Source organism: Corvus cornix, chromosome 3, assembly GCF_000738735.6.
Source record: "Corvus cornix cornix isolate S_Up_H32 chromosome 3, ASM73873v5, whole genome shotgun sequence".
NCBI classification, from domain to species: Eukaryota; Metazoa; Chordata; class Aves; order Passeriformes; family Corvidae; genus Corvus; species Corvus cornix.
This window is the reverse complement of record NC_047056.1, coordinates 66,449,744-66,521,832: the sequence shown is the minus strand read 5'-3', so window position 1 is coordinate 66,521,832 and position 72,089 is coordinate 66,449,744.

Below are 72,089 nucleotides of genomic sequence, written 5' to 3'. Positions count from 1 at the left end.
CAGTGAGATTTAGCATCTTTGGAGTAGGATAAAGGCTATTGGACTTGATAAAGTGTCATTGGTTGTGGAAAATGGTGAGTTGTGTTTTATGTGTTTTGTTTTGCTTTTCATTTTGTCTGCAACAAAAAAAAACAGAGGCAATGACTGTTTGTTAGTGAAATCTGTTCTAGTTTGCTTTAATTTCCTTTCTAAACAGTTAGGTTAATAGGAGAAATCTCCACTCCAAAGTACGCAGAGTGGAAAAATCCCAGGGGTACATTTTAGATTCTACATGGAATCCAGAAACTGTAAGGACTGTAAGCATTGCTTCTAAAGCTCTCGTGTGGAGAGAAATCATGGGGCTTGCTGAATCTCACAGCAAAACCTGCTGTCTCAGCAACAATTACTGTAGATGTGCTTACAAACTGACACCAGTGATAATGTCAGCTTGCAGCTGGGATCTTAAATGGAACCTGCTGCTCCACACCAGCTTATTCAAGCAGATTCATGGGCAGAGAAAAAGCAGGCAGAGGGGCAGAGAAGATGCCAGCGTATTTGTGTGTGCGTATTATAGATATATGAAAATGCAGTCATGCATTTAGAAATGAATTGTATAAAAAGCTGAAGACAGTGAAAGAATACCAACTGCCACTCAGCAAGGGATTCAGGGCATCAGGAAAGCAGCGAGATGCCAGCAGGTGAACAGGGCAGCAGGAGCCTGGTAACTGGCAGCCAACATGTGGCCAGGCCAGCAGGCAGCAAACACCTGGAAGCTTCTTTGTGAACCAGCCAGCAGGAGCCTGGTACAGAGCAGAGAGCAGGTGGATGGGGTGGCAGCCAGGCTGGATACCTGGCAGCTGCTCAGGGTCAGCTTGTCAGAGAGCTCGCTACACAGAGCCATAAAAAGGGCTGTTTGCTTTTTCTCTGTTGCCTTATGATTGTTCACATATTTTAATGGGAAAGATGAAACACAGCTTCTCCAAAGTGCCTTTTGTGGGGAAGGGGAAGCCTGTGTCATAGTTTAAGCATTTTTTCAGTAGTCATTTTCAAAGAGCTGTCTCAGTTTCAGCAAGTTTCTCTTGAGCAAGACTGTAATGAAATTCCTTTACATTGGTCAGTCATTTAACAGTTCTGGTTTTAAGTACCATGACCCATATTTAGAGCTCCAAAGAAAGTTTACACATTAACAGTTTAAAACTAGCCACAGCAGCAATATCATTGCAAACCTCTTCCAGTGAGCACTACAGCAATGAGATCATTTTTCTGATCTCTAGAGGAAAAAATAGAGATTATGGAAGAGCTGATAGCATTCATTACAGCTCCACATACTTTAAGGCACTACACTGACTGTCACTGCCTAGAAACTGGCTTTGTGTGTCCATCCTGTACCTGATGAGCCCAGAAGAGCATGGCAGCCAGAGAATAACAAGTGCTATTCCTGCAATGTCAACCCCCTGGTTGTGAAGGGGACTAACTGGAACCAGGGTGCAAATCAAAGAGCTTTTAAAATTTGAGGTTGCACAGCTCATTAAGGTCTTTTAATGAAAATTATATTTTTCCTATGCACTTTACAGACTTTAATCTTTCCCCAAAGAATTAACCATACAGCTGACCTATTCAATTAAAAAATCTTTCACCAATTTGAGTCATCTGGGATCAAACTTGATATACATGAAATTAAATCAGAATCCTTCCTTTGGAGAGAACAGACAAAACCGCTATACTGATCAGAATGTGGTTTTGTGGTTTTTCTCTTTCTTTCTCTTTTCTTTGCTGATACATCACTCTCTGTAGAGTGTATTTGCAGCAGGAGTGTAACCTCTTTGCTCCCTGGCAATGACATGCTGCAGGGTATAGCACGTTCCTTGAGTGTATAAGCAGATGGATATAATGTAGGAAAAAAAGAGGTGGCATTACCTCTGACCATAACATTAACAGAATCACACAGCTAAATCTGTGAATAAATAGTTAAAGAAAAAAGATTTGTGAATATAACCCAGTTCAGTGCTTTAATGGAGATATATAAAGTCCTAAGAGGAAGAAAACTCACAGAAAAGAAAAACAAATCACAGAAAAAACCAACAAAACTAGCTACATTGAAAGAAAAGTGCTAACAGTTACATTGCTAATGGTATTTGTTCCAGAAACAGCTGCTGAAATGCTAAAATAATGCATTCCTGTCAAAGTTATGTTGCCTAAATGCCTAAACAAAAATAGCTTATTCAATGGATAGCCCATTATCAGAAGACTTAAATATACAACCTGGAGGAACATGTGAAATACTCTAAGAAGCAATCTGCAGGTAAAGGGCTATAATATATATTCATAAAGGGCAAGAGTTAAAATTGTGCAAGCAAACTCGGCTGTTAATTTCTTGACTGCAGTGCTTACCTTTGCAACCTCTGCATTTTTTTCATTAAGACATCCTAAGTAATTGATCATTTTTATAGTGTTCAGAGGCTCAGATACCATGGAAACAGGTTGAAACTAGGGGAGAGGTTGTAGTATTAGAATAATTAGCAGAGAGTTGTGGAACAAAGTTGCTGATCAATGCTTATTCTTCCCAGTTCAGCCTCAGAAAGTGACTTGGCATTATTTGTGTTGTGATTTTTGTCTGTGTTCTTATGTTCTTCTGTACATGTTCACATCTGCCAGTATGCCTGTGTACTTTTTTCCCATGCAGTATAATACATACTTACTCTCAAAAAGCATGCTCTCTGATGTAAATGTACTATACTACTTACTGAAATCACATTGCCAACAAACTGTTTCTCATTAGAGTGGTTTGCTTTGTTCCAGAGGAAATCCAATAGTTACATGCACTAGTTTATCAGCACAGTTCCTCCTTTTTGATGTTATGGCTATTTTCATAACATGGTCTAATGTTCCAGATCTGCAGCTCAACATTGTGATATATTATTAAGATACCTTCCTTGCTATGAAATTCTCTGTGAAACTGAGAATCAATATTTGTTGGAACTTTTGGAAGAGGATGGAGGAAGGTTTCAGTGTTCAGGAGTTTGTTGTCCTGGAAATCCTCAGGTTTTAGTTCAAACAAGAAAATCATTTCAACCAACTATATTTGCTCCAGAACGATCTACAAATTCTGTGTGGTGCAGTTATGCTCAAGGTGCATTGGGTAAATCATAAACTTTTACAATAATTTAGGTTTGAAAAGATCTTTAATATCTTCAAGTCCAACCATGAACCCAACACTGCCAAGACCACCACAAAACCGTGTCCCCGAAGTCCCACATTTACATGTCTTTTAAATACCTCCAGGGAGGTATGAACCACTCCCTTGGGCAGCCTGTTCCAGTGCTTCTGATGCAGAAAGCACCATTTTGTTTATATTTTTGAAGTGGCAAGGGTGTTAGAATTTCTTCTTAGAACCTGGGAGATAAGAAAATAACAAAAATTATAATTTTAACATTCAAAGAATCCGTAATATTACAGATCTGAAAGCTAAATAACAATGCTACACAAGTTTGTCTGAAACTAGTTTGACAGTTCAAGTTTCTAATTGAATTTGTACTGTAACTAAGGAACAGCAGGCAGGTGTTATTTTGATTTATTCTGATTTTGCCCAGAGTGTTGTTGTCAACAGAGTCTTGTTGTCAAGTGGGTAAAGACAAATTTTTTGCAATACGATCGCCTTTAACAATAGATACTTGTTTTCCAATTAAATCTTTTACAGCACTTCATCCATCTTGCACTACAAAGTATGTTCTTACTGAGACTATTCAACAATAATTGATCTGAATAAATTTATCTAACCCTAAAACCTTCTCTTAGCTTTTCATTCAATGAAAAGAGTTAAAATTTTGGCAAACTGAAGTGACTTATGTATTATAAGAATTTGGATAAGAAACTGAGGCTTATTTTCTGTTCTTCTAACATAAGACTCAGCAGACTGCAATTCATTTAAAGAAAATGAGAAAGGGGATACCTTTTTTCTCAGACCTGTCTCATACACATGTGTATGTTACACACACCTTCCATGATAGACAGACACTCTGTTTTTATTTATGACATCCCAGTCAGTTTAGCCAAAATGAAACAAAATGAAACAAAACCCAAACAACACAAAACAGCTAAGTAATAGCCAGTCTGTGTTTATAATATGCATGCAGAATGCAACATGGCATCTCTGCTGATAGAATGATTTCCTTCTACCATGGGATATATTCCAGGAAACATGATGTAAGCCAAAGGGCAGTTGGATAACACTGATTTTAAGTGAAACTTCAAGGCAAATGCCTAGGCAGATATTTGGCTTGTGAGAGGTGTTTGAGGGTTTTTGGTAGGTTTGCTTTGTCTTGTTAAAAAAAACAAAACACTTCAGTCTCCAGAATCCTCTCTGAAATACAAACCAAAATTCCTTTATTTCTGTAAAAAATATATACCAAAGTTGGTCCCATCCATACTAAAGTATTGTGAATGCAAAACTAATCTATTTGAAAGCATCAGGAAGATATTTGATCAATCCCTATTAACATTTAAGCTCTGCTCATAGTAACAGACATTAGCAGTGTTTTCAAACAGAGCGAGACACCATTTGGAGATGAAAAACATAATTTTAAGGTATTCTAGGTATCATTATGAGAGTTTTTTCTTAACACTGAATATTCATGATGCATCATAAAACTAATGATAAACATAAAAACTGATGTGAACGTTTGACTAATCTGTTCTTATTTGTTTGGAAGAGCTGTAGTAATTGCCTGGTTTGTAAATTAAACATCTGCTATGGGAATAAACAAAAACATAACTGAGCATATTCAAATAAATTGAATTCACCTTAGTTCCATAAATTGTATTATATGGGCTCATCGGTTTTATTGTACCTGAGTGCTGCAATGCTATAGAAGTCAGTACGTAATTTTCTTTTAGCTACCCTATTTGTAACAATAAATGTTTTCTGGTTCTAATAAGCTATTGCTCTTATTAAAGGTTTTGGTTTGTCTGTTTCTTTTTTTCTTTAAAAGACGGTTGATAAAATGGATGACTTAAGTAAATTTGGCTACTGTGTTTGTTTATTGCTAAACTGTTGTCCAGGTCCAACAGAATGTCAAAAATAGTTTCTATTTACATACCAGCCCATTTCAGACATGATGCCACAATTTTTTTACATATACCTAAGAAATTAATTTTGCATTTACAGTTGCCCTGTTTTGCTACCTGCCAAGTTTCCAGTAGTGAAAGATTGGGATAAAAGCCAAACAAAAAGACATTAAAAAAAAAGACAGAGATTAAGGGTTTTTGGTTTGTTTTTTTTTGTTTTTTTGGTTTTTTTTTGTTTTTTTTGGGGTTTTTTTGTTTTTTTTGTTGGTTTGGTTTGGGTTGGGTTGGGTTTTTTTGTTTTCTTTCAAATAAAAAGAGAAGAAGCTCTTTTGGACCAATATGTTTTTCAACATTAAGCTGTTAAAAGTACTATAAAATAAGTAGTTAGTTTAGAATTGCAACTATTATTATTCAGTGCATGGGCACCAGAGGTAGAAGACCTGCTTCCTTGATTCTTAGTCTTGTTACCAATTCCAGAGTAGAAAGTCATGATGGCTTCCTCTTGCATAACTCCACTGATAAAGTATGGTATCCTGCAACTCTGACTGTTAGGATTGCAGAAAAAAAGTTCGAAGGATTCCTATGCAAACACTGAAAATGCAGTGTTTACTTCTCCCCCCAAGCCAGAACTACAACCCCATAGGAAATGTAGTATAAGAGTAAATAGCTGAAGATGTCTGGATTTTTACTCTCCATAAGGTTATGAAACTCCATAAACCTGAACTTAAATCAAGAATCTCAGAAAACCTTCTGTTCCTCTGCTTCAGAAGTGTTTTCCACCTTGTTTATGACTGTACTTGAGTGCCTTACCCCTTAGATGTGATGTAATGTAATTTTGGCACATTGCTACTTCAGCTTTTGCTTCCCGGTGAGAAAATGTTTGACCAAATTTTATTTACAACAAAGAGATGCTAAAATTCACCAAAATTACCTTCAGAAAGGAGGACTTGGAACACAGCACAGAAGTTGCTAATCACAGACTGAAATCCGAAAAGAAGTTCCACTAAAGAAATGAGCTGGAATTGTCATCATTCCAGGTGATCTCAATCAGGGGCATCATATCCTGGAGCTAAGCATATTAATTTGCAATCAAACACAGTTCAGTCTTTCCTCCTGTCAAGTCATTCAGTCTTGCAGGAACAAGTGGGCCAAACAGGTGGATTCTGCCTAATGTTCCATGCTGTGCTGTGAAACTGTGTCATGATGTTCAGGGAGGCACTCAACATTCACTAGAGTAGCAGTGAAAATTGTGATGCTTAGGAATTTATGGAAAAACTGCCATTGGTTTCAGAAACCAAACCACATATTCTGTTCCTGGTGTTTTGTTAATGAACGTTAATTGTATATCATATGAAATAAGGATCTGAGCCTACTGAGGCCAAATTAGTTGTAATCTAGGAAATAAAATGGCTGGTTTAGCTTTTCACATGAATCAGAGAGGAGCTGATTGGGGTTTTTTTGTGAAATATTAGGAAAGAAGCAAAACTCCAGCAAAAGAATCATTCCTTATGAAGCCTGACAAATTAACAAAAACACTGTTGTACATAAGAAATTTCATACAGATGCAGGTGCCTGTTAATGTTAAAATCCTCCTTGTCAAGTGTGAACCTTAAGTGTCAGCAATTCAAATAACTATGCTCCTTTTAGAGAGTGTTAATCAATACCTAGGTGATCAGTACTTCCATATATCCAACATGCCGCACTTCAGAAGCCAAGTTGTCTCCATAAGCAGTATATAAAATCTTGCATTGTGATTTTACAGATGTATTTAAACATTAAATGAGCTTTGAGAATAAAGGAAGGAGTGGAATGTCAAGATAAATCTGTGTAATTCATGAATAGACACCTGTACCTAACGTAAAGGCACTTGAATTCCACTCACAGGTAGTGAGACATAAATTACAAGTCAGAGGCTTGGACAGTAAGGTATGCAGTTTTCCAAAGCATAGTAATGTGGCAGATATTGAAAAAAAAATCAGGGTTTGTTTGAAAACATGAAAGTCAGTCCTAAGTCATTTGAAGAGACAAAGTGATCATATTACATTATCATTCTAGACCTTTACATTGCTCTGGGGTTTTATGTTTAATAGCAACCATTACCTTCAGAGAGGGAATATTTCTTGTTTTCATTCCACTATCCAGAACAGCTTTCTTAATAGTGTAGCCTGTGACAGTAGCAGAAAAAATTAGAAATAAATTATTCTCGTCACTTCTGGGGGAAGCAAAAATGCACTCTGTATCTCACAACAATTTTTAGTCTGAACACACCAAGAAAATAGAGTTGTTTATTGACTTGAAGTATAGAAATATACTATATACTTTTCTAATGAAATCTGCCACACACAAAGCAGTAAAGGAAAAAATGAAAGGCTAATTCTAACTCTGGAACAGGTTTCTAGTACTATGTATCTATCTCTGCATAGTACCTTACTGCTCACTCTCTCCTGCTTCCTAGACTTCTGGTCTTTTGCTTCATAGGAAAACACACTCTACATCAAAGTAGTAATCTTCTTCACTAGATACACTCTCAAATGACCTCTGCTGGATGAAGTAATAAATTTTGATGCATAAAGGCATTAGGAAAATAGCCCTTTTGCTCCAGCCTTCCCCAAGTTTTTTACTGGTAAGCCAAAATAGTTTTCTGTTTAATACCCAAAGCTTCTCTTCCCTTCTCTCCTACTGGGACTCATTTGTGTGTTTAGAAATTCATATGTAGGACCATGGACTTTATCTTTGACACAGATGTTGGCCTGAAGCTGCACATTTTTAGGAAGTCTTCACCCTCTTCTACAAAATTCAGTACATGCAAAGAAATGCAGAAGTATTTTCCGTAAGAACAGCACTGAAAAGCCAGTCTTACTCAGTCAGGGTCAATTACCATCCTGAGTTTCCAAGAGCCCTGAAAAGACTAAGCCCCCTGTCTCACTTCAGTCTATTATACACTCTCAAAAGCTGTTGACCACATTTCACCCACCCCAACAAAGAAATAGGGAGTGTGAATGGGTTAGTATCTGAAGCAAGGATTTCCAGCCCCAGACTGATGTCTGTCCTCCTTGGCCCTGCAGCTTTGGAACGCCAAGCGAGCGCAGGCACGCCCACCACGCGCACCTGTGCGCGCACCCTCAGGTGCGCTGCCGTGCTGCAGGCTCTGCGCTCTTAGGAGCCTGGGGCTCCACAGCATGTAAGTATAGGCTTGGCTTTTATAATAGCTTGGAAGTAGAATATTATATGCTGTAATTCTCTGCAGTTTTTCCACATTGTTGATTGCCTGCTTTGATTTCTCTTGTTATCTTCACAAAGGTAGTGTCCTGAATGCTGATGGCAGAAAACTTGGCACTCCCTGAGGCTGTAATTCTATGGTAGCAAATATTGGAGACGGTCTGTAATTTGTGATATACAATAACTGCAATAATGGTACAATGCCTGTGGGTAAAGCAGTGGAGGGAACATAATGCAGCTAATAACTATTCACTTGATGGGTTTTTAATTTGGTGGGGGTTTTTTTCTGAATGTATCTTGTGTGCGATATTTTAACCATTTCACAACATTTTTGTGAAGATAGTTGTTTATAATTATGCATTTATATCATCTGCCACACTCAGCTTCCTAAAAGGCACATATAATTTTCCAAAGTTTTTCTCAATCTTCTTTTTTTTCTCTATTGATAACATTTTCTATTTTGAGGCACTTATTCTATACTAATAAGAGATAAAGGTTATGTACATATTCTTTTGGCCAGATTAACTCTTTGATATTTTAAAACTAGTTGTTTAAGAACACTGTGGTTTATTTCTACATTTCTTTTTTATAAGTCTTTTATACTGATAGTTTATGTGAGGAATTCTGTAGCCTTTCTCTGTACAATAAAAATATCTCTTATGTTCTATTAGAGGGCAGTAGTAGCCCAGAGAATACTAACCAGAGAGGAAGAGAGAGTTTCTTAAAGTGTTTGCTGAAACTCTTATCTGCAACTAATAGTACAGGACAGCTGTAACTCCCTTAGCAGTACTGTGCTTCTGGTACTAAAACTGTTGCCTGACACAGATTGATAATTTATGCCTGTGAACAGCCACTGGGATGTTTCTAGCACATAACTGATGGACAGTAATAACTGAGGATTTGTATCTGGAGCATTACGAGATATCCATGGTTTGAAGGCTTTCAAGTGCTTTATACAGCCCATCAGGGTAAAGTGATGTAAAGTAGGTCAGGTGCTGGGAGGAGGGAAGTGAGATGGGAAATCATCAGTTGTGCAGACATTAGCACATTGTGATCTCATCTGCTGCTGTGAGGCTGTAACACAGACTTGATAAAGTCTGCCAAAAATATTTTTCTTCATGTACCTGTCAGTGACTCTGTCTCTTCCCTACAGTTGTTATGTCTGACTGCAGCATGTTCTAAATAATAATATGCCATTTGGGAAAGTGCTAAGGCAATTTGTGTATGAATACTAAGTAGCACATTTTGTAGTTTTCCACCATGCTGTGATCTCCCTGTGTTTTTTTATGATCTCTGAGCTTTGATGTTCTCTGTCCCAAGACAGGGAGCTCAAGCATGTACACGAGAGTGCCTCCAATTCTCTAAAAACACCTGCACTATCTCTACCCAGAAATTCTACTTCTCAAAACAGACAGAGAATAAACAGCAATAGGCATAATATAAGGGGTTTCCCACACTGTTATTTTCCAGGCCTTGGCATTCCCAGCTGCAAGGTCACTTGAATGAATCTACCATCCTCATCTCCATTCTTACTGTTTTAACTCTTTTCTCCAAACAGTTGATAAATTCAGCTCAACAGGGGACAGTTAGTTCCTAAATACACTTATGCATGTTGCTACTTACATTTGCCTACACATACGTATCAGACAAAACAAGAATCTTAACAGGAAAAAAGAAAATTTAAATTTACCTGACAATTTCAGGCATACAACTGACTTAAATTTAGGTAATCTTGACATTTTAAAACGTATTGCCCTTCCCACAGTGATCCTTTCAGACTGCTCCACAAGGTGTACAGAGGAAGATATAAAGTGCAACAGATAAAAACATCATTTTACACCAAGTTAGTGTTTTTACTGTTTGTTCCTGACTGAGCAGAATTTCATGTGTTTAATGTGCAGAAGTCAGCATGCTGAAGCATGAGGCATCTTGCTACCTAGGTATAGCCCTGACATGAATTCATCCAAAGCAAGAAGCTGTGGGAGATGATCAATTAAAAAAGCCAAAACAACTGTGCCAATAATTGTCTATAGCTAAAATCACCTTTAAATACCATTTATAATGGTTCCTTTAATACAGGATGTAAAATATCATTGTCTCCCCTAGTCTGAGTATTCCACTGTTCTGACAATTTCATTAAACCCTTAATAATCCTTTAAAATGAGCAGTGATTAATCTATTCATTTGTAAACCTTGTTGTGGAAAGCAGTGATAGACATCATGTTCTTTCACTGTTAACAAGTGCCAATTCTTGGGCATTGTGACAAGTTTCATTTGTCAGTGTTCCTGCAATTTTTCACAGAGTTACTACTCTTTCAGTCAGGGCATCCACATTTGGACTAAGCATTTTTGCCAAAGAAATCCCACACAGTTTTCCACAACTTCTTAATAAAAATAGCCTGTGTTAATACTTTGTGCTATCAAGGTGTGTAAAAATGACTCCACATTATGTTTGAAAGGAAAAGAGAGGTAAAAAAATTACAGATGAATTTGGACATCTACTTAACAACATATGTCTCAACTGTTCAGAAAGCCATTACAATATTCTCTGAAACAAAAATAATGGTTTGATGAAATGGGGAAGGAAACTGGTTGCTAGAGAAGCAAATAAATATTATTATTTTTGCATTAATAAATTCTGCAAAGTAGTGAAATTAGGCAAAATATTTAAAGAAAGACTAATAATTTCCTTCTCCTGGCTCCTAAAAGCTAATATTTAGAGATGCAGTCTCACCTAAAAACATCTGTACTATTGCTTGTGTCTTTTCAGATTTCATTTATACAAAAGAAAAGAAAGGAATCATAGGACAATTTTCTGGAGGAAGAACCAGGTCTCCAGCCACGTCTCCCCATACCTTGGCTTTACTTCTGGCAATGCCACTGGCTGCTTCAACTCTTGCAGATCAATTGCAGGTTGCTTCTCCTCTGAATCATCTTCTACTCTGTTAGCTTTCAGAAGTCACTTGAGCCTGGTGAAATGAAGAGGCCTGAAGAGAAAGCTTCTACAGACATACTAATATGTCTACATCAGTCACTTTCCCAGAAGTGGAGATAAGGACCCCAATGCCTCTTCTTCATCAAAAACTTCAGTGAATTTTTAAAGCAGAGCAGAAGAGTGACATACCACACATTTGTAGAGCAGAGCAGAAGAGCAATGTACTCCATGGTTGGACAATACATCAAAAATATGATATAGAAAGTCTTAAGCTGTAGTGCCACTATGAAGGCCCTTTTGGATCTCACACCCAATGTGCTTCTGGTATCAAAATGAAAAGAAGAAACAATGAAGTGGGGTAAGTGTTCTTGCATATCCTACTGAATATTTTTGTGCAGCTGAAAGATTTGCAACTCATGGCTGAAGTGTGAGATACCTGGTGCCAAATAACATGTGTACTTCTGGTTCTCATCTTGTCCTGAGTTCATCTCTTGAGAATTAGTTGTTCCTCTGATTAGTTCTGTAAGTTTAGTGGGGCTGTGATAATTTCTCAGGCTTGGTGAACTGGGAAGAGTCTTAGTCATAGAAGCATAACATTTCTTTCCTTTGCCTGGCTAGCTCTTTTCATGAAATATTTAATTTCCTCAGAGATCTCTACTCCTGACTGATATTGGCCATATCTCAAAGTTAAGGGAGGAAAGAAAGATCTATATAAGTACAGATATTGATCAGAGGTATGATTGTATGAGCCCAACTTTCCCGAGGAGTCAGGCTAAAAGTCATATAATGGCAAGGTTTCTGAGCTTATGGATTGTTTTGTAACAGTAATGATGGCTAAAATGTTTTTAATTTCAGACTTGCCATGTCCCATCAGGGCTGTGCAGTGCCCTGACACGTTGATGTTGTTCTCACAAACTATATATAAATGTCCTGAAGCCCTAAGGTTGGTTATTGTGCTTCTACATGAGCAGGCTCTTGCTGGTCAGACTCACAGACCACATATGACATGAATTTTGTTCCTGTAACTTTTTATAACTTCATTTGAAATTTTCAAATCACTTTGTTGATGCTAGTTAAACCTTAAGAGCCTTCTGAATTAAGTGCTGTATTTGCAGCTTTGAAATGTGAAATTAAAAACAAAAAGAAAAGGGAAAGTAAACCCATCATCAAAAATTCTGCTGGTTATATTTAAACTGGAGCAAACAATTGCTTGTCACATGTTCAAGATTTCTCAGGCCTCAGATATGCAAAAAAACCTGCACAAGTAGCACCTAGCCTAGTTCTGTCCAAGTAATCATAATACCTTACTTATATTAATAGGGCTTCCTAAGCTGTATTATTTTGATGGGACTGGATTTATGGCATAATTACATGGACAGTTACTCCAGAATAGCTGAGGGGAAGGTAACCTCTGAAAGGGAGTCAATGTTAAACCCTTGTAGGTGGAAATGGAATCTTAGCGTCTTAAATTGCCTGAGTTGCAATGGCACACTGTGCCTGACTACAGCCTCACTCCCTGAGAGCAGTAATCCAAAAGGCCATGATTTAGGTGCACTGATAGATTAACTGGGTATGCTGTTCATTTGATATACACAAATATAGAACAGAATCATAGAAACACAGAATAATTAAGATTGAAAAAGTCTTCCAAGATCACTGAGCCCAGCCTTTAATCAAATACCACCATGTGAACTAAACCATAGCACTAAGTATTACATCCCATCATTTCCTGAACACTTCCTGGGATGCTAACTCCACCATTTCCCTGGGCAGCCAGGTTGTTGCTTGACAACACTTTCAGTAAAGAAATTTTTCCTGATGTCCAACCCAAACCTCTCCTAGCACAGCTCAAGGTCATTCCCTCTTGTCCTGTCACTAGTTATATACAGGAGATGAGACCAATCCCCATGTCTCTACAAACTCCTTTCAGGTGGTTGTAAAGAGCAATAAGGTCACCAGCCTTCTTTTCTCCAGACTAGACAACCCCAGCTCCCTGAGACACCTCTCATAAGTGGTCCAGAATTATCACTGACTACTTCATCCTGGATGCTCCCCATCCCTGTCTACCAGCTCAGTGTCTAGTTGCCCTGAGGATAACTGGTCTTTCTGTTAAAGACTGAGGCAAAAGTGGCATTAAATACCTCAGCCTTTTCCTCACCCTTTCTCACAATGTTCCCCTTCACATCCAATAAAGGGTGAAGATTTTCTTTATTCCTTCTTTTGTTATTAATGTATTTATAAAAACAATTTCTAGTAGCATTAGCAGAGTTTGCCATATTGAGTTCTAGCTGAGCTTTCACCTTTCTAATTTGCTCTTCACATGACGTAATGACATTCTTGTACTCTTCCTGAGATGCCTCCCCCTTCTTCCAAAGGTATTTTTTCTCCCTGAGTTCCAGTGAAATCTCACCATTTATCCAGGCTTGTTTTCTTCCCCCACAGCTTACCTTTTGGCACATACCCTGCTCCTGCAGATTTCCTTTCCTTTAATACACCTTTCAAGTGTGTTTCTGCTTCTTGTGTACATACACACTTGAATGGACACACTTGAATGGACAATTCATTTTTTAATTGAAGCCATGTCTGGAAAGGAAGGAAGGATTCTGGGGGATCTAGTATAATCTCTAGCACCTCCAAAAATCCCACTCCCCTTAAGCTGAAGAATAGCATGGAATGAAAAAGGAAGCCATGCTACTAGCAGTTTTAGTTTAAATAAGTGTTTCACAAAATAGCAGTTTCAAAATCTAAGTCATCATAAGATACTCCAAAATCTTTTTGTATAACTGATAGCATAGCATACAAACACACATAGTAATTGCTACTGCTTTAAGCTGGTAACCAAAATAAATTCCCACAGTAACACAATTTGAACTTGTCATGACATAAAACTGGTAAAGACAATCAGGCATTTATAAGAAAAACTATTTAGTTATCTTTGAGTTTCACTGTAAAGACTGCGAAATTTAGGCCATGTTATGATCCAGTTAGTCATGCTGATTAATATCATTCTGTGAGCATAATTAACTAGAATGACTCACTGAATAAAGTCCTACTCAGAATAAGCAATAAAGCAGCATCTGACCCCTTTGGAAAACAGTCTTCTACTTCAAGAGCTCAAAGGGATATCCTCTTTGGGGCTGATATCACCAAGTTGCTGCTGGCCTGCCATGCATATACACTGGCTGTATAAAAGGGATATAGATTTGTTTAATTATTTTTTCAATTTAATATCTGAGCCTTGGAGAAAGAGAAACTGCAGCTAAAGCAAGGATTTTTTAATATTTCAATAAAGTAAGCATACAAGTAATACTTGGAACAGTAAGTACACAATTGAAACAAATAAACCAACCAAAACTCAGTAAAAGACAGGAAACTAAGAGTTAATATCTCATCTATGGACTTTTTAAAAGGTAATATATTCACAAAATAATTGGTTTAAAAGAAATAATTTCCTAAAGGAACATAGGGGGGAAAATCCCTATTTTAAAAAATCTGGCTTTATTTACGGATTTTGTGAAACAGTATGATTATTCACTGAGCCCTAAAATGCTACATTTCAGGAAACTGCTTATTTCTTTTCCTGTTGGTTTCCGAATGAAAATCTGACACACATAGTGAAATATTTGTTTAAAACTTCAATTTATTTGCTCCATAGGCTTCCTTGTGCTTATCTATCTCTAATTATTCTTCTGCTGAAGTTGCTGCATTATCATAATAGAAAACCCATTAGTTACTTGTGTAGTATTATCTTCCTGTAATCTGTCTCCTCCTGAGTTTCCATATACCTTGGTCTTTATTTCTCTGTGGAACTCACAATAGGATTTTCCTGCGATACTTCACAGGCTGAAGATAGAGAATATTATTATTTTGTGGACACTATCATACTTCAGCAATGAATAACAATGCTGTCTCTGGCTCTTCAGTGCATGTCAGCTTGAGACTTTTTCCATATGCTGTCCCAACATGTGTGCTGAGACTAGAGCTAACCATACAGTTGTACCCTAGATCCTTTAACAGTGATGTGCAGACTGTCAGTGCTTCCTTCAGTGGTGGGTTCTTGTGTGTGGGAATGTGCATGTCAGCATTCCCCAGACCGACGCTTCAAGCACCAGAGCTGCAGTCATTCCCTATTGTGCTCACTCACCAGAAATATTCCATTAGTAAGAAACAGGAGATATAATGCTAGTATTATTTTCTAGTACTTTTTTTCCTATCAACTTAAGCCCTGCCATGTGAGTTGTGCACTCACACCTGATTCACTGTACATGCAACCTTCCCTCATATGCATGGAACTGCAGTATTCCCACCATGATGCCAGCCCTGCAGTTTGTGAGTCATGTGCCATAAACCAGAGAACATCAAACATGTAATGGATTACTCAAAGTTTGTTTCCTGGACAGCTATGTCATCCTCGAAGCTGGCAGCAGGCTATCACTGTCATTCATAAGGGCAGGTGGTCATATGCCTTTGGCTGACCAAGTTGCAGGACTTTTCCTGGAGCAAGGTCTTGGCAGTCCCAGGGGCATGCTAAAGCAGAGCTTCACTGCTGTTGTTTCTGCTCCAGTGCAGATCTTTTTTTTTTTTTTTTGCTGTCAGATTTCTACCAGAGTCAGGAGGTTTTGGATCATGACTTTGCAAACTGTTCACCAATTCTGCCCCTCTTGTGGTATCCAGATAAAATTTGGAAACAGACAATAACAAATATTAGTGTGTTTAAACAACTGTCAAAGATTAAAAATATGCACTTCCAGTGAGCCTCACAAGACCTGCAGATTGATATTTAATAGTAGGAGTCCCATGTTGCTCATACAAGAAATGTAAGTTAAAAGGAGAGCCTTTCTATTATATTTAGATGGCAATCTCTTCCACTAAAACATGGGGACTGAAATAGGGGCTTGCCTCAGTTCCGAGTTCCATTTCACCTTGCTGCGTGTGGGCAGTGGTGCCTCTCTGTTATGTGGGAGCTGGGTGGTTGGCACACTAACTCAGGCAAATCCATCCCCACTGCTGCAGAAGAGCAGGGACATAAGCTAGCTTATTAGACTAGAGAGAAGATATCTACAGGATTTCAAAGCTGTCTTAAAGATGTCTTTTATCATAAATACACTTTTTTGGTTTTAGAAGAGAAGATTGAAAGAAAACACACATTTTGTCAGTAACTTTTCTTCTGTTGTGTTTTCCGCAGAATAGGTATATTATGTGTTTCTCCAACTTTATCAAGGTGACATAGTAAATTACTAATTGAGACAAAGCTAATTCTCCATTATTTGGCTAAGATTTCTGTCTCTTCACAGATTAATGTTAGCATACCAAATTACAATCAGAGAACACGAAAAAAAAGACTCTTTCATTCTATCTTGAATTTATTCATTATATTGTGGACATTTCTTTTAGTGATAATGATTAGCCTTCAAGGTGTAAAGCGTATGCATTTCAAAGACAATTAATTTTGATTCAGTACTGCTCAACTAGGTAAAGTGAAGGATATGTGCTGAAGAGTGGATTTTTTATGTTATGGAAAACTCTAACTCCAAAGGGTTTTATTTAGCTTCAGTAGTTTAAGTTCATCAATGTCACTTCAATGACTAAACATGCATCTGACTTAGAGACTTCCAAATAGAATTAGGAAATGTTTAGCTGCTTTGCTGGCTATTAAAGGCAGATGTCTTCTCTTCTCTTTATGTGTCCAGACTGTGAATATGAAAAAAAAAAATTAAACCATCAAAATATTGCTTAATTTTTAAAATTATATATAGGACCATTTCTGCCATCTTAAATACTAAATCTTCTTAAATATATTATATTTTGAGAGGGAAATTTATTCTGTATTCTAAATAGAGACAACATAAACCTCTAGGCAACTCCTCTAAAAGTGTGTTTCCCTCAGACTTTAGGTCTTAAAAGTGCTACTTTACTCCACACTTGAAGTCATTTTCAGAATTTTTAACTAGGCATAATTATGCCAATTTTTCTTCAAAATCTTTGAACAACATTGTTTACTGAAAAAAGTTACTGAATTTTGAGTGTATTTTGTTTGAATTAAAAATCTGTTTGAAAATCTTGATTCAGATTAATATTATTTTTATTTATGTATTCAGAGACATAAAAAATGCATTAAAATAGATCACGCTTTTGCTTCTTTACACATTTTTCTATGGCTGAAATTAATACCTCTTCTTGAAGGAGTGTTATTGTATAGACTGATGACATGAAAAAGCACATCTGGAAAGAAATTCTAATCAAAAGGGAAATCATTGCCTTTAATGTTAAGTCTGTACAGTCTCTAAATACATATTAAGGAGCTTACTTATAGGAAAAAAAATACTTTCCAAATTTGTGTAGCTTAACTTTTGAAAGGATTTATAGCTGCTTATATTTCTGAAAAAAAAAAAAAAAATCAAGACATTTCTGTGTATGTGCTTAAATACAGCTTGAGGAATTTAACTTTACTAAGTCAGATTTAAAATATTTCAATCTAATATTTCACATCTTCTCTGTGGGTTTTAATTCATATTTCAATTTTCCATCTACAATTCCATCTCCTTAGCCTTTGGAAGTGAAGTCCTACCAAAACATTCCTAAATCATGGTGGGATGTGTTGTTAGGAGGTAGTCTCAGTGATAGAAAATGAGAAGCTGGACAGCAAAGGAAAGTATAAGGATGCTCTGCAAACTGCAACATAGAAATACGTGCTCTTGTTGGACATTCCCAAAGCTGCAAAAAACCAGACTACACTGAAGTTTCAATTCAATGTCAGGACTAGGAATTTACTGTCATAAAATCAAAAAAAAACAAAAACAAAAACAAAAAACAAAACAAAACAAAACAAAAAAAAACAAAAAAAAACAAAAAAAAAACCCAAAAAAACCACAAAACCACGAACCAAGAAAACCAAGCCAAACCAACAAAACCAAAACCCAGAAAACAACAACAAAAAAATCCAAATTCAACCAAATTAAACAGGACCATTTCAAGCCTTTGCAGCACTGCATGCTGATGGTAGATCTTGAAAGGAACTAGGTGCCGAAAAATATCAAGTATTTTGAAATCTTACAGCTCTAACTGACTCTTCCCAGAACCCCTGGCAAAAGTTTGCGTTTAACCTTGACTATTACATACAGTTTGTAAATGCTTTATACTTTGCAAGTTGTGAGAAATTAATTACTTTGACTGAAAATTATTTCCCAGTTCCAGCAGAGGACTTGCAGTAGCATCACTGGATAAGATCAAATTGTTCATTGAGTAATCTAAATTCAGTAGTGCCTGAGCAGTATGATCTAGCTCGCTTTAATTAATTAACCCCTCAAAAATTGCAGCATTGAACATCCAGTTGAGAGAGCAATTAATGTCTACAACAAATTATGCCAACATTCTCTTATGTTTTATTCATATACAACTTCACCTAATGTAATTAGAGACTAAGGGCTTCTAATTCTGCCGTTATTTACACCCTGCACATTGCACACTTCATTGACTAATTTGAACCAAAAAAATGAAGATATAAGACTTTCTGATTTCAATTACCTTAAGTTGATGTTCTGCTGCCTACAGCTTATCTGTACATATGAGAAGAAGTGTCAGACACCTCGCAGCATGATGGCATGTTGAATAAAAATCAGAGAAAACACAAGAGAGGTTAACTTGCCGTGAAATAGAAACACACCAGTTTTTATAAACTGGAAACAGTCAAAGGAAAAAAACATGAGAGAAAATTAAAAGCTTCTTTTTTAAAATTGAAATTATGAGATGCAATTCAGTTTTCCAGTTTTCTTAACCTTATGGTCTTTTCCATTTGGACCCAACCAGTAAAATGACCATTTTATACACTAAACAAGGAACCAAACAGAGATTTCAAGCTGAAAGCTTGACAGGTTTTGCCATTCCTTAACTAGTGCTGACAATTCCTCATTGGTAATAATCATTATTAGTATGAATAATACAGCATTTCCTGTGAACTTCATCCAAAATTTCCATTATATGAAGAACTCTTAACAGTAGTTAAGCATCAAATCCAACTCTTTTCCCCAGGGCTTGGAGGATAACAGGTCAAGATCTTTAGAGCAAATAAATAGTACTCCTGTAATGAAGAATGCTCTTATTAAATGTACTAAATGTTTTGCCAAAGATCATACTGTGAACTCACACATTTTTCTTGATCATTCTGGTGAGAACTAGCATGTTTAACAGTGTTCTCAAGTACAAGTCACCTTTGTGAAACACTCTATCAACATGAAAAATCCTGACTTTGTTTACATTTGCATTTCTATTTTTTTTTTGCACAGTCTTTGAAGTGTGTACTTTGTTTTAAATGTGATTGATCTTAGCCAAAGGATTTATCTCTTGGATTCAGGAGATGGGTAGACAAGAAGGACAAATGTTCATAAGCACATATTCAGACTAATTACAGAAAATATGCTGTCTCAACAAACTGGAATAAACCCCAGAAAAAGTAAATGTAGTTAAATACTGCTTTTAATTCAAATTGGTGATGTAGTATCTCCCACAGACTTTGTTAAGAAGTTACAGACAGTTTACTCTATGCAGCATACTTCCACTAACCTAGTATTCACAATAGAAATAACAAATGCAGAATACCCTATTATTTTCTTTGTAGCATTCAAACACATGTAGGGTGTAGATTTCCACCCTCTCCCATTAAGATTACATGTGGTTCTATGGTGCAAAATTATTTTATGAAAAGCTGCTGTAACAGCTTTTAAATGGGTATTTGTTAAGTGGTCTTTTGAAAATTGTGCCATGCACATTTCAAATATAGAAGAATTTGAATGCAAAAAGTAAAAATCCTGATACAAATACTGAAAAAAATTATGTCCTGTAAGTAGTAACATGAAAAAAATCTTTACTGTAGACTAGCTTTACTCTGTGTTTTCTCTCCATGTGTTCAACTCTTTCATATTTTTTTCAAGATGATTAGTAATCTGATTTTTCTCCCAAATTCAAATTAAATTCCCTCCCTACCTTCTGTTTAACAGAACTTCATCTTTGTTGTGACTTTCAAAGCCACAGGATAGTTCTAAAATAATTGAAATTTTTGTTTCTGCTGTTAGAGAAGAAAAAAATCTGCTCTGCTTTGAACTCTAACTTGGACTTTATGTTCTTTATGCTCCAGAAATCAACAACCTGGACTTCTCTGATTTGAACTACATTTCCAAATGTCACTGACTATCCCACATTATGTAAATAACTTTATAAAGTACAAGGTCTACTACACAAAAAACCCCAAAATCCAGAAACCAAGTGAAAAGAAAAAAAACACAAAACCAAAAAAAACCAAGAAAAAAAACATCAACCAACCAAAAAAACCCAAAACTGATTGCATTTTCCCCAAGAGAGTTTGATAGGGGGTTCTGAGAGATTTCAAATCACAGTTAAAATCAAAGATACCCTTCTATCTACAGTGTGTATTAGCACAGAAACTCCATTTGCCTTATTTTCTCCAAAGTCATTTATTCATTCTTTCAGGATTGTCCTAGTTTCAGGGATGGAGTTAATTTTCTTCCTAGTAGCAGGTACAGTGCTGTGTTTTGGATTTAGGCTGAGAATAATGAGATAAACACTAATGCTTTAGTTGATGCTCAGTAGCGCTTACCCAAGTCAACGACTTCTCATTTTCTTTTTTCAGCTTCCTTCCTGATGCCCAAGAAGCTGAGCAGGAGCATAGCCAGGACAGGTGACCTGAACTGGCCAAAAGGATATTCCATACCAGAGGAAGTCAATCTCAGTATAAAAATTAGGGGATTTGGCCAGGAGGGGTGGGCGATGTGGTTTAGGGGTTTTGGGATTACAGTGCTGGGTTGACAGTTGGACTTGGTGATATTAAAGGTCTCTTCCAACCTTGATGGTTCTATGATTCTATGAGCCTAAGCTAAGAGTTAAGGAAATAAGAGAAATATGAGGCAAAAAATATGGGACTTTTCTTCCCATAAGTATAGTCACAACCTATCAGTTACTTACCCTATTTATAGACATTATAGGAGAGATTTTTAACTTGACATCTGAAGATGATTAATGCACTGACAGAGCAGAGTCTTAGAAGCAGTTGCTCTGGTATATCAGTTGTAGCATGGAAGAAAGCACACAGAAGGAAAATTGGCTCGATGGGTTATGCAGACTGGCATTTCCCAGCACATTCAACTTGATGACTCAGTGACAAATAAAAGATGGGAGATTGGGTGGGTTTATAATTAAGGGCTTTAAGAGAGAAGACCAGTAGTTTATAATTACATTTGACTGTACTATTTGTTTTTTCTGAATAGTAATTGAACTTTAAAATTTGCTTTCTACAAACAAGCTGGTGCAATTTCATTCCCTAAATATCTGTGTGAAGCAGGCAAATGAGCATTGCAAGTACGGCCAAAGCAAATTTGTTGAAATATGTCTTATACAGAAAATGGTTGTACTACATTTTCAGGTCTTGATTTGAAGCTGTACATTAATCTCTTGCTATTTTATAATTATTTTCTGGCTCCACAGACAGTTTTTCTCCTAAAGTGAAGTAAAAATTAGTAGATTCTGGATCATGTCATATTTTGTCACCTTCTTCCTGCAGCCCTAAAGCATCCAGAGCCTATAATCTATTCTTTTTAGGATGTTTCAGAGGAAATATCTTCTTTGTTTGTGTCATATCCACTGTAGCCCAGTCCAACACAGAGGTAATTACAATGCAGTAAGAAACCTTGATAGATACATGGATGCCTGATAAATACTTTGTGAACCCATGGAAAACAAAAGCAGCATTTTCAACTTGTTTACCATTCCTTAAGGAGATTGATAATCTGATTAAAAAAAAAAAAATCAAAATTAAATCTCCTACCTTCTGTCTAAGAGAACTTAATCTTTATAGTGACTTTCAAAGCTGTGGGATAGTCTTTGTAAATGAATTTTCTTGTTACATGATAAAAATTACACTGCAGTTCTAAAACCTAATTTAGAGTGTATGGACTTTAAGCTCCATTAATCATTGGCATGTCCTTCAGCTGAAGTGTGCTCACCACCTCTCACAGGCTGTAATATATTAGGTAACCACATAAAATATAAACTGCAGTAATAGACTCTGTTACAAAGATAAAATGCAAGACAAAGCTTATGTATAAATATTGAAATCCATTTTTTTGGGATACTACCATGGTGCAACCCTTGAAATTGAATTAAAATTGCCTATGCTTTCAGATCTTCTTCAGAGATTGAGTTCAATTAACATGAGAGGGACTTATTAACCTACATGAATGCCACAGTATATGAATGCAATCCTTGGAAAATGCTTTATTTCAACTCTTCCTGATAACACTCATTATCTCTTGTCTACATTAATATTCCATTTCAAAACTGGGGTGCAATAGAACCAAAAGTACTGATCATTTTTCATGATTTATAAATATTAACATCCTTTTACAGGATTGCCCTCACGGAGAAGAGCAAAAGGTACATTTGAAGAAGTACTTTTCCTCAGTGCCTTACCACTGAGGCATTAACACGCTGATGTCCAGTTTCAGGAAAGTGTATCTGAATAAAGAATGTACACTCTGCAGTATGCACAGTAGTGAGCTACCTGCAACTCATTATCTATCTATCAAGTAAAATGGCTCTCCTAAACGGTGTGCTTCTTTCTTAGCTTCTCATTCATTTGTGCAATGTAACTTTTAGAAAAAATGGTAAGCCCTAGGCTTGCAGTGTGAAAATCAGGTCCAATATCTGCTTTTTCAATATCTACCCCTTCCTTACAGTTTCTTTGTTCTTGTGTTTATCCTCCTGTGCTACAGAGTCAATATTTCATTGCTTCTTTTATTCTGTTATTTTCAGCTTGGGGCTTTTTCCTTTTTTCTTTTTTCCTTTTTTTTTTTTTTTCCTGTTAGACTGCTGGAATCCCTTGGATTAATTTGTAAGCTTTTTTAAAGCATTTATGACCAAAAGGTAACTAAAAGTTAATTTCTGCAGGTACACAAATTGAAGTTCTATGTTGTCAACAGAGTTCATTTGCCTGGGACCCTGCATCATCCTAGATGATCGTCTCTGCTGTTATTTGGAGAAATGCCTGAGTGCACTTGGAATATGCTCAGGATCTCAAATGAGAACATGCATCTTGAAATTGGATAAAAACTAGCCAGTAAGCTTTGAGATGCATGCCAGATGGAGGAATCACAATGGTTGGGGGGCAATATCTATTTAATGTAGCAATAAAAAGTGATAAGAAAACTTGTAGACCTGCAAAATGCAGATACCACCAAGCTAATGCCAACTGAGCCTTGGCATGCCAGGGCAAAGATCATCCTGGAGTGATAAGCCTCTTGGAGCTCAGCTTTAAATTCACCAAATGCAGTCATCTCAAATCCAGAGGCAAATTAGACTCTCTTCATGCCACTATGGTGTGTGAGAGTACCAGGATCTCTGGAGTCCAGCGTAGTATATGCATGCCCAATGCATATTTAGACTGGTTTCATTTGTAGACTTTCTCTAGCAGTATCATTTTACTTAAGTAAACACTACTACCCTTTTTGTTGTTGTTGTTGCACTTAATGACTCATCACAGTCCCAAGAATGAATTCTACTATGAATGAATTCCAAATATGAGTACACATTTTGGAAAATACAGTCCATGGAATGCATCTAAAAATGGGAGAAATTTAAAATTGTTGCACTCATAGAAGAGAAACCCTTTTATTTTATTAAGTACTTGTAGGGAAGCAAAAAGAACATTCTCTAGAGCTATGTGCTATATGATCTAACTGCATAATCATTATGCTTGGAGTAGATGCCTTGTCCCATCAATATGTTTTTATTTCCAGCAATATTGCAGACTAGTGCAATAGTCGGCAAACAAAAATTTTCCTATATACAGTGTTCTCAGTTAATCGCTCTGTGCCCATCTCTTGTTACTTCTGTGTGCTAAGATAGAAGCATAATGTAATTTAGGTATTCAAAATTCCTTTGCAGTTAATGGAGGGAGACAAGCACTTTAGAAGGACATTTCATCCCATTCCCAAAATCAGAATCCTACTCTGCAATTCAGAGAGATAGAATAGACTTTCTTTGACCAGAAGCTGGAATCTATGTTGTAGATAGAATCATAGAATCGCACAGCACATCTGAATCTAGTTGTCTGAATTCTCTGCGTTATTTGTGGTAAAAAATAGTATATTCCATTCATGCCAAAGTAGATTCCAAATAGGATAGATGAGTTCATTGTTAAAGACACCCTTCCTCTCACTTGACTGTTAAGGGAGATGCTGGACATCTGCCTGAGGTGTAGAAGTCAAAGATACCTAACAACAGTATCCTCTATCTCAATTACTAAGACTGCTTTCTTTCTTAATTGACCCTAAGCTCCTATCCTTGACATTTCAACTAAGTTAAATCCAAAATGAAGGTAAGATGAATCCTGAGTGCTTCCCCATCCATGCCCTGTATTTGCAGATGTTTATCTACTTAATTACATCCCCCTGATTCCTGTTAAGCACCTGTTTGATCCCTATGTTGAAATTTTGTGTTCATTTAAAAGTTCTGAGAAATAAAGGCCTTTACAATAATTTAGGTAACAGTCAAATTTCCAGCTATGTATGTGCATTACGAAGTACAGGGATCTCTTTTCTTTTCTTTACACCGGCGTGATTTAGCAACTGGTTGTGATTCATCCTCCCTCTGCCAGGGAGGTTTTCATAACTCTTTTCAAACCATAACAGGTTTTAACAACCTTTTCATTTCTTTCCATTAGTCAGAAAGGGTGTCTTTCATAAATACTTGTGTGGCATATGTATTCCTTCTGAACTGTATAGTACTGGAGAAAAAAATCACAGTTCTCTTTCTTCTTCCTTAGATAGTGTTAATTAATGAATCTCTCATGGCTTACATCATTACCATCTTTTTTGGTTCCCTTATAATGTTTGTAGAGTGTATAAACAATGAAATCAAATGCAGAACATCCAGTAATGGATCACCTAATGTAAGATGGGAGGGTGTTGGGGGCAGGGAGAGAAGACATGTTTTATTGCAGCAGCTCTTGTTTTATATTGCAGACCCATCTGCCTGTGCTGGACCTTTGGATGACATCCGACAGTACAAGCTAAAACAATGATCACTCGGAAAACACTTCAGCATATCAGCCAAATAATCAGACTCAAACCAGCTGGTGCTGCAAAAACAAGCATCTTTTTCTCTGGAAGTTTGCAGAGAAAACTTTAAGAATAATTACTCTTATAATGATGACAAAAAAATTCATACAAACCTTTTGTAATATTATAGGCAAACTCTCCCACTGCCAGGTGAGGGAATAGGCCATTTTACCTTTTTTTTTTTAATTAAATGTGGTTTGTTCCGACTGCCTTTGCTAAGTCACTTTTTCATGAGGTAACATTTTCAGTATAGGATAATCATGTCAATATTAGGAAAGATTTTTTTTATTTAAGATCACACACTGAAAAGCACACTCTGCACATACTCATGCATGTCCACACCTCCTATGGTGATAACTAACAAAGACCTTTTTTACTTGGTGTATATGCATACTACTACAGTGTTTATATTCTGAGATATAAGTATTTCAGATTCTTTATATAGAGAGTTTAATTTACCTTCCAGTTCAAATTAGCAAAGCCAGTGATTTTCCCCAAGTATATATCAACTACAGAACCATCTGCACTAAGTAACTGTGGGTTGATTTACTGAGCTATCATTTTCCTCTTCTATTTCTTGTACTTCATAAATTTTCTATTCTGCTATTTTCCCTACCTTTGTTGTCAATTTCTCATACGTATAGAAAGGTGGTAATTATTTAGCACCAAATATGTTTAGCCCATTTTATGTGATAATCAGACATAAAGTTAGTATATTCTCTTCAATCTAAGAACAAAGAGAGACTTTTTTTCCCCAAATTCTTCTTGATAGATCAGTCCACTAAATATACAAATAAATAGCTCTTCATGCTTACTTACTATCAAGAAACAGAAAATTTATCAAAGTTGAGTTATCAGATATGGTTTCATCATTTTGGAGTATTATTACTTTTCGACTCAGCAATTTGGCAGTGTTAAAATATGATGATCATTCCCAGCCTTCTTGCCAGGAGTTCAAGACAGGTATGAAATTTAAGGCCTAATTTTGTTCCCTCCCTATACTGGCATAAATCAGGAAAAATGGCATTTCATTCAGTTGATATACCTCAGTGTAAAATTAGATGTTGGTCCTGATGTCAACTATCACTTCAAAAACACTACCAATAATACTGCTTTATTATTATTGTTGCACTTGATATTGGTATTCTGATATTTCCCCAAAAGCAATGACAGGATTGAGGTACTGGTGCACAAACCATGTGTTGCTAGCATACCATAATCCTCACCTTTTGGAAAATGTACTGTCTCCTGTCAGTAATGCTTTGGTTATCTGTCTTGCCAGCATGCAATTCCAGTTCTGAAGGATAGTTCATAGGCAGTACATTACTTGAATAGACAACTCTCTAACAAGATCTAAATCCTTATTTATGGTCAGTTACCACACGAGAAAACAAATGGGGAGGAGGGAAAAAAATAGGCAAATATAGCAGTAATGTGATCTAGTACAGTTTAGTAGTGAGAATGACTTGATCATTCTGAATAATTGAAGCTTTCCGATGTAAATAAAACATTATCAGCAGTCTCCATCTGCCCTCTACATGCTTTACTAATTACTAGAAGGGAAATTTTGTGTGACAAGGTGGGGTTTTTTTACCAACAGAAAATAAAGTTTTTTATCTCATCTCCTTTGACCAATTGTTGAAATTTGTTAGTCCTTGCTAAAATGTGACAAGAGTAATGTCTTTTGTATTTTACTCTTTCGTTTTCTTTCCTCAATCTTCTCTCCTTCAGCAGCCTGAAAGATCTTTAATATTATTCTGTCCTTTGCATGCAATACTGTGAACAGATTGGTGTTGTCAGGGAATTACATCCAATCTGTGTTGAGCTTTGAAGAGGAATTGTTTATGATTAGGCGATTTACAGTTGAAGTGGGCAGAAGATAGCAAGGCCTATAATTAGAAGGAGGGAAATTTGTCTCCCAACAGCATGTTCCTCCCTCTGAGCAGAGCCCTAGAGTGAGAAAAGGGCAGATGTAAACACACTTCTCCTCCAAGCTGGCTGATTCTGCACCTGGGTTTGATTGAGTCTGGGTTGTTGCTGCCAGAAACAACAGTTGGACTTCATCCTGGTTAGGAAAGGCAAATTCTGTCACCACTGCCTTCTTTGCTTAGCTTATCTGTTGTGTTTTCTAAAGCGTTTTGTTGAACCACATCTGCCTCTTCTGACCCAGCTGGGCAAATGCGCATGTACAAGCTGTGGCACATTACCTGCTCTTGGGTTTGAGCAGTCACAGGTCACTTGAAGAGTTGAAAAGGAATCAAAAAGTCCCAGAGTAGCCATGCTAAGGAACATCTGTCTGAATATGAGCAAAGAGACATTTTCAATGTCCCAACTCTTTTGCTTAAATCTGTGTAGCTGTATCCTTTCTCTGTTCTCCTGCCTGTAACTGTGCTTCAGGGATGTGGCCCTGCCATTGGGGCTGTGTCAGTCCCCAGTAGGGACAGTGGCTACAAACTCCTTCACAGATATTGCACCCGTGTTTACCAGTCTAAGGAATGTGTTGGGTGGCATGGCAAAGGACTCATGATTCCCACTCCCCCCATCAGCTTGCTATCTGACTGTCTTACAGACATGTTTGGTTACCTTATGATTTTCTTTGGGTTTGTTAAGTTGGCTTCTTTTGTACACAAACATCACCCACCCAACTCCCATGGTCTACTCTGCCATTCCCAAGAGTCTCCTAGAGAGAAAACATCAAAAGAGCTTCTGATTAGGAGTATATCAAATAATCCAACTCTACGTTTCTTCTGGAGCAGTCCAACTACTCCAGAGATTATTTTTATTGTCCATTTTAAAAGCCTGTGTAGCAATTTGTAAAACGCAGAGTTTAGATTGGCTATAGTTTTGAAGTGATAAAGTTGTCTTTTGGCTGTAAAATCATGTCTATCTAAATGTATTCTTTTGTTAAACAGGATAGTAAATAATAAATCATAAAATCATAGAATATGCTGAGTTGGAAGGCATTCATCAGGATGATTGAGTGCAATTCTTGGCCCTGTGCAGGAATCCACCACGTACCTGAAAGTGTTGTCCAAACACTTCTTGAACTCAGGCAGACTTGGGTAATAGAATCACAGAATAATAATGGCAACATAGAATAATAAATGGCAACTTAGGTTTTCCAAATTTTATTTTGGCTTTCCCATTCAGGAACCTCTTTCTTCTTCAGCTTTTTTCCTTCTCCCTCACTCTAAACTTGAGAAAAATAAAAATTTTTAAATGTATTAAGAGATATTTGAAAATTAACAGATTCTGCTTCAAGACTAAAGTTCCATGTCTAAAAAAATACCACTCAATCCTGAATACTTCTCGTCTATATGAATTTCCAGCCAAGACAAGCTACAGACATTTCTACTATCCACAAAGCTGTTAAGGAAGCAGAGAGAAAAGTTACATGGTAATTTGTTTTTAACTCATCACTTTATGTACATCTGGAAAACAGGTTTTTATGCAGTAATGTTTGGTGGTTTTTTGCAGCCCCCTTTTAACCTGTTGTTTCATTGTTCTCTCTCCCCCAATTTCTCACAGAAAAGAGATATTGCAATTAGTTTCTATAGCTCATAAAGGATTTTCTGCAGGATGCATTATAGCCATAAAAGGAGATGATCATATTCCACTGTGAACTCTCAGAGAACACAGCACAATTATTTACAGAGTCTTCAATCTCCCTGTGCTCTGCAGTAGGAAAGAGGTCCCGGGAGTTAGCTGACCTCTATATGTGACCAGTAGTTCAAGTTGGGGAGTGCTGCTAGTGCTCATTGAGTCTGAAGAAACAAAAGAAATGGTTTTACAGAGGCTAACAGCTTCAATAAGCCAAGAGAAAAACAGGTTTATTAAATATGTACCTGTAGGAAAGGATGCTGTTATTCTTTCTATGTAATGGGCAGATAGAGACTGAAAAAGGAAGAAATACAGTTAATATAGTGATAAGTCAACAAGAATGGAACAAAAATAGTATATAGCTCAGGAACCCAGGTGAGGAGAAACTAGAGGGGAAGAAATATAACTGTTTTGAAAAAGATTGGACTGAGGATTTGATTGTATTCCCCAAATTCCTCCACTGATAAAAAGGCAACAAAAAAAACCCAAAAAAACACTAAGAAATGAAAAATTCAGAGATTTCTGTGTATAAGATTGTGCTGTGCAAAAGTCACGGAACAGTATATTACACCAGAAATTATTGTAACTATGAAGTAGCTAGAAGTTTGGAAAAATCAATCTTTCATAAAACCTTGCAAAAAATGTTTTTTAAAGCATCTGTGACATCTGAACTTTAAAACAGGTTTCAAATACATTTCATGTTCAATAACAAAAGTGGATTTCAGGATAAAGAACATACTAGTTCTGCTGATAGGAATTTAGGTGCCATGTTGCTTTTCATACTCAGTCAAGTTATCAAAATCTTCTAGGAAAGGCTTAGTTTCATAAGCCTTAAAATTAGACTTCTGCTAACAGCAGAATTGTTTAAGCATCCTAGCTTTCATAGCCTCCTGCTATTGGATTAAGAGACATGGCAGAGCCAGATTTTTTCAGGTATGTAAGAAAAGGGATTTCAGAAGTAGGACATGTCTAGCTTCCACTAAATCCCATCTGCCCATTTAGATCACTATATTTCTCTGAGCTCTAAGGGACCTCTTGCATGAGTGACAAACAATAGAGCTTCAGGTCAAATCTGAACTAATACAGAGTGAGAAGTCCTGGATGTTACCAGAGTATTTTAATTTTTTTTGTCGTTGCTATTTGATGCTTATGAGCAACACGGGTTCAGCTGATTTCTGCTGTGCTGCAGAAAACTGTACACAAGCTCCTAATCACTCTGTACTCTTGTGTGAAAATTAGTTCTCTGATATTAAATTCAATTATTTAGAAGAGAATTTTGTAATTTGAAGGAAGAATGCAGCCATGACATAAATGGTGACTAGAGCCCCACTGCAGGTATTGTGACCTGCTGTCTCATCCTCCCCTGGAGCCCAGGCTGTGCCCCATAGCCCCAGTTACAATGGGGTATTGCTCCAGGGGGAGTTAACCTGCAGCTGGCAGAAACACAGTACCCACAGCCCTTCCGGCTTTCAGGCTGCTCTGTCCCCCTCTTCTCTTCTGCCACAGTGTTGGCACCATTTCGACTCCCAGTACAGTACCAGAGATTCTCTGCAGAGCCAGAAAATGCAGGGATGTGCTGAGTGGATCGAGTGATGCCAGCACCACGGCAGGGGAGATGGGACTAGCATGAAAGCAGAAACCTTTATGGCTTGCCCTGCAAATCTATGCTTGGCATTACATATTCAGCATCCAAATGCCTGGTGAATCACAGGTCACATTCATTAATTTAAGCTTCACTTCAGCTAGTGATTAAATACATAAAACAAATGAATATTTCCCTTGATTTCAATTAGACCATTCAATTTAAACCTAGGCAAATGCTAATCTTTTCTGAACTAGGGCCATTGCTGTTCCATAATAAAATCTGTTACTTCTTTTGAAGGGACAAAAAAGCATAGAGAAGTCTGTCTGCTATAATGAAGGAGAAAAGACATGCTCAAACCCAGGAATGATCTCTTGTGTTTATTCTCTGTAGCATGCAAACACAACCTGAGCTGCAAAACTGACAAAATCAAAGGTAGCATTTGTGGGGTAAGACACTCGTCTGTCATCTGATTATTGTAGCTCTTCCCGTGGGAGCTGAGAAAAAATCACACTGGCCAAAATAAAAACAAATAGTCACTCTGGATGTGTCATCCACCTGTGGATGAAAGGACTTGATTTGGCATTTGCCAGCATCCTCAGCTGTGGACCACTCACAGCTGCCAAAGAGTTACAGTTGGATGCTGAATATTCTGCTATCCTGAATTTCAAACTGACCTACCAAAGCTAGGAGCCTCCTGACTTCAGTGAGTCCTTCTTGGACTCAAATGCCCATTTGTGAATTGACAGTCTAACATTTGGTTTATTTGTATGGTTGCCACGAAAATACATTAATCAGTGCTTTTGGAATGCATACTGTACTGCTGAGGACCATAGAAATGCCTGTAGAAAATTTTTTTTTAAAAACTAATTGTCATCATTCTCTTCACATATGTTCTTAGAGCTCTTAAAATCCCTTTCTGACCCCTTCATATTCAGTCATTTGTCTTGTAAAATCATCTGCAAATCCATCTTGCAAACAGGCTCCATAATAAGGTTTATTTCTCCCAAGGAAGAGTGAATTCTTGAGTACAGATGAGAAACAGAAGAGTACATTTAAACAATAATTAAATCTACTTTTTAATGGAATGCTCTTTGCAACAACAAATTAATGTGTGCATAAAGGAGAACAGGCTTCTGAGAGCCATGTCCAGTGGGGATTTGAACATCTCTAAAAATGGAAACTCCATAATTTCTCTAAGCAACTTGTTCCAGTGTTTGACTGCCCATAAAATTTAAAAAAAAAAAATTATTTAAAGGGAATTTTGTATTTCCTTTTTTGCCTATTATCTCTGTTCCTTTCACTGGTTACCACCAAGAACATCCTGGCTCAATCCTTTTTACTTTCTCCGATGTGGTATTTATAAATATCAGTCAGATGTCTGTGCGTTTCATCTCCAGGCTCAATGGTCCCAGCTCTCACAGCCTCTGCTCATACGAGATGCTTCAATGCCTTTGTCATCTCTGTGAGCCTTTCCTGGGCTCAGTCCAGTTTGTCCATGACTCTTGCACTGGAAGTCCAGGACTTGGCACAGCAGTCAGGGTGCGTCTCATCAGTGCTGTGTAGAGAGGACCACCACCCCTGACCTTCTAAAAACGCTCTTCCTAATGCAGCCCAGGATGGTGATGACCTTCCAAATATGTTTTAAAACAAGGAGTATATGCCATGGGGAAGAAGGAGGCCAGATTAAAACAGATGTTCATTTGCCATGCTTGTACAAGGGAAACATCACACCCAGACGTCATCATTCTAACCTTGGCCGCTAAGACTTCACCACTAAACCTCAAGTTGCTTCTTATATCTTTAATATTTAGTGCTTATTGCCTTCACCTACAAAACTTCTCTTGAGAATACTACAAGCACATGTATAGAATGTGAGAAGCAAGTATTCAAAATATCTCTCTGATAGAAGTTTTTTGTCTCCCTTCTTAGGAAAATGTCCAATAAATTTTTCTGAGTCACTCTTAGCCTGCTTTGTTTAAGTTATTCATGCACATGTAAGCATTACTTGTTCATTGGTCTTGAAATCAAGTGTAGGCCAGTAATTAGAGAGACAGTATCTCACTCATTTCCATAGTTACCAGCTGAGTATCTTACTTAAAACAGAAAAACTTTAAAAAGTGATATTGAAAAGATGCTCTTCCTCCAAACCTCCATTCTTTAACACTCCACTAACATTTAGTGTACAGTATTTTCCAACGAGTATCCTCAGAGGATGTAGTTGAATACTGAATGTCAACTTTGACTTGATTCTCCAGTGCTCTGACCTTTCCAAGCAAAGGTTCTTAGCTACAGCTCATTACTTCATAGTATGAATCAAGTTCTTTAGATGAGATATGTAAACTATGAATCCCCACTTGAATATATGTGTGAAATGTGCCTCAGTGGATGTAATATGGAAATATTTGAATTTGACTAAATTGTAGACTTAAGCATCAAAAGTATCACTTGTACACTTCCTGTGACACTTGTTGCTTCAAATTAACACTTTTGGGATATGAACAAAGACTAGAAGGAACATAAATATTCTATTATTATTTTGTGTCTAGTGAGGGTAAAAATTCACTCTGTAAGTAACTTCTGAATTTAGTTCTGTGTTTCCCATAGGAGAAGATCACAGTATAGTTATGTATGTTAATTATTCTGAATCCAAATATTTATATAACCTTAGAGGGTAATGAGAGGGATTTCACTGGGACTACACTAAAGGCTAGATTCTTTGTTGTGTTACTTGTTAGTTTCACATCAGAAAAGTTTCTCCTATAATGCTTTCAATAAATAAGGGGGGAAGAGGACTCTAATAAAATTTCATTATAAATTACTTCAAAAGCATGATTGGAATAGGGAACAAAAAGACACTAAGATTATTCAGTGTACAGCATTTGCCCTTCAGATACCAAAGCAGAAAAATACAAGTCTTCTAAAGACAGTGTTAAATCTGTCAGTCTCATGTAGATGTCTCAGATCCTGAGTGGCATGTCAAATGGCACTAGATGTCTACATTTGAAGAACCGAGTTGTGCATAAGACCTGAGAATCAGTAAGAGAGTAAGATGTCTATATTAAGATGTTCATTTGCTAAGAATCACATTATAGTATATGGGAACTACAGAAATGCTCATTTAACCAAAATTGTCTTCTGTTAGACATTGAAGTGATTAGGTGTGAAGACTCAATGAACCTGATTGATTAGAATTCTGTTTGACTGCTGGGTCCAACTCCCATTTAGACTCCCATATGAAGGGGGCACTTAGATTGCTGAAATTAAATTTTCAGTAGTCTGGACAGCATCATGATTTTCAAGTAAAAGTGACGATTTTCAGCAAGATTCATTGAAGCACTTTTCTAGAACAGAGATCATTGCAATCCTGAGCAGAATAAAGAGCCTGCAAGGGGTGACTAGAAGAGGCCCCCAGAACAGCAACCTGGGTTCTAGGGGACTAGGAAGTGTCTACACTGCTTGGAGTACATCTCAAGTTTAATACACAAAGGAATAAAAAACTCCAGGGATGTTAAACTCAATTCCTCTTTTCCACTAGTAATATTTCTTTCATTACATGCATTTTGAAAAGGAAAAGGATGTAAACTGTCCTGTCCTGTTTCTGCTTATTCAGGATGTTAGACTAAAAGTGCAGTAATCCTTCCCTAGCTAATTGCAATTACTTGCACACTCAATTCAAGGAGGCTCTTTCTCAATATCCTGCAATTTCCTGCACTGTATGTCAGGGGTATACCACACCACAATGAAAAAAATTTAACTGAACAGTTCTTAATCTGAGATAAAACTATAGGAAGAAAAGAAAGTAAAAATCTTTAAATGTCAAAATGGAAACAAAGAGGTAGAGAATGTTTAATCATTTCCTCCAAATTTACAGCTACAACTCCAGGTTTTGGAAGCTATTTTACATTACGTATTTTATATCTATTAGCTGAAGACCAATAAATATACACATTAGATTTATGAGAATGTGGCAGTTTATGGTGACATAGTTCTGCCTTTTCATCTTCCAGCTCTTTGATTATTTGAAAACAGTGTTGAAATTAGTATCTATGATGAATGATGGTTTTCCAAAGACATGATTGCCACATGATTGAAATAAATCAGATTCAGCATCACCAGACTGAAATTTGTTATGGAAAAGCAGTTATAATTTAGCTAATCCCTGCCATTCCTATAAACAAATTCTGTAGTTTAAATCACACAGAAACAGAATGAACCTTTACTAAAGTTTATTTTAAAGACTAAGTAACAAAAAGGTAAAATTAATAGAGTACACTAACCATCCTAGTAGAAATGTCAATATTCTGAAGCAGTAAGAACATAAGATCATACTCTTAGAACATTCATTTATTCTGAATTAGGAAAAGAGTCTCAGCTGTTCAGTCTTTACAGCACAGGAAAGCCCTTGTTAGTGTACTACACAGGAAGGAGTGACACATCCTTCCTTGCCTCTAAACTGGAGAGACATGCATTTTACGGATGGACCATTCAATGGATAAGGAATTGGCTGAATGGTTGCACTCAAAGAGTTGAAGTTAACGGCTCAATGTCCAAGTGGTGACCAGTGACAAGTGGCATTCCTCAGGGCTTAATACTGGGACCAGTGCTGTTTAAGGTCTTTGTCAGTGACACGGACAGTGGGATTAAGTCAACCCCGAGCAACTTTGCCAACAACACCAAGATGTGTGGTGTAGTCTACATGCTGGAGGGAAGGGGATGTCATCCAGAGGGACCTGGACAAGCTTGAGAAGTGGACTGTGTGAACCTCCTGAAGTTCAACAACACCAACTGCAAGGTCCTGTACCTCAGTCAGGGCAATTCCAAGCTCAGATACAGGCTGGGCAGTCAATGGATTGAGAGAAACCCTGAGGAGAGCGACTTGGGGGTGTTGAAGGATGAGAGGCTGGACATAGCCCAGCAATGCATACTTAGAGACCGGGAAGTCAATTTTGTCCTGGGCTGCATCCAAAGCAATGTGGCTAGTACAGTGAGTGAGAGGATTCTTTCCTTCTACTCTGCTCTGGTACCCCACCTGGGGTACTGTGTCCAGCTCTGGGGCCTCCAACATAATAAGGACATTGATCTGTTGAAGCAAGTCTAGAGGAGGACCATGAAGATGATCAGAGGGCTGGAGCACCTCTCCCATGGAGACAGGCTGAGAAACTTGGTTTTGTTCACTCTGGAGAAGAGAAGGATCCAAGCAGACCTTTTAGTATCCTCCCAGTACCTAAAAGAGGCCTACTGGAGAGCTGGAGAGGAACTTTTCACCAAAGTGTAGTGACAGGGCAAAGGGGAATGGCTCTAAACTGAGAGTGAGTAGATTTAGATCAGATGTTAGGAAGAAATTCTTTACTGGGAGTGTGATGACCCACTGGAACAGATTACCCAGAGAAACAGTGGATGCCCCATCCGTGGCAGTGTTCAAGGCTAGCTTGGATGGAGCTTTGAGCAACCTGGTCTAGTGGAAGGTGTCCCTTCCCATTGCAGAGGGGTTGGAACAAGATGATGTTTAAAGTCTCCTCCAACACAAACTGTTCTATGATTCTATGATTATCTCTGGCAATACAGAATGAAAACTTTAATTAACTGGAAAAACATACTTTCTCCCCACCATATGCCTTCCTCTTTATTGGTTTTTGTAGTTCCGTTCGAGAGTTACATTTCTCTTTAATTGAAAACGAACACATTTTTAAATGTAGAGCTAGGATTTCAGCACACCCACTACCTGCTCTGAAAACATGCTTCTACTTGCTAAAAGTAAGGAAAGTTTGCAATAGGTACACTTTTCAGCAACAATAAAAATATTTCTCAGGTTTTAACATTAAGTGTTTTGAATCTTTTATGTCATCAGATTGATCCCTTGCTTAGAATAAAAAATGAAGGTAAAATCATTTGGGGCTCTTTAACCAAAAACATTAGTCTCTGGTCTTTTTTTCACCTCTTATCACTGAGCAAAGGATTTCAAGCAAAGGTCAGCCAAGTGTATGTTTGACAAAAGATTTCTAGAGATCACTGATTGTTCAGATCATACCTAGTGTCTATCTAGTATAATTTAAAGGATATTTTTACAGCTATTTCCTATAAATCCTCAATCCTGGATTTCCTTCCTTTTTCTCCATATTGTCACTGAGACCTCAGGAGCGAGTTATTCTGCCTACACAAGTCAGGAACTGAGAAATAGGTGGGTGTTAATCTACAGTGAAGGTGTGTACTTCTACCTATTTTGTTTTCTCTTCTTGTACCTATATGTTGTATCCAAATGCAATATAATATTTAAGTAAGTATTTATATCATAATTAAGCATTGTAGCTCACGTGTGGACAAATGAAGAAGGTAAGCTGCCACTTCCTGAAGAGGATTTGATTCTAAGGAGACCTTGTGAAAACCCCAATTAAAGACAGCCTTTCAAAGCTTGATCTCTGTACTGAAACTATGTATATAATTTCTTTTAATCATCTCCCAGCCTTGAATTTACAATGGAGATTCGACAGGTCAGAGCCACTGAAGAACACTCCATACCCTGATTCCTCATTAGTCATCATATTCTGACCAGTGCAATGGTATATACAGTTAAAGCAGAAAGGATAATCAAAGTTATGACCTCCATGCCATAAAATGGTAAAAAAAGTCATAAATAAGAGAATTTGTTTTGAACCTTCCTTACTACCCTGTTCTTCTTCTCACCACTCTAGAGACTGGGATACAGTTTTCCTTCTTTTAAAGAAAAAAATCAAGCAGTATTTTTTAGAAATGCTCAAATTTCAAACTTTTGGAAAACATTACAACATTGGAACATGGTAATGGAAAATGAGATCCAACATTCATCTGAATAGTAAACATTCAGTTTTCTATTGTGCTGGATCCAAAAAGTGAGTAGAAATGTCAATAAATGGATGTTAACCAGATTTCAAAGTTATAAGGACTGAATTTTGATATTTTTAAAGGAAAATGCTCTGATTTGGGAAGGCTGAAATTATATTTCTTCTAATAAATGTGTTAAATATGTTAAAAAATTATGCAAGGTAAAAGAATAAATTAAAGGGTGGGTATTTCAGCTTTTTCATATAAATTAAAGCCTTTGAATTTGAAAAATTTTTGGTTTGGTTTGGATTTTTTAACTCCAACAAGTCAGGAAGTTGGGAATATTCTTCTAATTCCGTGTATATTTGTTCAGGGAATTCTTTATTGTTCTGAGGGGGTTGAAAGAGGAACTTTTGGTATGTTAATTGGTTCCATGTCTTGCCAGGTTTGGAAGGTAGTTGGTTTTTTGGTTTTTTTTTGTTTAGCTCTCAAGTCTAAATAACCTTTGTTGACATTTCTTTGGGAAGTGTAAGGGGATAATATTTTCTCCTGTAAATTTCATACTGGAAATGCATAACTTAGAGTATATACTGCTTCCTTTAGATTCATTCTTTGTGAAGCCTCAGGAAAACTAATTTATTACATTTTTTCCCTGCTCTTACCTACTAGTCCTCCTGTTTTTCAATTAACTCAGTTCTCACTGCTTCTTTATAATCATACCTATGATTGGTTTTCCCTTAGGAGTAATGACAGCTGCTTTCTGGTGAATGTTAAATAGTGCAATTATTTCCTCAAATACCATAAATGTCTACTTAATTCCCTAAATTGTCAATACTGTTTGTAAAGGATAAGTGAAAAGAAAAATATTTGCCCTCATGGTTTATTTAGAATGCAAGCTGCTACTGTTGGCTGTCTGTGTGTATGTGGGTAGTGGCAGGGACAAAAATCTCATAAAATGCTATGCAATTATTGGTGCTATGAACTTAATTTTAAAAATCTAAAACATTTTTGAGTGCACAAGGGATTATGAGTGATAAATTTCAAGTCTTAATTTTGGAAAATTGCGGTTTGATGCATGGAAAGAGAAAGATAGGAATCCTTGACACACTTTCAGTACTAAAAGCTTCAAAAGTATGTTTCTTTTTAAATAACAATTAAAATTTAATAATTTTTTCATCAAAATATTTCTTCTAGAATTTTGTCTAGATCTGTTCAATATGGATGTCTGCACTGTGGTTGAAATGTTCTATTTCTACTGATTCCATCAAGTGTAATATGATTTTAGTTTCCCCAGGTTCATGACAAAATTATTATATACTACTTGGGACCACTGAAAGATGTTTTAAAGGTGCTTTCAAAAGTTATGGAAAATATTTGCTTTATCCTGAAATATTTCAAATACAAGAGACTATAAACATTTGAATAGATTTTTTCCATACGAATAATGAATTATATGCAAAAGAAACAGGAATTAACAAATTCAGAATTAAAATCAAATGTGCTATCCTTACACTGAAAGAAGTCACTTGGTAAGAAACAGGCAGAGAAACTTGAGAGAGACATTCTGAAACTTTGGAATATATGTCAACTTAACATATTTTAATCATCTCCCATATTTTCATGTGAAAATATTTCCCCTTTTTAAGAGAAGTATTAAATTTGGCTTTTAGCAGGACTAATTTCTTAGAGACAATGAGAACCCTAATTAAACACTTAAACCTTGATGATTCTGGAAAGGTCAAATGGCTAATATCAAATGTATTGCAAAGTGATCCTTGTCAAAAGTAATTTTTGAGAAGCTTGGGTGAGAACAGAAAAGTCCATTGCAAAATCACTTGCTGTTAAGAAAGTGGGAAAAATGCTGCTACATCACTGAAGGCCTCAGCTCTTGGATCCCATGACAGTAATGGGATCTAATTTTAATGTATTAGAAAACATTTACAGGTTAAGAAATGCAGACAAAGGTATTTCCTAAAATAAAGAAATAGCAGATTAATATGGATGAAGTATATCCTTATTTATTAATCTCATCTATAATGTAAAACCCATTTTGAACAGAAATTTCATTTCATTTTGCCATCAACACTTATCCTACAGGCTTTTTCTGCAGTGGAAGTGTGTGCTGTCTTTTTTCACAATGAACTTGTGTGCCAGGGTCTAAACTTATGGGTTTTGCTGTGAACTTATCTAGGATCAATTTAGTAATACTTCGCCTTATTTCAAATAAATTATAAGTCAAAATTGTAAGGAAAAACATTATAGCACAGATCTGCAGGGAAAAAAATTCTAACGTTAGAAAAGTAAACAAAATCATGGAGGAACTGGGATTTTATCTTTCTATTTCTCTTGGAAAGTACTGTTTCAGTACAAGTTTCCCCACTTGCAATTACACTTTCCAAAACATGATCACTTTTTTCTTACAAGAAATAATTGTTATTCAATATTAAACACAAATTAAAGAACTGAAAAGGAAAGGATATTAGTACAGTGTATTCCTGGTGATTTTAATCCGCAGATGTTCTAAATGCTTTGTTAGTTGTGCATAAAAGCAGAGATTAATATGTCTTAAAATTAAATTATGGCTATGTTTTATTAATAATTTACCTCAAAAATTTTATGCTACATAAATTAAAATTTTAAAAGATTTTTTTGAAATAGATTGAAAAAAACCATTTTCCTTTATTCAAATGCTTTTTAAAAATGTATATTCATTTTGAAATGTTATTACCCTTGCCACATTCTGTGAATATTTCACATTTGATTAGCACTTTACAACTGATTCTTCACAAAATGTCTGAATCATTCTACATAAAAGATTTGTGTCTGATACTGGTGGGACACGAAATAGTTGTACTGCAGCAGCATTCACACAGCAGATTTGGAAAGAACAACTTGTATTATACACATCTCTGTAATTTTAAAGAAGTAATAAATAATAGATGGATTGATGACCTTGTTACCTCTGCCTGCACAGCAAGTGAAGTTGGTTATAATCTCTTTCTTGGGTTATTTTTTGGGTGGTGCTTTTTGTTTTTGTTCTTTTGTTACTTGGGAAGTGCCTGTTTTGCTCATAACAGAGGAGTTTAATATTATTTTAGTCAGGTAAGTACTGACATTATTGCAATTTCCAAGATTTTCTGGAAATTATTTACCTACTTGCAACATAATCCATGATACATGAAACCACAAAGATAAGAAAACCAAGGGTTTCTTAAGTACTGATTTGCAAGCACAGAAAAATGGGTTTGTTAATTTCTTAATTAAAAATTACCTATACCCTCAGAGTTGATGACACAAAGTGCAATGCAATCGAATGAATGCAATGTCTTTATTTTTTACAGATTTTATTTTTTAAAGGATGAATAAGCAGTTATATACTCAAGCAAGCATTTTACTGAACTAATTTATGACTTTACAAAGCTAATTAAGGATGGAATGATACAGTGACCCAATCAAGGACATGATTAAGAGTGATTCAATAAATCAATATGTGAAATTATCAAATCATCAAATGAATATAGCAAGTAATCAACTAAAATTACAAGGTTAACATGAAGAATCTGAGAAAATCACATTTAGTCCAGGATATCAACTGAGTTTTTCAGGCAACCAAAGCATTGACCTAGTTTCTGAAGTTCCTAAACTTTTACCAGGAAATTTACCTGTCTTGGTTTCACTCAGAAAATTAGCCAGCTTTTTTGGAGTCTTTTGGCAATTCATTCCACTCAGTAAGTTTAGTAAGTTGTTAATGCTTTGTTTTTATTTTTCCCTTTTGCGAAACAGCATTGTAACATACATTCTAAATATGCAGGTAGAGATGAATCATGAGAATCATCAGGAGATTTTCTATAAAGCTGGGTTTTTGTAATCCAAGGGAAGAATTCACAAAAGACCAGAAGGAAGAAGGGTTGGTATTCATATCTAGAAACACTTTTTGTAGGAGTGATTACTTCTACCATTTACCTTAGAAATACAAATGCACTAGTGGAACAATATGGGTGGAACATTCCTACATCAAAAACTCTCACAAAATTCAAGACAGGATATCTCTTAGGAACATTTGTTTCCACGGAAGAGAGAAGTGCATGAAGTTTATAAGAGAGGAAACTGCTTTCCATAATCAGCAGAAGATTGAGGGGGCAGAAGGACATTAAATCCTTCATGTCTTTGTGGAGATGATCTATCCAGAAATGAAGCAACATGTGTCTCCAATGTTCGTGTTAATCCAGCCCACATAATGCGAGCAAGTTTTCCTTCTCAATTGCCATAATTGTTATCTTACAACTTTCCCTTTCCCTTTGCTTTAGAAATCTTAATTCATTGAGATCCATTTAAAAGGACCTAAGTATTGATCTCATGCAGCAAGTAGTCTCTTAAGGCTTACACAATAATGCAAAGTGTTGTCATTAGTGACCTTTAACTTGAAATCCACTGATATTATTATTCACAAATATTCATCTTGAACAGAAGAACTTGGGTCCAGAGATATATCAGAAGTCTAGCTGAACCAGAAGAGATGAGACCCACAGTGAGAGCAAATTTTATGTTACTGTATAAAAAGAGGGACATAGTCAACGTAGTTGCCAAAACACACTCCTTTCTTTCTTTGTGCTTACCTCAGCATTCACTACATTTGTTTAAATAGTTGGGTATTTACATGAGAAGAGTTAGAGGCCTGTATGCATTCAGAACTCATCCTAATAATTTCAAAGTATATCAAAGATTACATTTTCTGATGAGTAATTAAATCAACAAAGCTTTTCTTGCCAAGTAATATTTGGAATTGTATTTTCTATAATTTAAAATCCTCAGAGTAAAACCAGAAGAGTACCATAGTAATTTCCCAAACTAAGACAATTGTGCATTTGACCAAAGGCCCAATGGTCTAATCTTTAGCTATGACTAGCAGCAAATGCTTAATAAAGAGTTTAAATCCCAGGAAGTATACAGTGATGTACATACCAGTGGCTTTATGTTGCAGAGAAAATGTCTTTATGTCAACTCCTTTCTGAAGGTAAATTTAAGCATCTATGGTTGCCTGTAGTGAAGAGTTTCATTTACAGTTTAACTAAATGTGTGAAGATGTGCCCCTACTGTTGGGGGTATTTGAACCTGATACCTGACACATAAGTACATTCATGATTGTCCCAGTTCCTCTTCACTTCCTCAATAGATTTTCTCATTTGATGAGTCTTTATTGTATTCTCCACCATCTTTACCAAACTGAAGATCTTCATCCTGTTCCATCTTCCTTCATGCAAATGTTCTTCCATAGTTTTCAACATCCCTATCCCACTTCTACACAGAGGTAAAATCTTGGAACTGATTATTTTTGTTGTTTGGTTGGTTTTCTTTACTATTAGAAAACATTCTGCTGCTAATGGATTTGGCCAATGCTAAAGCAAGCTGTATAAAATTGACACTGCACATTCTAGCCATGGCAGCTAGAGATTTGAGACTTAGGTCAGGAAGCAGACTGAGAGTGGGAGTGAGAGGGCAAAGATGTGTATTCATTTATGAGGGGACAGACTGACATCTGTGTCTAGGCTATAATGTCAATGGAAAGATGGGAAGGGAAAAAAAGTATTTTTTAACCTGTATTTGACATTAATTTCCTGGATGAAGTCCAGAACAGGACAGAACAAAGCAGGTAGGCCATAAATAGATATAATACACTTTTTAAGGAAATCCCTTTAAAAATAAATAGACAAGCAAACTTAAAAGCAAACAAGCACAACCTTAAATCTTAATTTTGAGTCCACAGAGTGGATTGAAAAAGATTCCAATAGAATTGAGGTGGGAGAAATTAGATTTCTTTTTGATTACATCTGGATACAAATTGGGTTTAAATTAGATTTGTGCTGCAAAACAAACCTTGCACAGGGAGCTGATATATGTGTAGTTTTCAAGTTCACATTGAAGGTCCATTTTTTTGGCAGTTGAGGTAGTGATTTAGAGAAGTACTTAATTACGTGCCAAATTATATGGGGTTTATCTATATCTTGCTAAAGGAATGAAGCTCAAACTCTTCTAATTTATTTATTCATCTAAAGTGGAGAAATTCAGTGGACTTTTTTTTGAGAGGGCGAGAGATGAAGAATATGCATTTAAATTACCTGCAAGTAGTGTTGGATGACTAATTAAATATGACTGAAATGTGTATGCATTTTTCATAGTTTTAATAACTGAAATTTTGTGTGGAAGGGGGTGAGAAATGGGACTGTAGCAAGCAATTCTTTACAGTGCTTAGCTAATATAGCTGAGCTTCACTATTCCAACAGAACTGTATTTCATATTTTAGTATTATTTAGAAATATATTATCTTTTTTAATGAGCAATGCACAGAGTTTCGCTATCAAAAAAGAAGGAACTTTAATCTCTAAGAAGAAATTTTTAGTTTAAGAATTTCAAAAATATCTGATGATTTATGAAAAAAAATACTGTCCTGTATTATGCACTATACTGTTGGCACATTATAGATGTATGATTACACATGGTATTCTGATAAATATGATGGCAATTTCACATAATGCTCTGCTCTATATTAAAAAATCATTTTAATTCTGTAGCTGCTGTAATACTGATACCTTGACCATATGAAGCTTCATTAGCATTAGTGTTAATAGGCTTGGGCACATTTTCTGTGAAATCTTTTCTACACCTCATAAATAGATTGTAGGTTGCTAATAACACTCACACAGTATTTCAAGGAACAAAACACAAAATATTTTTGAAATAAATAGGTCACCACTGCATCTCCATTACTAGTGAAAGTGAAGAAGAATCACAGATATAAGTACCCAGAGATGACATGCAAATACTGATTCTGCAGCTGTATTGTTTTACTTTATTTTGAATCTATAAACTTATAAGTTAAAATTACTTTTTTCATATTAAACAAGGAATTAGTGAAAAATAGAGGCATGAGGAGGAAAAAAAAGCCATGACCACTTCTATATACACTCTCTTTTCAAAGCTACTTTTTAACAGCAAGCTTTTTTCATTAATTTGAGTTGATAGTAAAAGTTAAAGATAGCATATTTAAAATTTTCAATCACCCAAATACATTATTTTGCTTTTAAACAAGTGGTGTATATAGTAAAAAACCCCAAAAAACCTCCTTCCACATGAAAGTTTTAAAATTATTAATAATTTAGTAGAATTTCACACATACACTTGCACATGCACATACTTATATACATACACATACACATATATAGGTCTTCAGGATTTTGAACTGCCTTGAATTCAGCCTTGTTTTATAAGGTGAAAGCAAAGTTTTACTTCATTATCTTATATATTAAAGATGCGCACAAAGAGAAAATCTTTAAACTTTTCTCATCTAGATTAAATCATGGAAGTATTCACCTGTTCTACTGAATTGGCTAAATAAACTTATTTTTTATTCAGAACCATTTTCACAAGGAAAAAGAGGTTGAATTCAATTATAATTTTCTTGAAAAGCAAATTAATAAGATGTATGAAATATAAGTCATTCGTCAAGACACTAACCAGTGCAATCAAATTCCTTTAACCTTAGCAGTGATTTCAAAAATCCAAGAAGAAGAGAGTGGACAGTAATGTTTGTGTTTATAATAAAAAGATTTAAATGGCCCTGAGTGTTTATGGAAGTATATGCCATCCTCTGAATTCACAGAAGTTCTTCTTTACAGAAGTAACTAAATATTTTGCCAGATATTAAAATGTGACCATGATCTTGTTTAAAACTTCTTTACATTTTCATGCATTCCCTCACAGTAAAGAAGTTGGTTCAGCAGTTTTGGATATCAATAATATTTCATTACTTACAATAAAAACTTTAAAAGAAATGTTTAATTTCACTTCCTGGCATTAAGAAAAAAAAATAAAAAGCTACATTTTTTTCTGTAAGCATACTTGATTTCCCCTGTCATGGCTGTGGTTTCTGACATATTCATTCAATCCACGAACCCAGATGATGGATTTGTGAAATGTCAGGTTTCCTTCCAAAGCATTCCAAACTGCAACACTGACTGCAGGACAAATGTATGCTATTTAGCAGAAATACATCAGTCATGGAAATGATCATGCTGTAAGTCCTGTTCGATACCTTACAGCCTATTAAACAGAAGAAAGCAAAGCAAGTTTGCTTAGGATATTATGACAGATTGTGAACATGAATAATAGTAATGCATTCCTGCAGTCTTAGACTGCCAATATTAACATGAAAAATTATCAATCATTAATCCATCAAAGAATGCTGAGTTTCCAAGTCTCGGTTATTATTGAATTCCTGTATTTAAAGGAATAGGGAATATAATAAAGCAGGTTTAATGATTGAGTTTAATGGAGCATCTTACTGGGTTGTTGTACCAAAAGGCTTTCTTCATCACCAATAAACCTGAAGATTTAAAAGAGGTATTTCATACTAGATCACAAAGATAATGAAAGATGCCAGAAGATCTCAATGTAATGTACCTCCAGGAATCTGATTATGGGACTGTAATCACAATTTTTTTTTTTTTTTTTTTTTTTTTTTTTTTTTTTTTTTTTGTTCTGGAAGAAAATAAATCATCTTTGTACATCTAAAGTTTCTGAGCTGAAGAACTGTTCATTACAAAGTATCATAAATCATATATGGCAAATGACACAAATGAAACCACTATTCATTTAAGATCCTTGCTCTAAATCCACTGGAAACTCTCCCTGGCTTCCCCTTAACAACAACAGGATTTGGATCATTCCTTCTGTTGAGGAGAAGGTGGAAAAGTAAAAGTTTGAAATTAATGACCTGAATGATATATTCTACAACATGAATAAAGCTTTAATGGTGTAAACAGAGACAGACTGATATGCTGGAAATGCCTGTATTTATTAAATCTGACATATCTGTTCCATTGCTCACATCTTTCTTGTTTTCTTCTAGAGTTAACAGGGTGGGGGTGGGGGGAGGAGTGTAATTTCTGTGTGTCTAGGAGTTGCATTTCATTCTTCCATGAGAGACAAAAAATTATCTCTGGCACTGAACTGCTAGAAGCCAGATGATTCTTTTCTAACTTTATTATCTGCTGCCTACATCATGCTGAAATACAGCTGTCCTGGAAATACATATATACATTTATACATTACTGATGGCAGCTGCACAAAAATATTTCCAACCTTGATCTAGCAAAAGAATTATGTATATATATGTAATGATGAGCACAGGGAGAGTCCTTCTGGCTGTCACAATGTCATACTTTTACTGGGAGAAGAGCCACATGACTTTAGCCCTTTGTTTGACTCCCTTTCCATACAATAGTTCATGTAGTGCATTGCATTTAAGCAATTAAGGTTTTACAAAAACAAACGAACAAACAAAACCCCTCAAAGATATTTAATTATGAAAATGAAGAGGAACAGAAATTAGAGCTGTGAAATTATTTAAATTAAAAATGATAAAAGGCCTGTTTTCCAATAGCCCTGTGACAAAACGAGTCTAAATACAGCATTTGATTCTCTTCTTTAACTGGAGATTTCAAAATAGATCTAAAAATGTTCATACTTTTCTTACATTCTTCTCCTCCCAGCTTCATCTCTGGGAAATTCTTACCTGGAACCTGGCTAAACATTTTCAACAGGATCCTATTGAAAATATACAGACTAATTTATTTCACAGTGAATGTACCAAAATATGGGGATTTTTTTAAAGTTTTAATTTCTATTGGCTTCATATTAATGCTAATGTGATCTTTGAGCTTATATTTCTACTTACTAACACTCTTTTTTAACAGTAGCACTACATTTGAAGATGTGATTGGAGCAGTTCTTTGTTTGAATAAGAAAATAGAATTGTTTTCTGTTTCACCAAAACACGTCAAAGAAAATTGACATGTATTTCTTAGAATGCAACAATATAACAATGCAGTGACAAGAAACGTCTTTAAACTATCTTCAAGGTTGAAAGCATATTAGAGTAATAGCCATTAGTCTGCATGTATGTGCCTTGCTATTTCTGCAGCACAGTATTATATTTGATTACTCAACTAAAAACAGTCATCCATTTACCCCCAGAGAGTTACAGCTCCCTCAGCATGCTTGAGGCCATGTCACCTGGTGTGTCCCCATTATTTTAAATGTTAGAGAAGGAACACTAGGACATCCAGAAACGCCCTAAGGTCACTCTTTGTCATTTCAATAAAAGAAAATGTATCCTCTTTCAATGTTACTGCAGTCAGCAGCACAGTAACATGAGGGAGGAATCTGGCATAAATATTCAAGGCCATTAATGGGTTAAGCATCAGTAGTACTAGAAGAAAAGCTATGGAGATAAAAAAGTGTGCTTCTCAGAAGAAGGTTGATATTTTCATTTTTCTGGGAGTATGAGGGGATTTCACTACTTCCTCCCACTAAAAAATGCAGAATTATAAGCTATTCCCCAGTGGTTTGTTTGTATTACTAGTCCTACTAATTAATGTTTTCATTGTATTAGAACTCAGATTTTCTAGTAAGGTTTGAATGCTGTTCCTGTGGTTAAGAAGGATAAATTTTGGCTTTTCCTTTGTTTTGAAGATAATAAAAAAACCATTTGCAACATGTAGAGAAAACACTGAGTCAAATATACATACAAAATGTGCTTTAAAAACTTTAAAATATTCAGTAAATATATAACTGTATTTCATAACTGTATTTCATAACTCACTTTCTCAGTTTTTGGGGGTTTTTTTTATCTTCCCCTCCTAGCAGAGAAATGTCTTAAAGGAAGCATTAGCAAGCTGGTAAGAGTGTACTCCAGCATAATGCTACAGATCACACAGTACTGTCAGAAGCAGGGTTCTCTTGTGGAAGCTATTTTATCATCACAGAGGAGGTCACAACCTGGGCTACAAAATTATTTTTGTCTAGTAGAACAATCCTATCCTGATATTTTTTAAAAAAACCAAGCAACTGGTGGAAATACATATGTAAAACTACCACCTAAAATTTTAATATTTTCCTATATTTTAAATTTATTTCCTTTATTTATTAGTGCTCCACTTTTGACTATCCTCTTAACATTTTCTGGAAGAAGATATAATTGCGGCCAAAATTCCTGATTAGAAGAAGATCTCCATCAATTGCCATAAGTTACAACTGTGGTTCCACATCATCACAACAGTGATGGAATTTGAGAGCTTGAGAATACTGGATCCTCAGATATGTTGTGATCTTTGATAGAAATCAATGACTTGTATTGATATATCACCACTCTTCCCAAACTGCATTTTGTATTCTTTGTTTTATTTATATTAACAAAACAAACAAAAGGGAAATTGCACAAAGCATGTCTCTAGGAGTATGTTGAACCTGAACCAGCTATTGTGATGACGTTAAAATAGTTGTTGAAACCTATGGGTAGAAATCTGATCTTATTTATACCACTTTATCTATGTAATAGAAAGTACTGAAAGGCTTAGTTAATTCTTGATTGTAAAACACTTAAGAATTGACATGCAAGTTCGAAACATCATTTTTTACAATGGTGACTCGCACAGATCTTAATATTCTCCTTGATAAAAGAACTGTTCATTTCTCTGCTTAATATTTTTGAGACTGTTTTTTTCTTCCCCTGTATTAGGTTCAAATTCAAATAGTAAGCTTTCTTGGGCAAATCAGGGCAGCTGGACATAAAAGCCTGTATGCACGCTGTCTTTCCACTCAACCATATAATGCAACACTTTGCTATCTCCATTAAAAGACTTACTTTGTACCATATCATGCATTTCATAATATTTCCATCTAAATGCAGATTTTTCTGTTCCATGTGTAGCATCTAGTCAGGTTTTCCATAAAAATAGCAGCGGGACAGAACATTGAAATTCATTTTGCATGTTAAAGAAATCTCTCCTAGATTCCTTTTATTTGTTTTATCAACTCAAGCAATAAACAAGAAAATTAGAGTTTCAGCAATGATGGAGAAAACATTTATGATTTTATCAGACTTGATTTCTTTTTTTTCCTTGTTTAGACGATTCCCAGACTCTTAAGAGCAGGTAATTTTAAAATGTTGAAAGGCATAAGTCCGTCTATATATTTTAACCCATGTGCAATACATTTGGCATACATTGCCCAATGAGAACTTCACTTTGAGTAGCACACATATTAAATGCTTTTGTTCCCTTATTTACAACACACTTAATATATGTCCCATAGGAATTTGTTTTCTTTGAAAGCATTCTTGCAAATGTCATAATATTTTCTGATATAGCTCTCTAGTGTGTATAGGTTAAAAAAAAAGCCAAAAAAAGCAAACAACAAAAAATAGAATAGATTAGAAAGAAGAGCTGTCGTTGCTAACACTCTGTTCTAATTCCAAAAAGAGATGACAGTCAAAACTTCCATTTTCAAGCTGCATAAATACAGCTGGACTAGATTTATATTGTAATAAGTTGTTCATTAGAAATTTTTATATTGCACATTAACCAGAAACTGAAAAAATATGTGATTTATTTAAAAAAACCACTTTAGAGAATGGTTATTACAACCTCCCATGTGAGTGTGCTTATATATAAATAATGCTATAATTTAAAAAAATAGAGAAGGTATTTGACTTTTACATCTTGATTTTCTCTATTATCTGATGTCTTGTAAACATAAAATTTGTGTTTTAGAGACTTTTACAACAGTTTGTGTAAAAAATATGATAGTGAATGTGTCTATGCTTGATTTTTATCAAGTCCTCCTAAACCACTCAAAATTTTCCCAGCTCAACAATACATCACCATGGTAGTACAGCTACAGCTCAGCCTTGCACAGACATGTGTGATGGATCCAGGAAGATATTTGCAGAAAGCCTGCAAGTTTTCCTTCTATTTTTGCAGTGCAGCTGCTGGGATGCCCCAGAGCGACGGAAGGAGCTCACATTGGTTGCTACTGACCTTCTCCTTGTAAGGCCTTTGTTTAGACTTTATCTTTGGACAGAATGGAAAGTGCTTTTCTACCCTGAACCACCAAATCAGGGAGCAGATGGACAGGTAACCCCGAATATCTTCAGTCCTGGAGATCTTGGTTGGAGAAGGCTGGCTTGGCTCCCTGCAGTCTGCTTCTTGGGACAACATCTGCCATCACCAGCCCTCTGCTTCCTCTCACCAGCAAGAAGGACTCCAGAGAGTCTTAGCTCACTTGCTGTATCTCACCTGTCTCTGCCCCTCTGCCCCTGACCTTTCATTTTCTCAATTCTTCCTGGTAAAGTTCATAAGATCTTGTTCCTAGCAGGAGAATTTTGTCTTCTCCAAGTCTTCAGACTATACAGCCTGAGAGTGGTACACAGCTAAATAAAACTTCCAGCATAGACATGGCAAGACTGAATTCCCAGCCATGAAAAAAGCACTAAAGTTGTTTGATGTTTTTACAGTGTTTGGTGTCATTTCCAAGAATGTTAGATTTATTAATAAAATTACATAAATAAAAATAAGCAGAAATAGCTCTTTTCCAAGATCTAACAGTATTTTGACAAACTTAAGTGAATTAGTCTCACCATTCACTGGCTGGACGGTATTTATCTCTCTGTAACTATACTGATATGTGTTGTTTTTTATCTTGGGGAGAATATAATTTATATGCTTTAATCTTCATCTTGATTCGCTAAAATATTCTTATTCAAATTTGCCATGAATGCAAAGTAATATGCAATTATGTTTGATAGATGGAAAGAGAAACTTCTGGATCAGATCACATTTAAGTTGCAAAGCTATAATCTAAAATATCAAAATAAATATTAACTTCATTAACATTTGCAAATACATCAAGGTTGCTCCAAAAATCATCAGAAAAAAAGGAATATAATTAAGATTTAAATTATTCTTCTTTTATTCAAGTACAGGACAGAAAAATTCTGTCTCCTTTTCACAAGAGACTTTTGTTGAAATGTTATTGTGGTGTAGTTTGTTTGAAATTTAATTGGTCAGAATACAGAGTGCTGGTGCTGGTAGCAGGAACTCTTGGTGAGAACACAATGGTTTCAGACACACAAACAAACTGGAGTGAGTTCAGTGAGGGGCCCCCAGGCTGGCTGGGACTAGAGTACTTGTTCCCTCAAGGAAAGGCTGAGGAATGGGGCTGGCTTAGCCTGGGGACCGATGGCTGCAGGAGGTAATGCTGGCAGAGCCGCCAGTACCAGTGAGAAGGTGGGTAGGTACCTGAAATGTTCTGGCTGAAATATTTCAGAGACTTCTTTGGTTTATGAACAAAAGTCACCCCTAAGGAGTTAATTCTGTCATGCCATTTCCCCAGATCATTTGCATCTGAAAATAATGAAGGAATTTCCATCTGGAAAAATTTATCAAAGAGGAAATGTGAAGAAAAGGAATACATTTGACACTTGACTGTAAAGGACCTGCTGTTTATATTTGACTAAATTGCTGCAGATGGCAGCTTCTCAGGACAATAGTCTGGCTGCATGACTACAGGTGACATCAAGTAACAGGAAGGGCTCACTGACTGCACTATAAGATGGAGCACTGATATGATGTGCAACCTCTCCTGTCCTTATTTCTGTAGGAACAGGGTTTCCCTTTTTGCTAACAACACTTTCAGGGCAGATAACTTATGCTCTTCTCCCAGTAAGGCCTGCTCACAGTGCAATGCACACTGCAGCCCTGAGAAGTCCACACTGCCCTGAGAACAGGACTTGTTCCCTGATACACAGCAGCCATTTCAGTGAGACAGGAATTGATTACATGATATGTATTTTTGAGGCAGGAAAGCAAGCGATTCACTAAGAATCTGTGACATATATTGGGCTATAATGGCTTCCCCTTCTTTCCTTCAATGATTTTTGTTTTAATGGTCAATTACGTGCAATGTAAAAATAAATTTAAAAGAAGATCAAAGAATTTCTATTTGTTCTTTACTTTCTCAGCTTTCCCAAATTAAAAATTAATTAACTTCTTCACACTTGTTGTTCGGGTCTCCCTCCTCTCCCCTTCCCTGCACTGTTCTCTCTTTAGAAAAAAAAACAACAAAACAACAAAGGAAGAGTTGCAATTGCTCTTATATATTATAAAGTGATTTTTCTATGTGTATTCATATGCACACTATAGCCCATCATTGTCTGTCATGATCACCAGTAGTTTCTTTTTCAAATCTAGTTTTTTTTCCTGTTTTAATGTCAAAGAAATTGTTTCCTGTACAGAAGACTACAGAACAATGTTCTCTGCTTTATAGAGTTTTGGCTTTCTTCGCTAGTCTCAAGTTATTTTAAATTTAGGTAGAACATTATAATACATTATTTTCAGTTGTAATATCAATGCATAATCTAATATTTTATTTAAATTAATCTTTAGACTGTTTAAACTGACAACTAAAAAAGCAGCTGACAATCTTCACTTTTCCACAGGCTTCTTTCTTACTTTGGCATGAGTCTTACATGAGAATGTCACATGCATTGATATGTACACCATAATATCTTATTCTGGTGCTATCACTTGCCTGTGTATTATTTATATTTTGTCAAAGGTGTCTTGTCACATCTGTTCTGAATTCCCTTTAAACATGGGGCATTTTGTTCTGCTAACTATAGTGGTGATTTGGAGTTAAAGTCAATTTACACATTCAGCATTTAGAGTGAAGACAGAATGTCATCTAAAAAAGAATCTGTCAAAGTAACTGGAAATCCATTTGATAAAATATTCTAAAAAATGATCTATGATGAAAAGTACTCATGCTTACTAAGTAATACAGCTACTGGCGTTGATTTGGATAAAGACCTTGCATTGCTACTAACTGATTGCATTATTAGACAACAATAATTTAAATAAATGCAGCATACCTAAAATGTTTGTTTCTCTGCAACCTGATTAAATTTGTCTTATCTTGCCAAAATTTTTGTTCATAAGAGGAAAAAAACAAACTTTGGATTATCTTCAAATGCTATTCCATCCTGTGTCATAAAGACTTAGGCTAGCTTGTGTACTTATGATAAGAAAATGATAAAAATTTTTGTTTTACTTATTGAGTAATATATTTTGAACAAAAATAAGATCCAGGAATAGGCAACTGAAGGCATAGATGTTATGTCATTTTACTTGTTTCAGTACTGCTGAAAGCTATCATGAAAGATACTGATATTCAATGCTTTTCTACAACGCATTTTTCCTTGTACTTCTTTCACCCCAGTTCAGCAATTTTATTAATATTTTGATAACACCACTTATAAATACAGTTATCAAACAGCTAATGACTGAATGACTAATCACCTTCATATGCCTTGCCCTTTCCCTAACAATCTCAGGTTGATATTTTCATTTTCACAGACACACACCCCTTTTTATTTAAAAAAAAAGGAAAATGTTCTTTTCCTTTGCTTTAAAGAATTCTATTAACGATTTTATTACCATAGTTTGGGGCATTTGTGTTTTGGATCAAAGGCTTGCCATCTGTTGTTTGGAAGAGATGCATCTGCATCTTTGTTTCTTCTGATGAGTGAAGTGGGAAAGAAGAAAACAAAGAGGAAAGGTCATTTCCAAGAAGACTTGTTTAAATGGCCCTTTAACAAAATCTCTGACTTTTAAAAATTCCGCTGTTTGGATTTGCCTTGCTCTAAAGTGCAAGTGCTCGAACATATATCCTGTCTCGGCTGCCAAGTGATTTCCCCTGGTTAAAGGTTGAACTGCCTGTTCCCAGGCACTGTCTTATGTGCTGATCCACAGACCAGAGCTCTGGCCCACTTTCTCACTTAGTTCCTGCAGGCACTGAACTTCAATTGCAGCACACTGAGGTGATTTCCATATGGATGCAAGAGCAGTAGTAGCAAGGGCTCAACACAGTAGTGACTTAACCACACAGAGACATACTTTTGTTTCTTTGTTCTCAGCGCCAGACTGGACAAAAGCAACATGTCAATCAACATCTTTACTTCAAAAAGAGAATTTAGGAGTTGCACTGGGGTAGCAAAAGGAATAACTGAGAGTCGGATGCCTAAGAAGGCCAATGGAGTCTCTTGTATGAGCTAAGAGGTTGTAGCAGGTTGGCTAAAGATAAAAGGGTAACTGTGGAGGGAGTGTGTAAGAAGACACTGCAGAAATAAACCCAGAGAATCTGAGGTGAAAACCGTGTTTGTGAGAACATACAGAAGTTGAAGCTGGAATCATTTTTATACTGGTAATCATCGTAAAACTCATAGGTGATACATATGTGTTGGGGTCCCTCCCCTGCCATGTAGCCCTGGGAGAGGGGCCCTGAGGGCACAGACACGGGGTTTCCCTGTCCCTGCTCAGCCTCGTTCCCATTGGTTGGTTTGTGTTCCCTGCGTGGGCAGAAGGACCCTTGGTCCCGTGACTGGAACAGTTCCTGAGCAGAGCTCCGGCCATGCGGCTGGAGAAATAAACATCTCTGAAACATCTAGACACATATATATGTCTGTCCATATATATTTCCTTTCCACGGGACTCCTGGTTTGATATATGCGTGTTGCAGTATCCCCCACTGCAACATAATGGTGGAGAATCATGAGCAGAACGATCCCCGATCCCTAAGCGACTGATTTGTGTGAGTAAACCCTGGAAACTTTGGATTCCTCTTCTTGATTTTGCTTTGCTATTCCGTATCTAAACTATGGAGGAACGGTGGGAAGACTCTTGGCTCTCAGAGCTGCATATGGACATTTATCTTAAACTTAAAATGAGTCTTGAACAACGATTTGTAAATTTTAGCTTGATTCAAGCTCAAAAAGAACTGAAACACTTCCTGGCATGGTTGTTTAAGAACTTTTTCTATGTTTCTTGGGATTTAATTCTTACCAAGGGCTTTTGGAAAACCGTTTGGACACAGTTAATACTGGAGTCAAAATATATGCCGATGGAAGAATATTTCCATGAATATTATTTAGTTACCGAGACTGTTGAGCAATGTCAGCTGTGTCCTGGCAAAGGGAAGCCTGGCGCAGGGACCGTGCGGCCCAGGCCACGTGCACCGAGCGCTCTGCGAGCAGCAGCGAGGCAGTTCCCACGTGCGGGCGGAGCTACGCGAGCCGCAGTGTCGGTGGCGGAGCGAGGAGCGGCGGGAGCGGCGGGACCCGGCAGTGCCCGCACGGCCCAGCACAGCGCGTGGTGGAGCGAGCCCCGTGAACGCCCGACCGAGAGGGGCGGCATGCGGGCGGCGGCTGGTGGCGATGGCGGTGGAATGGAGCCGCGCCCAGCCGAAAGGCGCGCTGGAGCAGGGCGCGGGGGAGTCGTCGCTCGGGGGCCCGGCCGAGACGTGGGTACAGCGCCTGGCAGCGGCAGCGAAGCTGCGACCAGAGGAGGCGACGCACGGAGAACTGAGCGGCGCGGCCCGGCCCGGCCCGCGCAGCCCCGAACGCGACCCCGGGAAGAGCGCGCAGGCACCAGCAGCCCCGACAATTCCAACACAGGAGCGACCGAAGGAGAGAGCAAAGACGCAGCGAGACAGAAAACAGCAGCCACTCGGAAAAAGGAAAAGATCATAGTAACTAAGATCTTGGGGATAGTAAAATGGTATAATGTTAAGCAAAATTATGGTTTTATAACAAGGTGTGACAACCAGCAAGACATATTCGTGCATAGAACTGCTATTAAAAAGAATAACCCTGAAAAATGCATCCCAAGCTTGGGAGATGGAGAGGTGGTGGAATTCAAAATTGTGCAATGTAGAAAAGGGTTACAAGCATCGCAGGTCACTGGGCCTGATGGTGTTTCTGTGAAAGGCAGTATATATGCAAAAAATCGTAGTCATGTTAGACAATATCTCCATTGTAAGCCCTCCCTACAGTCTCCCTTTCATAATCCCACCTTCCCCTTTTACCCTATGTCCTATTACCCCCAGTGTATTCCCAATCCGTTTTTTTACCCATGGTTTCCCTCACAAAACCACGCTTTTGCCAATTGTTTCCCCAAAAATCCCTTTCCAATGCCGAGTGGAGGATGAAAAGGGGGAGAGAAGAAGTTAAACCCTCTCCTGCCTCAGTTTCCCCACAAAGCATGCTCAGAGAGTCCTGTCTCCCTTCTGGCAGCCCTAAGATGTTCCACAGAATCTGATTGGACATTTAAAGACTCAGGAGGGTGGCTTGTTTTGTTTTGAAACTGTTCTTGTTATGTTTATCCAGTTGTTTTCATTCTCCTTTTATTAAAATAAAACGGGTGAGGTGTTGGGGTCCCTCCCCTGCCATGGAGCCCTGGGAGAGGGGCCCTGAGGGCACAGACACGGGGTTTCCCTGCCCCTGCTCAGCCTCGTTCCCATTGGTTGGTTTGTGTTCCCTGCGCGGGCAGAAGGACCCTTGGTCCCGTGACTGGAACAGTTCCTCGGCAGAGCTCCGGCCATGCGGCTGGAGAAATAAACATCTCTCTGAAACAGCTATCAAGAATCCGTCTGTCCATATATATTTCCTTTCCACGGGACTCCTGGTTTGATATATGCGTGTTGCAGTATCCCCACTGCAACACATATGTACCTACAGAGGTAAATATATCCATTTCTGGCCCTTGTGTAAACTAGGAAACTGGTATTCTAACCTCATAATTAATTAGTTAATGGCAGAAGCTCTGAATATTCTAAGCCATGTAATGGCTCATGGAGATATTAGCAATTTTGTTCATTCATCTTTGCCAAAAATCTAAAAAACAGTTCTTTTTCCCTCCTTTCTCCTTCTTTCTTCTCTGCAACATACTCAAGTTACAGTAGATGAGGATTTTAAATACTAAAAACTAAGAATTTAAAAGTTAGGAAACAGTTTATGAGTTAATCTTCACTGCTTCATCATGAACTAGGATCTTATGGGAAACTCAGACATAGATTGGCTATTTGATCTTTTTGAAATCACTTTGATATTACTTTGCTGTACTGAACTCCATTCAACAAAAGATATTTTCAGATATGAGGCTGTAAACTCCCCAAATTTATTTTAATTTTTGGCTTGTTTTGATTTCCCCCAGCATGATCTCTGCCTTGTGTGGGTTTGCTTTTCTTCATTCAGGCACTACTAGTCTTCATCCAGTAGCTGTTCTTGGCCAACATTTGACCCCATCTTGCTCTCTCTGGTAAAGATGCACATGATGAGAGCTGTGTTGCTGCACTAAATTCGTGGTGATTCTACCATTTTTAGGATCTGCCTGTAGATGTTGAATAGGTTCAAAGAGAGAAATGATAGTTTTGAAGCCAGGAGGCAAACCTGACATTTCCTGTCACTTTATTGGAGTTATGTACACCCAGAGAGACATTAGACCATTTTGATATATTCATTATGCAGCCTTGCCATTTCCTTCAGTAATCTCTCATGGTCACTGTCTGCATCAAATGTTGAATAGAGGTCAAAAAAGATGAGAAGTGATGTTTATCCATCACTGCCATTAGTATCTTGAGATCTGAGTTCTGGTTTGCATCCAGATTGCATTGAGGCTTGGACACTTGCTACAGCCTGGTTGCTTCTTCTCCCAATAGTCTGTCATTGCTACACGACCATCACAGAAAATATTGGTAATGTTGTGCCCCTTGTGCTGGGGCTGCTGTCATCGAGACTCAAGGATCAATAGAAACGACGGTGGCTGGTTTCTGATTTCTTCCTATTCATTAACTTCAGGTTGAGATGCATGGCAGAACTCTGCCCTATGCCTGTGAAAAGAGAGGAGGGACTTCAGTGAGAAGCAGAAATAGGAACCTGCATCAGAAAATGGCCAGTCATAAAGCTCTGCTTCTTGACATCTCAGGGATGTAGTAAAATGAAAATCTGTCCACTGGGCAGCAGCTCAATACACAAAAAATATGGCTTTGATTTGTGAGCTGTGTCATTAGCTGTAGATATTGCACCACATAGAATCCAGCTTCAGTGTTATAAGAAAAGCTCTATGAGAGGAACCTTTCTAATAAAGGTCTTTGCTTCAGGATATCATAGAAATGATGTCCAGTAAAAAGGTTATGCCAAAATTTTGGATACAGCAAGTAGCAGTATTAGGACTAATTCCATTGCTAAAAAATCCCTGAAGATATTTGGAAGTTTTATAGCTCAGTTTACAACTCTTTCTGGAATTTTATTCAGGAAAATGTGCTATCACTCCAAAGAAACAAATTTTCTTTTTCTTGAGAAAAGACTATGGGGGTAGAGGGGAAGAGGATATAAATGTATCAGCTGAGAAAAAATGCTTAGTAAAGCATGTTAAGGTAACATATAAGCAAAATTTCAAAGTTTTCAAAATGTACCTGTTAATCACATGTGTCAAGGAAAAGCCTGTTTAGGAAAATGCTCAATAACTGTTGAAGTTCACTTTGTTACCTTGAAAAAACCAGAATGTAAAGTCAAAACACTCCATTCTTGTTTGTATGGTTTATTACCTCTTGGTCAATATGGGGCCACAACGCCCCCATGTTAAAGAAAAGCCTTCAAAATCCTTCAAGAAAAATATCTGCTAGCCAGGAAATAATCCAAAATGTAGAAAGCAGGTAGCTTCCAACAGCACCATAGATTTTATTTCATCTAAGAACCAGGGACTTGGTAAGACAATGCATGACGTACTTCAACATGAATTTTAAGACACACAGCTTTTAGATGGAAATGTACAAACACATCTGAACATCCAAGTTCACTTTGAAGGGCCAGCCAGGTGTCAGGAAATATGATTCACAGCTATGGGCTTGTTGAGACAGAGAGCAGCGTGTACAGAAGTCATTGAGAAAGCCAACACAGACACGCAAGGACCTCATGCAGAACACCTTTATGAAGATTGTTACTGTTTAGGTTCTTGAAGACTGTGGCTGATAAAAATTTAATCCAAAGAACACTTCAAGCCATGTCATTTTCTCCCATATGAAGCTTTAGCCTGATTTTACTCAGGTCTGAGAGCTCTTATGAAATTTAGTCAGACTGACTTCTTAAATGTCATGAGCAGAAACCATGTGTGAATGTCCACAAGCAACCTGAGTAATTAAGTTATTATTTAGATTATTTTAACCCCCAAACTGAGATGAGATTCTGAGATAGCTTGTTTCTCCCCTACAATTTTATTGACTTTTTTCAAGAAGAAGGAAGGTTTTTCTTTAAATAATTGTATTTCTTTAAAGCTCTGATCCAAACTGATAAAAGATGATTGCCAAATTATATTACAGCTATAAAGGAGATTTTTTTTTTTTTTGCCAAAAGGTGCAAATAGCAGGCAAAGGAAGGAATAGAAACAACTAAATCATGGATATTAACATAATCCCTTAGAAAGAAAAGTGGGCACTCAGATATTTGCACCATATGAATTGCTGAATGTAAGCTTTTTTTCACTATCTAGGGAATTATTTGTCCTGTATTCACCTTCAAATGAAGTGTTTGCAACTATAAAAGGACAGAAGAAACATGTGATCCCCAGGTGAAGGAATTTGAGACTCTGCTTCTACAACTTTACCCCACCGAACGGTGATAACTAGTGAACTAACCAGACCCTAATCTATCCCATGTTTCACATGTACCCAACTAGAGTTTAGCCTGTCAGTATAAACCCCAATATAAAATTTCTTTATCAGTGAAAGAGTTTTTACCTACCAGGTTTTACCTCACAGCTGGCGTAGCTAGATGTACACGTGGATATTCATCACATCTCGCCTGGTAGTCAGCAACTTATGCTTTGGTTATGTTCCATAGCACAGCCATGACTTCATTCAAAAATGAAAAAATTGATGCACAGCCGTATTTTACTTCAAACCACATGATTTCATCATTTAGCTCCAAATAGGAAATAGCAGAAAAGTGACTTTTCAAAGATCTTTTCAATTGGCAAAATTCTCCGATACTGTTTTTAACTAACCCATGTTTCTGGTTTTCTGCTATATTTTAATTTTCAGGATTTTATTTCCAGGGTAAAAAAAAAAAAATGGATGTTAAAATAAGGGTTAAGCGTACTGATGTGAAAATTGAAGCTTAAAAGTACATCTAAACCTTTTTTTGCTTTTCCATTTTACCAGGAAATCTTATGAGAATGCATAATACAAAGTAAGGAAATTTCCATCTCAAATGTATGGATTGAAGATATTTAAATAACAATACTACCATTTAGGCATTGTCTGAGTGAAAAGAATTTTCAGGCTTTTGAGGTTCATCTTTCGCTAGTCAAAATGTAGCTTCTGTCGGTTTGCATGCTGCGTTGCCAGATTAAATGATAATGTTCCTTCAGGTAAGTGCTACATAGGAGAGAAAAATTAAAGCCATGGAAAGAGATTCCTGTTCCTCTTAGGGTCCTTTTTTGAGAGGTTAATGACCAGTAAAATGTGCTTGGAAAAATCACCAATTCTTGAAGATTCAGGAACTGAATCTTTTAAAGACTTTTCCACAAGCTTTGGCTCAGGGGCCCTGCACATAGGAGGATGTATCAGGAGAGAGTCACAGCTTATCTCAACTCATGTCTCATTTGGGGTGGGCACTGCATAGCTATTACAGTGTGCTAGATTGCAGCAGCCAAAGGCATTAGCCTGCAGGTCTGCAAATTATTTGTTCTACTCTTAGACCTCTACTTTTCATGGGTCTGGTCATGGGGGAGAGCTGCTCACAAAGGTGTCTGCTGCTAGGATTCAAAGAACAGATTCATCCAGAACTTCTTTTTTTATTTCTTTATTTTCAAACTGGATCAATGGCTTTTGTCTTTTGCCATCCATTCAGCAGCAAGTATTCTAGTCAAGAGATGCAGATATAGCCTGGACACGTGAACAGAACTCAGGTCTCTTAGAGCACACAACATATCCATATCCTGATGAGTTCCAATATCCCACGACAGCAGGCTCTTCTTGGCAAGCCTGAGTATTGTCTGCTACCTAGCCATGGTAAAAATGACTGTTCCAGGCACAAAACCCATTCTGAAAACAGGGAAAAGTGTCCACTTCTCCCATCTCCAGCTCTTGCATCATGGCATTGGCTTTTTTTCTTTTGCAGCAGAGGTACTAGGCACACGTGTTTCAGGAGTGCAGGGAGCAGGGGGTAAAAGCTAGTGAAGGAAAATATGGGACAAAGCAAAACAGCCCCAAAACTTCACCAAAAGTCTGTGCCTGAATTCTCTTCACAGAAAATCTAAGAAATAATTGTTAGAGACCTTTAAAATGTTCCAGTCACTTTTCATCTCATGACAGCACCTCCTGGTGATAATATTCTTAGTGAAGAATATCACTCCGAATATTAAGAAGGTGACACCTTCCACTTATGAAAACTGGACCTAAAATGTATGTAACAAATATAGGACATTCAACAGATTTGAACAACTACAAACTTCATGTTTTGCAGGATGAAGTTCAAAAATGAAGATAAGGAAGCAAAGTGACTACAATAAGTATGGAACATTCAAAACCTTCTTCACTCCCCTGTAACATTTTTTATCACATTTAAATGTGAGGAAAAAGTCTATTTTTGGGAGTCACACACAGATATGCCTATCTCAGTTTGCATAGAGGTGAAAGGGAAAGAAGAATTTTCCTTGCCTGAGGATGCCTGAGGGCATCAAAAAATTCTGGATTGCAAAGTTCTAAACTCTCTGCACTGGATAAATGATATACTACTGTCTTCATTTATCTAACAAATACTAAGTAGTCAGCTTGACAAGTTATGCTTGCTCCAGCTAGTAAAGATGGGTTGTATCTCATAACATATTTCAAATGATTAGCTACAGAAAACCAGAGACATTTTATAACAGCTTAAAAGAAGAAAAGAAAAAGATAAAAACACCATTATTTTGCATACGTTGCAATAATAATGTTCAACACCTGCCAATATAACTTCAGATGAATGTAAATATACATGCATATTTCCTGGTTTAAATTATGATGAATAAATACTCAAACCAGGCCCGACTGGGAGTAGGCTACAATGAGTTATTTATCACTCTTTCCAGTTTAATCTGGTTAGATTATCATGCTTTAAAACTTAATATGTGATGTACACTTGCTATAGTGATGCCATGAAGATTTTTGCCTTTTCTTTTATACCCCTGTTATACCTTTTTACAACTTCTGTATTCCTAGTGCTTTTTGCCTACATTCTTGGACTTGTTTGTCAAGCTAAGAGACTAAACATTTTAGAAGCTTCGTAGCTAGGGATCAGTGTGCCCCAGACCCCAAGGTCCTCTCCAGAACATATTCTGTAAACTGAGATAGAACCATCCAGGGGAAAGTTCCTTGGGGAGGGGGGGCTCACTTGAGCCTCTCATTGGGGAATCTTTGATAGATATGCTAATTAGTAAAACCTATAATGTTATACCCAGTGTTGGGGGAGAAAAGAGGAGAGACACAGAGACACAGAGAGAGAGACACAGGGATAGACTCGGCGGGGTGCATTTTGGTGCATATGACCTAGACGTGTACACCTAAGGATCCTTAAAATAAATACCAAGGTAAAATCCCTTTTCCCCTTCTAACCATGTATGCCTCTTGATTTTAAGACCAGGAAAGGCATCAATAGGAGAAAAGACATTGATAAAGAAGACAAAAAATGCTGTTACAATTTTATATACCAACTTGGATCTACTTTACTTAATGTTTGGAAGAAAGAAAAAGCTATTGCTTTTGTGAATATTGGGATACTACTAAGATTGGTTTTCCATTCAAACAAGAAACAGAGTTTTGCTAATGTGAAGCAAAGAAACTGCATGCTGCAATGCATAAAATGAAAGTACCTATTAAGCCAAATTAAATTGCCTGCCTGAATGAGTTGATGCTGCTACTTTTATACAGGACTGAAAGATATATTAGAAATCTCCCAGATGGAAAGTACATGAGACTTGAATTTTCTCTTTTCAAAACAGCAGACATTGCCTTCTACCGTAAATTCATTGTCAAGGCTTCAAATTTGTTCTCAAAGACAAATGTGTTTGTGGTACTTCTACCAAAAAGTCTAGAAGTTAGATACTTTATTACATATTCTCCAGTGACTTAAAATAACATGATGATGTTCTACAAGACAATATATGGTTCATGATAATCAGTTTGAAAGGTCTGAGGCTAGACACAATCACCCATCTCTATGCCTGATGTGGGCAACAGAATGGTTTTTCTAACTGCCACTGTATTTACTGATCTAATAAAAAGCTTTTGAGATGGTAGACCTTGAGATGGTGAGCATGAAATCAATTATTTCCTATCATTTTCATTATTTCTTACATAATTATGCACAGCTGGTGACAAAACAATATTATGAGTTATTGCTTACAAAAATAGGCATAGCCAGTACAGAGTTTGAGTTTATTTAGCTTCTCTGAGCAGATAGAAGCATTTCAGTTTACATTTCTAGTCATTGACAATAATAACTTTGTACCAGAACCTGTTTTTCTTTTCTTGATATTCTCTGTAACTGCTTAAGTAGATCTACTTAAGGTAGCATTCCATGTTTTCACCACTGTCACCACTTCTCGCTATTAGACTTTGGAAACGCTGCTTCTTTTGTTTTTAACCAGATTTCCATACAATGAATCATCTAAATAAATACATATTGCTATTCATTTGACATCAAAATGGATATTTCAAATTCTACACCATGTACTGCTATGATCACATATACTTAGTGATAGCATGGTTCTAAATGAAGCATGTCCCCTGTCCACTTAGTCTTTTGTTTACCTGCAGTTTGCTGCAAAGATAATTTCTGTTCATTTCTTTTAAGGTCCCATGTGGCCATAACAGCTGAAATGAACAGTGCAATTTCCACAATAGATCTCCTTTACGCTAAGTGGCAGTCCAAAAGGTCTGGATGCTGGAGACTGAACAATAAAATTCATTGTTAATACATACCTCTTGCTGCCTGGAACTCAAAACATACAGGCATTTATAGAGCTTCAGGATAATGGAAAGTGCCTGTGATTGATTTATGCCACATATCACAATGCATGAAATTTTTGTACATGTGGTAGAAATGTGTCACACTTTAAATGCATTTTTCTATAGAATTATCATTGTGTTTTATAGCACCATTGATAAGCATTAACTGCTCCTAGAAACTGTTTATATAGCAATTCTGAGATAGCTTTCCTGGTTGCCATACATTATTTTAGTATTTACTTTTTTTGCAGAACTGTTTGTTCATGGCAATTTTATAACAAAAAATGCTTTCGTATCTGGTTGGGAATTTTTGTCAAGCTACTTTGGGTTTTGGATTTGTTTGTTTTGGTTTTTTTTTTTATTTTGGGGTTATCCAGGTCCATTGTTCATTGTGTTTAATTTCCTCTTTGAAACTCTTGTTCTGTTTGTTTTCAAAAACCACAAAGCTTAGAAAAATATTCTGTCTTTTGATTTAAGCAAAAATAATGTAATTATTTTTCCCTAAGTAAATTTCATTAAATATGCTGTTTTCACAACAAAGTATAGCATTTAATAAGCTTTTTTAGATTTAGCTTGTACTTGTATGGTTCTGAAATGTGTCAAAGTTTAATGGGATGATAGTTCATAGAGGAATTTGCGTGTGTGTGTGTGTGTGTGTGTGCATGTGTGTGTGTGTTTACAGCTTGGAATTTGATTTAATGAAGACCTCTTTTCTTTGTTAGAAACTGGATATAACCAGTCATATCTCAGAGGTCTCATAATCTTAGAGGTCTTTTTCAACCTAATTGATTCTGCGATTCTGTGATTCTATGAGTAAAAATGCCACCATAATCTGCAATTTTTATAAACTAAAACTGAATTCAGTTATTAATAAATTAAACGAGATCATTTAACTAAATTTTCTACCTAGAAGTAGTTCTGAGCACCTAAACTCCTTCTGAAAATACTGCTTATGGAGTTATTTTCGCAGTAATATCCTAAAAGCACAAACTGATCAGAACTGGTCATCTACATTTGGTGCATGTGTATCATGTATAGAAAATAATATGTTGACTGTTAACATATATGTACATAAATGAAATTGTGTATTCTATATGGACAGACACAAGAGCACACACCCAGTATAGATAAGAATCACATTTCTCCCTTTTGCAGATATATGAGGCCTATCTGAAAGTTTAAAAAGTAAAAAACATTTTCTATTGTCATATTTTCCTTTAAAACAAATGTTTTCTACGTTTCTCTGCATAAATATAGAGGAACTCCATTGAAACAACATACATAAACAAAGAGTTGAGATTTGTGATATGCCTTTAGAAATAATCTGAAGTCCAGCTGGGGTATAACTACCACATGGCTCCTGAATTTTTTATACTTCTCATACTGTATTTTTTATTCTTTCCAGACAGACAGCTACCACCAGCTTCTGCAGAAAACCTGCTGCTTGGGTCTTTGTTTGATGCAGTGCATCCACACTTACTATTACCTCTGTAGTGTCAGTGGAGACATGATTGCAGCACATCCAGAAATACCTCCGATATCTCCAAGTGAAGTACTAGGAATAACAGCTGCAGCACATCCCCAGAACAAAGATGGCAGCTGTTGCCATGGATCAAAGGTATCAAACAGAAACTAGTGGTTATTGTCTACATCATGCACTGTAGCTCATCCTGCCTTCTAAGCCAGTGTATCTGTACTGTTTCCTGCTTTGAGTGGGAAATCCACAGTCCCCTACTCTACATGGTTTAGACTTGGTTCACATGGAGCTAGTGTCGAATAGGTATTTCCTTTCAAGCTGATATGAAAGTGTATGTAAGCTGTTGTTACTCGGGTTTAGTTTCCTGGAGTTCAGAAAGTGCCACACACATTACCTTGGCCAAAAATCTGCTCCTGTTACCTTTAAGAACACGCCTGGCTTGAAAAGAAAAGGGAGTCCCACAGTCTTAATCAGAACCGGAAAAACAAATGTCAAAGAAGACAGCAAGACTCTAGCTCCAGCAGCACTCAGACAGAGTTCCCAGTCTTTAGTCTTTGGTTCCAACTACTCATTCCTGGTGGTGACAGTAAACACAAAACTTGGCTGAAGTCTCTGAAAGATTTGTTCATCAGCAGTTTTTCAGTTTAACACACTGGTTACAGGAAGAGGTAAGCAGACGGACCTAAACAAGCTCTGAATTTCAGATCTGAAGTAAATACTTCTTTCACTCTCTTACTGCAGAATATGAAGGTAGTGCATTAAGTAAGGTTCATTTGTAAAATCACAAGTTTTACAGCTACTCTTCATTTGACACAAGCAACCTTATCTAACCATATTTTCCTTTTGAAAGCTGAGTGTGAAAAATAGAAGGATTTACAAGTGCATTCTGTTGCTACTTCTTTGTGTCATCATTAAAAAATGAAGCTGTAAATCAAATAGCATGGATTTCCCTTTTGGCACATTTATCCCCTACAGGTCATTACTATGTGTGGACAGAAAGTATTGTTCTACTTCAAAGCTATTCTTCTGGTAGTAGAAGTAAAATTTTAGGTCTGAATAGACCCATATTTGACTAAACATTTATCATTTATAATCTTTTTTTTTCACCATAAAAATATAAATGGTTTGACAGTTAAAAAGTCTGTTCTTTTAAGTTAACAATGATAAGGGCTCTTTTGGTATAGTTTCTCAAGAAAAATACACAGTGCACCCTGCACTAATGTTAACATGGTACTATTTTTATGTAAGCCTTGGTTATTTTGATCCATAAATTTCTCAAAATGAAAAAAACATCACAAATAATCTCAAACCTACAAATACATTTTTCAAATTAAGAAACACAAACTCGTGGCAGTTACTCTATGAAAACAGATTACTGAACCATATGGCTGCTTAAGAAAAAAAGACAAAACAATATGATACATTTCACAAAGTAAGAAATACTACTCATGGAGAAAGACAGTGAAATGAACAAATCCCTGTTTTCCTCTATAATGATTGTCTTATTCCCTGAAGCATAACATTCAATTGCCCTCCTCTATACATGGATAACTACGAATGTTATTATTAGTTATAAAATTATCCAGCCATTCTGAAAAATTCATCTATAGCATCTGCCTTTCCCATTTCATTGTGGCCATACATATCAAAGGTTGAAGACACACTGGGCAAAGGAAGAAACCCTTGCTTCTGCATATTTTCCATGCCCATTTTCTCTGAGGATTCTCTGGTCATCAGAAAAGCACTAGAAAAACAGATTCTTCTTGGCAGGGTTCAATCCCTCATCTGTAGATTTCTAGTACATATTCTTAATATATCCCCTTATGCCCTTGTGTCCCGTAACTATGTCCAGTCTGGATGCTTTGGATGACGCAGGTGATCTAAAATTGCTCTGGCAAATGTGTGCTTAGACAATTGAATTCCACATTTGGTTGCCTGAACAATGTAACGTCCTAAAATTAAAGAATATTCTGCTTTTGTTTAGCCATCTAATTTCTATTAGCATAGTCCAACATAGCATGGTATAAAAAGGAAATAAAGATTTTTATCCAGTATACCCAGCCTATATTCAGGAAGTTTCACATTCACTGAGGATGGAGAATTTGCACTAAATCATATGGTACATACATAATTTATTTGTGTTATTATGAACTTCCCCTTCTCTTGTCGGCACACCAGAAAAAAATGAGTAACAAGGAGTGTTTTAAAGGTTCAATGAGGATGTCATCTGCCCACACATGAAGGAGCAGTGCCAGATGGGGGCATGCAATGGCAGCAACCTTGCCACTGTCACAGTTTCACCAATGCCTAACAATATGAGTACCAATAACGTTTCTGCAAGAGAAGGGACAAGGGCAAAACAGGTTGCAGAGGTTTGTCCTGATCACAGTAGCAGTGATGCATACCCTGCAGCAAAAAATAGTACACCACCTAAAGTGATGTTAACTAAAAGCAATTGTACATTCTTCACAGCTGAATAGAACTTATTACCTTATATCACGTTATTTTAGCTGAAATAGCTCTTGTGTTTTATATGCTTTCTTTCTAACCTGCAATTAGTCCCTTTCTTGTGTGGTTTCTTTACCTCTCCTATAATGATTCCTACACCTGTCTTAACCTGTCTAGAAGCTAGTTACTTCCATTTAAGGTAATTGTCCTCAAGAACCACTTATCCTACTGCAGGTACTCATTCTGTACTAAAAAAAATTCTTTATCTCCATACCTGTCCCTCTTTATTTACTATATGTAAACTAAAAAGATTAGCGGACAGAGGGAAAACTTTTTGATGTGTAAAGATGGTGCGTCACAGTGCAGTGTGGTTTGCTACTCAATGTAGAGTACATAAATCTATACACTGGCCCTCCATCTTTCTTCTAGTGCTGGGAAATTCAGGTTCCCAAAATACATGTTTTTTAATACATGCATTTTAATAGACCAATACTTTAAATGAACATAAAACACCAAAAGGCAAAATCAGAAAGGAGCTTGAGATCAAAAATGTCAAAACACAAAAAGTATAACCAACTTTTATTTTTGCTGAACTGCAAATCTCTGACATTGATGAAGTAAAAATATTTGCCAAAGAATTTCCATTAATGCTTTCTGTTTTTCCTTGTAAGCAGCTGATACTTAATCTTCAGTTGCCAAGGATATCTCATCTTGCCTTTGACGAGAATTATTTTTCTATTTACTCAACAAGTAAGGAAGAAGTAAATTTCTGAAAGCATAATAAAAACTGCTATTCAGAAGAGGGCTGTTCAATATTTGTTAGATTTGACCTGCTTTGAAACACAAAGCTAAGCTTTAAGAATGCACTTTTCTAATACCTAAAAAAAGATGAAAAATTCATCCTTATTTCACACAGCAGTAAAAAGAGTACTTACAGCTAAGTATTTGCTTCAATTCACTGAAATAAACAAAAATTACTTTCCAACAATTCAGTAAATCCTCAAGCACTATGAAAGCTGATGGCTTTTCTTTGTTTGATTAATTTAATCAAGGAAAAGACACACGAAGCGTTGTGTTATTTTAATGGACTATAGTACATATGTCAACGTGTAATGAAAAACAAATGATACTACACAGCTTGCTAATGTGCCAGTGCAGTAGGATGCAGTGCAGTAGAGCTGCATTCCAGCAAAGCAGTGCTGGAGGCTATTCAGGCAGCCCTCGCTCAGACACACAGCTCTAGATCACAACCAGCGTCCAAGTGACCTTGTTTGGAGGAACTTTAGGCAGCTTGAAACAGAACCAATGCGAGCAGCAAAGAGTAGCTTTAAAAGGTGTGTTGCTCAGCAAAGGGTCCTCTGGTCTTTCTCTCATGTTTTAGAAAGAATTCCCAGCCACAGATGCTCTTTGGGAATAGCTCATTAAACTGATGAAAGAGTTGAACTACATTAACATGTCGTAATTCAGTAGCTTAATTTAAGGCACTCTAATCAACAAAGAGAAAATAACACATGATATGTACTTGAATATGACCTGTATTCAATCGTGTGTTTTTAACACAACCTTCAGAAAGCCTCAGAAACCTTCAGGAGAATCTTCCAGCTGTCAGCTCTGCCTCTGCGCTTGTATGTCACAAGTTTCTGCAGATAGTTCTGCTTTTTTTTAGAGTCTAACCTCTCAGCACACCTATGGGATGAATCTCTGACAGATGGGTGTAATCCATTAATTAGATTATGGATCCTAGTTCTCCCAGGGGTAGTTTCAAATTCACATGGTACTCCTAATATTCTTCCATTTGGATGTGGATCTGTGATTTATTTGACTATTATACCAGCTAGGGAGGTTCATGTGCATTGTTTATTTCGCCAGCATACAGAAGAATGTACATTCCAAAAAATATGTTGCTCATTCACTCATTGGAGATCATGAGGTATGATTAATAGTTTAATTAATGATTAATTAATTCCATGTTTTGGAATATGTAATTATTCTTTACAAAAATTTTACCACAGGAGAAACAATCTGATCCCCAAGCAGAGACACAGATTTGCTTGGAAATGGCAGTCTCAGCAAGCATCTTCATTTTTGGATTCACAACGTGAAGAGCACTTTAATCAACCAACTACCTATGACATGCTCAACTGTAAGGACACGAATAATAGCACTTGTGTCAGAGTAAGAGAGGAGATGAGGCCAACCCATTTGTGACCTAAAAACCTCAACATATCTGCAAAATCTGAGAAGACTAGGACATACGGATCTCAAAGGGAAAAAAAACCCACAGTGTTTGAGAGGCAAATTTCTAAGAACTTCCTTCTTATTGTGGTGTGCTTGGTTTTTCCACTGACCTGATCCATTATTGATTGAAAATCAATGAACAAGAAACAAAAGCTAATGTCCTCATTCTTTCCTAACCTTGTTAAAGGAAAAGTCAAAATTCTCAAAAAAGCAGGGTTAAGAAAAGTGTTAAGGTCTGCAACAGTGCATGTTTACATTCCTCACAAAAATGCTGAGGACTGCTAATTCTCAGATTGCACACAGTGCCAGAGATGCTGTCAGTAAAACTGCATTTAGCATTTGTGTTAGTCCAGAGGCAGAAGCAGAAATTAAAACGTCATCAAGGACAGTTAAATTTGCATGAACTAAACATTAAAGCAAGGAATGCATTCATAGGGATTTATTTTTATGTGCCTTTCTAGAAGGATGCCAGTGCACAGCAGTTTTTTTATTAAATTGCCAAAGCCATTCCGAGGATATTTTGCAACAGTTAAATCTAGAAATTAAGACTTTAGGACTTAGTTGGTTAAGTTGTGCTAGGAAAAAGAGTCAATAATTTTTATATTAGAGAAGTATTTTGGCTTCAGAAATTGGATTGCTTCAGAAATTGGATTGCATCAAAAATTCTGTAAATATCTGTGTTTGTATGACCAAATTTGCTGGCATTTATGGAAACTGCAAATGTGTAATCAAAAAGGTAGTAAAGCCATTTTGTAAGAAAAGTAATCTCTAAATAAGTATTGAGGCTATCTTTCCAGTAAATACTTTTTGACAGGTTTTTGCGTGCTAGCTCAAGGAGAGGCCGGAGGTGTAGCCGCAACCCCACTGCACTAGGGCAGGCACAGCCACACACAGAAGCGCAGGCAGACGGGGCTGCGCTGCTCACCCGAGGGAGCCGTCCCTGAGCTGATGGGAAGGCACGCAGGCAGAGGCGAAGAAGGGAGAGAGGGGATGCTCCGTAGAGGTTCCACACAGAAGGTTTATTGAGGCAAAACGATGGGGAAAGGAGATGGAAAGGCAAAGATCTGAGGGCGTCCAGGGATTTTATAGTGGGGATAGAAAACCCGGGGATAAGGGATACAGCCAATGGGATACTGGACAGGAGGTGGGGTTAAGGGCAAGGGGAAGGAACCAATGGGGTGTCGAGTACGACAGAACTTTCTAGAATTAATACATATTAACGTAGGGGAAATGAATATTAACAAACTTATACATAAAACAGGGAGGGGAAAACAGGAACCTATCACGTAAAAATATGTAAACTGCGGAACCAGGGGATTATGGTCTCTCACCCTAACCACAGAGTGAGGCGTGAAGGTTTGGTGCCTGACCACCACAGCTTGGTGTCTGTTGGATGTTCAGGGGTCAGGTGGCTGCAGCCAGTCACACTGCTACAACTTTTAGAACTTTTTAGCTATGCTATTACTGTTTGGTCTAATAGCACAATCAACGGGAAACCATATGTGAAAATATGTGAAATGGGAGAATATGTAAAAGAGATAATTTTCTGTATTCACTTCTGGAAGAATTCCAAAGGCTTATTTAGCATTAGCTAAACATTAAGGTATCCATAATAAATTTTTTATTTTTAATATTTCTGATTAGAGAAACTGACCACAAAATGCATATTACATACAATTTGAGATCTAGCTTTCAGGAATGAGCCTACAAAACATTTTATTTGAATGTTTATAGTTTTAGTTCCCAGAGAGCTCCTCACCCTAAGCCAATTTCAGGAAACCAAAACATATAGGTTAGATTTTTGTTTACTTAAGCATAACACAGAAGAGTGATTTATTTTGAAAACTGTTCCAGGATTCTCAAGGTCATTCACAAAAGGAACATACTTTATTCTGTCTTTTGGTA